The sequence below is a fragment of the Pantherophis guttatus genome, chromosome 12 (assembly GCF_059756535.1).
Source record: "Pantherophis guttatus breed Tessera chromosome 12, ASM5975653v1, whole genome shotgun sequence".
NCBI classification, from domain to species: domain Eukaryota; kingdom Metazoa; phylum Chordata; class Lepidosauria; order Squamata; family Colubridae; genus Pantherophis; species Pantherophis guttatus.
Window position 1 is genome coordinate 23,887,409 of NC_142074.1, and position 71,355 is coordinate 23,958,763.

General features: G+C 43.6%; 1 protein-coding gene and 1 long non-coding RNA gene across 8 annotated transcripts; one reads left to right on the plus strand and one right to left on the minus strand.

The window, feature by feature from the left end:
• Positions 1-21,030: 21,030 nt before the first annotated feature.
• LOC117679562 (uncharacterized) lies at positions 21,031-33,180 on the minus strand. 6 transcript variants are annotated; one of them, XR_015729702.1, is made up of 7 exons: positions 33,130-33,180; positions 31,917-31,979; positions 30,312-30,415; positions 27,237-27,396; positions 26,230-26,558; positions 24,607-24,845; positions 21,031-22,976 (listed from the first exon to the last, which is right to left on the minus strand). It is a non-coding gene; the product is annotated as an uncharacterized LOC117679562 (long non-coding RNA). The 6 variants fall into 6 exon arrangements; XR_015729703.1 differs by lacking the exon at positions 30,312-30,415; XR_009620637.2 differs by lacking the exon at positions 33,130-33,180 and having other exon boundaries at positions 27,237-27,393; positions 31,917-32,205.
• On the plus strand, positions 32,110-41,755 carry SLITRK4 (SLIT and NTRK like family member 4). 2 transcript variants are annotated; one of them, XM_034441595.3, is made up of 2 exons: positions 32,110-32,262; positions 37,992-41,755. In XM_034441595.3, the coding sequence occupies exon 2, from the start codon at positions 38,043-38,045 to the stop codon at positions 40,545-40,547; it is 2,505 nt and encodes an 834-aa protein (XP_034297486.2). In that variant the 5' UTR covers positions 32,110-32,262; positions 37,992-38,042; the 3' UTR covers positions 40,548-41,755. The 2 variants fall into 2 exon arrangements, with proteins under 2 accessions (XP_034297486.2, XP_034297487.2); XM_034441596.3 differs by lacking the exon at positions 32,110-32,262 and adding an exon at positions 32,343-33,347.
• Positions 41,756-71,355: the final 29,600 nt, after the last annotated feature.

Consider the following 71,355-nt stretch of genomic DNA (forward strand, 5'->3'; position numbering starts at 1 on the left):
GGGCAAGAGAAACAAATCATCTCCAAAGTGTCTTCTGGGAGTGCAGAAATCTGATCTGAGTCAGAGTGATAGCTTGAGAAAACGAGCTTCAAATGTTTTTTTTTTAAAATTTGATTTATATGCCGCCCTTCTCCGGAGACTCAGGGCGGCTTACAATGCGTTAAGCAATAGCCTTCATACTTTTGTATATTTATACAAAGTCAGCTTATTGCCCCCACAATCTGGGTCCTCATTTCACCTACCTTAGAAAGGATGGAAGGCTGAGTCAACCTTGAGCCTTGGCGAGATTCGAACCCTGCAGTAATTGCAGGCAGCTGTGTTAATAACAGGGTGCGTAGACCACTGTACTATCAAGGCTTGTGTTGTAGTTTTGTTTCTTTTTTTAATTTCTTAGCCCCTTTTGCCTTGGTTTTTCCATCAAGAGGTCAGCCCTACAAGTAGACCAAATCATGGAACAGAGATCCCAAAGGTGCTTTTTCAAGGGGCAACTGGATTTTTTCCCTTGAAGACGTTTCGCTTCTCGTTTAAGAAACTTCTCCGGTTCTGATGGAATGGTGGGAATGGAAGCGGGGTGAAATGCTCCCGGTTTGGACCGGATCGCCCGATCTGGTAGTGATGGAGGCAGGTGGTTCGGAGAACCGGTAACAAAAATCCCCGTGCCCCCTCCCCCATTCCCAGCTGAGCTGCACAATCATCAGAAGCTCTCTTTTTTTACTTTTAAAAGCATTTTTTTCTACAACCTCTTCGGCTGAAAAAATGCTTTTAAAAGTAAAAAAAAAAGCCTCTGATGATCGTGCGGCTCAGTGGGGATCGTCAAAGGCTTTTAAAAGAAAAAAAGCCTCTGCCGATCAGGCAACTCAGTTTGGATCGTCAGAGGCATTTAAAAGAAAAAAAGCCTCTGCCGATCAGGCAACTCAGCTTGGATCGTCAGAGGCATTTAAAAGAAAAAAAAGCCTCTGCCGATCAGGCAACTCAGCTTGGATCGTCAGAGGCATTTAAAAGAAAAAAAAGCCTCTGCCGATCAGGCAACTCAGCTTGGATCGTCAGAGGCATTTAAAAGAAAAAAAAGCCTCTGCCGATCAGGCAACTCAGCTGGGATCGTCAGAGGCATTTAAAAGAAAAAAAAGCCTCTGCCGATCAGGCAACTCAGCTTGGATCGTCAGAGGCATTTAAACGAAAAAAAGCCTCTGCCGATCAGGCAACTCAGCTTGGATTGTCAGAGGCATTTAAAAGAAAAAAAAGCCTCTGACGATCAGGCAACTCAGCTTGGATCGTCAGAGGCATTTAAAAGAAAAAAAGCCTCTGCCGATCAGGCAACTCAGCTGGGATCGTCAGAGCCTTTTGAAAGCATTTTTTTACAACCTCTTCGCCAAAGAGGTTGTAGAAAAAATGGTTTTAAAAGTTAAAAAACGCCCACCCAGTCACATTACCCCCCCCCACACCACCAAGCCACGCCCACAGAACCAGCAGTAACAAATTTTAGATTTCACCATTGAATGGAAGGATATATATATTCTTTGCAGACATCTGGTCCTTCCATTCTCCACCTTCAGTCAGAGCTGAAGAACCTTCTTGGATGAGAAGGGAAATGTCTTCAAAGAAAAAAAAGCAAAGTCCAGCTGGTTTTTGAAAAATCACTTTTGGGACAACCGTAACCTGGATGACTGAGAATCTCCATAGACATGAAACAGATTCCGTGTAGGATTAGAACGACTATAGCAGTGATGGCGAACCTTTTCAGCACCGAGTGCCCAAACTGGAATGCGTGTACATGCGTATCCACATGTGAGCGCCAAGGTGCTAGAAACCCAGCTGGCCAGCACATGCATACCTGTTTTTTGGGCATTTTGGGGGCCGTTTTCAGGCCGTTTTCAGGCCAGTTTTTGCCCGTTTTTGGTCCATTTTCCAGTGCTCTGGTGCCCGTGAAGACCAGCTGGTGACAGCATGTGGGCCCACAGAGAGTCATCACGGGACTATAGTAACAGAATTTTGCAAGGGTGAAGTGCTTTTGCTCCTCCCTCTCTTTGCATCCTGTGAATTAAGGGAATATAATGTACACCTTAGGTATTTTCATCCACACCTATATTTCTATAGGTTTAAGCCCAGTGGTGGGATTCAAAAAATTTAACAACCGGTTCTCTGCCCTAATGATTTCTTCCAGCAACCAGTTTGCCAAACTGCTCAGAAAGTTAACAACCGGTTCTCCCGAAGTGGTGCGAACCGGCTGAATCCCATCACTGCTTAAGCCCCATTTCGCTGTTTGTTGCCTTGGCAACAGATCTTTCCTCTTTTTCATCAAGGCCATCTTCTATATCCTCTGCACAAGGTCATCTTCTCTACTCTCTACACCAGATGAGATGCCTCTTTGACTGGTATCTGTCGTTTCTTTTCCCAATCTAGTCCTCATTGATTATAGAACAGAGGCATAGAATCAAAATCATGTGAAGTATTAGTATTGCTTTATTAAAAAAATAAAACCTTACTGGAATACTGCATCCAGTTTTGGATAACGTTTCAATAATGTTGAGACTTTGGAAAAAGTGCAGAGAAGAGCAACTTGGATGATTTGAGGCCTGGAAGAACAGTTGCAAGATTTGCATTTACCTGGTCTAGAGAAAAGGAGAACTAGGGGAGATATGATATCAATATTCCAGTATTCGAAGAGCTGCCACAGAGAAGAGGGGGTCAAATTATTCTCCAAAGCACCAGAGGGCAGGACAAGAAACAATGGATGGAAACTAATCAAGGAGAGAAGCAACCTGGAATTAAGGAGAAACTGTCTAATAGTGAGGATAATTAACCAGTAGAAGTGTTTGCCTTCGAAAATTGTGGGTGCTTCATCGTTGGACAGAAGCGTCTGGACAGCCCCTTGTCTGAAATGGTATAGGATCTCCTGCTTGAGCAGGAGAGGGTGAGACTAGAGGACCTCTAAGGTCTCTTCGAGCTCTATTCTGATAGATAGATAGATACGGTCAGACAGACTGTATTCAGCCGGTTCGGAGCAATTCTCCCAGTACGGCCCACTGTATCCCAGCTACAATGAGCAGTTGGAAATAACCCAGACGTGTCTTCCATAATAGTGAAAAAAACCCCAATGGCCCCTTAGAAGCAAGGATCTGTACCTCCTACCTAGAAGGAACAGGTACCTCAAAAAGGTCTTCATCATCTCAGCGTACGAAAAATGTGTTTTCTAAACAATAGGACCGAGGTTATGCCGTGATTACATTAGCTGAGCATCAATGGCCTTGTATTGTAGGTCATTTAGCATGGATTGCTAATTGCTGTTAATATGCATTCATGACATTCACCATAACAACACTATCCATACTGAGACAATGAACTGGAGGGACCAGCTTTGTTGAATGAGGGTCGCCCCCACACACACAACTGTAAATATGTAAATGTGAATGCATTTGAATATCTCTTGTTAGTTATTTTGCCTCAATGGTGATTTATGGATTTATTTTTTTTTCCTGTCGTGTGCTAATTACTAAAGCATTGTGAGGCCTCCCATTTCTTCTGAAGACCAGAGCAAGGTTAAAACTCATAATTCTTATTTGATGTGGGCGGGGGGGGGGGTTCAGAGTCTGTAAGAAATTACATGTTGTGTATGTGCTTGTTTCTGTCTGTAAAGTACAGGAGCTATTTGGAACATCGGCAGAGAAAATTTCAGGTTTTTTGCTTTTTAAGTGAACTTCTATAAAGGTAAAGGTTCCCCTCGCATATATGTGCTAGTCGTTCCCGACTCTAGGGGGCGTTGCTCATCTCCATTACAAAGCCGAAGAGCCAGCACTGTCCGAAGACGTCTCCGTGGTCATGTGGCTGGCATGACTCAATGCCAAAGGCGCACGGAACGCTGTTCCCTTCCCACCAAAGGTGGTCCCTACTTTTTCTATTTGCATTTTTACATGGTTTCGAACTGCTAGGTTGGTAGAAGCTGGGACAAGTAACGGAAGCTCACCCCGTTAGGCAGAACTAGGGATTTGAACTGCTGAACTGCCGACCTATCGCTCGACAAGCTCAGCATCTTAGCCACTGAATCACTGAGTCATCGCGTCCCTCGTCTACCTTCTGCCTTCTATCTTTTATCTTCTATCTTCTATCTTCTATCTTCTATCTTCTATCTTCTATCATCTTCTATCTTCTATCATCTATCATCTTCTATCATCTTCTATCATGTTCTATCTTCTATCATCTATCATCTTCTATCTTCTATCTTCTTCTATCTTCTATCTATCTTCTATCTTCTACCTTCTACCTTCTATCATCTTCTATCTTCTATCATCTATCTTCTATCATTTTCTATCTTCTATCTTCTATCTTCTATCTTCTACCTTCTATCATCTTCTATTGGACAATCAAAAAGCGAATAAGGAACAAAAAAGGTCAAAAACACTTACTTCCCAGCAAGATTAACTCCAAGATTAATACGCAAGCAGTAAACAATACCTTCATTAAAAAAAAAAAGAAAGAAACTACCGACTCAGACACACAATTGAACAATGAACATTAGCCTAATCAAGGAATCACCAAGAACAAAAACTCATGTTTAAACAGAGAACAAATCCTACTCCCTTCTAGCACTGATGATGCTATGTAGTTGGGGAATGAAAGGTCTGCAAGAAAACAACTAAGATTAGAGAGAACCAAGGACCCAATGTCGTCATCCTCCTCCTCCTCCTCCTCCTCCTCCCCCCTGCAAAGCTTTCTAGCACTGATAATGTTACCTAGTTAGATAATGAAACGTCTGCAAGAAAACAAGCTCAGAGAGCACCAAGTACCCCCACAGTCTTCCTCCTCCTCTTTCTCACTGCAAACCCCACTCCCTTCTTGCACTGATGGCATTACCTACATGGGTAATGAAATGTCTGCAAGAAAACTACCAAACTCACAGGGCACTGAGGACCCCTTATTCAACCTGAAGCTACACATATTTTCTTTTATTGGATCCTCTATAGGAATGGTGACAATAACATGTTTACACCAAGGTTGGTGGGTTTTTCTTCTTCTTTCCTTTCTTTCTTTCTTTCTTTCTTTCTTTCTTTTTCTTTCTCTTTCTTTCTTCTTTCTTTCTTTCTTTCTTTCTTTCTTTCTTTCTTTCTTTTTCTTTTTTGCTGAAGAAAAGAATAAAAGGGTTCCCCTTTCTCATTTACCAAAAGGTAAGTGAAATAAAAACTCACATGTTTTCTATTCCGAAAGATCAGTTGAATAAATTATCTAAATAATTCAAACTTCCTTCAATATCACCACCAACCCCATTTACCCTGAATAGTGAGGTTGACTTTGGCTATGAATCAGAATAGACACAATGCTAAACCTATGTTTATACATCTGGTCCAGGGAGCATTGCAGAATTAGTGGCGTTATTACCAAGGCAACTAGAATGACCTGAATTCTTTCCCTGTTTGGAATTTAATACAAGCAAGGATCACAACTCCTTCTTTTAGTGCCAGGGGGAAAGCAATTGTCCTGTAAAATGTTGTCTAATTACCACCTAGTTTGGCTTTTTTCTGGAGTAGAAGAGGCAAATTGTAGAATAGAGTTGGAAGGGACCTTGGAGGTCTTCTAGTCCAACCCCCTGCTTAGGCTAGAAACCCTACATCACTTCAGACAAATGGTTATCCAACATCTTCTTAAAAACTTCCAATGTTGGACCATTTGCAACTTCTGGAGACAAGTTCTTCCACTGATTCATTGTCAGGAAATTTCTCCTTAGTTCTAGGTTGCTTCTCTCCTTGATTTGTTTCCACCCATTGCTTCTTGTTCTACCTTCAGGTGCTTTGGAGAATAGCTTGACTCCCTCTTCTTTTGGGGCAGCCCCTGAGATATTGGAAGACTGCTCTCATGTCTCCCCTAGTCCTTCTTTTCATTAATTGGGACACTTTGGCTGTTGTGTAGATGAGTGTTCTTCCCAAGTGTGACACATCATCCATCGGGGTTAGGTAAAAGAGCCTTGGTGGCGCAGCAGACTAAAGTGCTGTTAAGTAGCACCAGCTGCCTGCAATTACTGCGAGTTCAAATCTCACCAGGCTCAAGGTTGACTCAGCCTTCCATCCTTCCGAGGTAGGTAAAATGAGGACCCAGATTGTGGGGGCAATAAGCTGACTTTGTATAAAAAAGAACACCGCTTGGGGGGGCGGGGGGGCAAAAGCCCTACTAAGCAGGTATATACAAAAGTATGAAGGCTATTGCTTAACGCATTGTAAGCTGCCCTGAGTCTCCGGAGAAGGGCGGCATATAAATCGAACTAATAAAATAAATAAAATAAATAAATTCTTCTTCTGATTTTCACCACTTTTCCTCTTTTGCTGTGCACTCTGGTTCTCCGTTACCTATCCTGGCTTAACAATGTTCAGCTTGCAGAATCAATGTCTATCTTAAATCATCCTCGGCATTCCTTCATGATAAATTGAAGAGTGCACATCTTAGTGAACATTTGATGTTTTGCTTTGAATATTAATGGAGCAATAAACGGGATGACAACGATGATTAGGCATTTTAGGTAGGGACAGCTTTACAGCACATTGGCTGTAAAGGAGAAATTGTGGGGGGTTTTTTTGTTTTGTTTTTTTGTAGACCTAGGAAACAATTGGCTCGGCTGGCTAAAGTTTCTGTGCCAAACGCATGAAGTTTTAATTATGAACAGTTTGAAATATTCATGCGCCTGGTTTTCTTTATTCTGGTACCGAAATGAGATAAAAGTTCTTTTGAAATCCGATGACATAAAACATTTGATACTGACACTGTGCGGTTGCGGAGTTGTGAGTTAATTAGTGTGAGTGAATATTTATTTGCTAATTCTCTCCCTTTGAGAGATCTTGGGCAAAAATAAATAAATAAATAGGAGAGTCGTTTCTGTTTATTGACCTATATTAATGAACAATATTAACAGGGAATACTTGAGGGAATTATAATCCTCACTTTGAGATGTAAACCTTCTGCTTTCGATTCTAATTCCTCGTTAGCTTGATGTTCTTTGTATGTGAACTTTTTTTTTTTTTTCCAATAAAGCAACCGGAGCTTGAATGAAGATTCTTAAAGAAAGCATAAAATAATGCTCCTTGAACAAGGGATGAGAATTGGAGACAATTAATTGGTGTGATGTAGCCAGAAGTCCCAGGAGGAAGGGATGCCTCCCTGAGGGTAAAGAGACAGTGGAGCTTGGAATAGCTGGTAGAAAGAGAGCAAAGAAATCCCCTCCTTAACAGTTCATAGAGAATATCCATAAGAGTATAGTCTATTAAACCGTAGAGTGTAGCTACGCAGACAGTTGCTTTAGTCCGGCAAGATTCTGTCCATAGGTAAAACATCAATCAATAAATCTCACATCTTCACTTGGGACTCCAATCTTGCAAACCCAAAGTACTGTACTTTTCAGAGTATAAGACACACTCCCTCTCCCTAAAGAGGGTGGAAATGTTAGTGCGTCTTATACACCGAATGTCAAGTTTCGAGGTCGTCTCAAATAAATTGCATTTCAAACAAAGTCTTTGAAGAAAACTCCCATTTATTAAGCACGACATTCAAAGCCCGACTCATCGTAGCCAACACTGACTTCCAGACCCAAAACCCTCCCTTTTCATTCCCCACTCCCCTGCACTCATTGGCCATCTTCCAAGTTACTCTATCCCTATCTACTGCTCCAACTCAAAGGAATTTCCCCCCTCCCATCCCATCTCCTAGGGCAGTGGTCCCCAACCTTTTTATCGCCGCGGCCCGCTGAGCGCGCGCAGGGGTGGGGCCACGGCCCAGGAGCCTTTGCGCAGGCCCATTGCGCACGGCCCAGGAGCCTTTGCGCAGGCCCATTGCGCACGGCCCAGGAGCCTTTGCGCAGGCCCATTGCGCACGGCCCAGGAGCCTTTGCGCTGAAGCGTTCCTGTCCCCCGGCCGCTGTGCGGCCCGGTGCCAGGTACTCCACGGCCCGGCACCGGTCCGCGGACCGGGGGTTGGGGACCACTGTCCTAGGGGATATTATCTCCAGGGAAAATAAGTAGGTGAAAAGTCAAACGTCCCTTTCCAGACACCTCCGCTCCTCCTTCTTATGTCAGCACTAGAGTAAATGCAGTTTGAAGTGCTGACACCAAATACAGCAATTTTTTGGCCTCCTGAACCACCCCCCCCCCGGTGTGTCCTGTTTTTGTCAAAAACAGGCCCATTTTTCACAAAAATGGGACATGTAGAGGGTTTGGGAGGCCTGCAGAGTGCTCCTGAGGTCTGGGGAGGGCAAAAACCAGATGCACGAAGGCCAAAAACTATTTTTTTTTCTTGTTTTCCTCTTCGAAATCTTGGTGCGTCTTATACTCCGGTGCGTCTTATAGTCCGAAAAATAGAGTAATCATCTTGGAAGGAAGTGGATGCATTTTTCCAAACAAATTTGGATCCGGTGGCAGGAGGGAGGGGATGAAAATCATTAGAACCTCAACACTGGGTGACATTTCTCTACCGAACAAGTTTCGTACTCTTGCCATTTCTCAGAAGTAGGATAATAGCAGTGGCCACATGTTCCCGAAGGCATATCAGCATCTAATTGCTGGAGTATTTCTGCCTGAAATCTTACAGTTGTAAAATGTCCTAGACCCATTTTGCAATGTCGTGATCGTTTAATTAGTAATAGTTTGAATTCTGTTTAGTAAAAATCCAAGTTGTTTTTGCTCTTTTTAAGATCAGCTCTGCAAGCCATATGTTATCTGCATTCAGGGCCAGCTCGAGGTCATGAGATATAGCAGCAACATGGATAGAAATTATAACACTACACCGGAATTAGTGTAGTAACACTTTACTAGGAACACATTAACCTTGTCCTTACTATACACCTTCTTTGCTGTATTATTGTTCTACCCCAGCTACGGACCCCAAAGAACGCAGCACACACAAAGTCCGTTCAAACCTTAGTTTAATAAATTAAACCAGTCTTTTACAACAACGGCTGTTAATTAACTGCATTAACAGCCACCAAGAATTCAAAGAATAATAACTGAAAGCTTACTATGGTTGGCAGAATGCCCAGAAGCAATTTGCAGGAAGCTGATAAGATAAGCAAGACAAGACACGAAGGTATGTGAACGAAGTTGTTCCCTGCAAATTGCTTCAGTTGGCATTCCTCCTTAAATAGGCTAAAGGAGTGGCCAATTAGCCCCAAGCCTTACTCTCGAGGAGATCTCCTCCTGAGGAGCCACTCCTGCCTTTTGGCTGCTCTGCGCGCCTGTGCATCGAGAAGAGGCTCCTCCTCCTCTTCCTCTTCACTTAAGGGAGCTTCTGGAGGTTCTGAATCCCCCGCCTCTGGCACCACATCTTCTCCAGCCTCCTCATTGTCTGATTTGAGTGCCAGCTGCCCAGGCTGCTGGCGCAGCACCACACCAGCCTCCTCGCTGTCAGAATCAGCTAATAGCTACACAGGCCGCTGAAAAAAGACTGATGTATTTAGTAAGCTAAGGTTTGAACGGACTTTGTGTGTGCTGCGTTCTTTGGGGTCCGTAGCTGGGGCAGAACAAAATTAACCACTGAATCTGATGTCTCATTTTTCACAAATTTTGGCTGCCATTATCAGATACCACCTATCGGAAGGAAGAACCTTCTCCTAAAACTTCTCTGTTCTTCGGCTCTTCAGCTGCCATTTTTCCCCCTTAAAAAAAAAAATCAAACAAAAAACGAGCTCCCTAAATCAGTGGCCAAAATGTATTATTTAGGCGCCCAGATATATGGATTTCATTTATTATAAGCAACGTGTTCCATGTAAATCAAGAGAGTATAAAACGGTCTCATGATTTCTCTCCTTTGTCTATCTCCAAATTGGTTTTGGGAAAAAGGTGATGTAAATGAAAAACATAAAACACATCCCAAAGAGGCAGAAATACAGGTTGTCTTTGACTTACAACTGCTCGCTTAATGACAGTTTAAAGTTGTGCTCCCCCCCTGCAGTCACATGACTTTGCAGTATCCTATGGTCACATGAGGGTGTTTTTATGACATTTTTTGCCGCAAACCAGGGTTTATGTCTGGTTTCCAGCAAAAGAAAAAAAAAACACCCCATAGAAAACCATGAATTTAATTAAGGACCACAGGATTTAGTTTATGTCCACCACATTCATTTAATGACCATGGCAGAAAGGGTGATAAAATCTGGCACAATCATATGATCATCCATTTGAAGGACCGCTGTGGTGGCGCAGTGGTTAGAAGATGGTATTGCAGGCTAACTCTGCCCACTGCCAGGAGTTCGATCATGACCGGCTCAAGGTTGAATCAGCCTTCCACCTTTCCGAGGTTAGTAAAATGAGGACTCAGATTGTTGGGGGCAAGAGGCTGACTCTGTAATCCATGACACTGACACTGTGAAGTCTAGGTGCTAGTGGAAGGAAGGAAGGAAGGAAGGAAGGAAGGAAGGAAGGAAGGAAGGAAGGAAGGAAGGAAGGAAGGCTGTAAAGCACTGTGAAGTGGTATATAAGTCTAAGTGTTATTGCCCGTCCTTCCTTCCTTCCTTCCTTCCTTCCTTCCTTCCTTCCTTCCTTCCTTCCTTTTTCTTCCTTCCCTCTTATTCTCTTTCTCATTCTCCTTCCTGATGGCACAGTGCTTAGAATGCAGTATTTCAGGGTAACTCTGCCCACTGCCAAGAGTTCGATTCTGACCGGCTCAAGGTTGACTCAGCCTTCCATCCTTCCGAGGTGGGTAAAATGAGGACTCAGATTGTTGGGGGCAATAAGCTGACTCTGTAAACTGCTTAGAAAGGGCTGTAAAAGCACTGTGAAGCGGCATATACGTCTAAGTGTGATTGCTTGCTATTGCTATGACCTATGACTATAATTTCAGGCTCAATTATGGTCGTAAGTCAGGAAGTACCTGCAGGTAGTTCTCGACTTACCACAGTTCATTTAGTGACCCTTGTGACTGACTTAACAACTGCAGCACAAAAAGGTCGCAAAACGGGTCAACATTTGCTTAACAAATGTTTCGCTTAGCCACAAAAATGTTGGGCTCCATTGTGCGGGCGTAAGTCGAGGGCTTCCCATATAGGTAAGAAAGTTTTCAGGCCCCTTCAGGCGCTGCCTCCCTTTCTCCCCCATTTCTAATCATCGGACGCATTGATTTCACCTGGTCACAGAGTGACACACACATACACCCCCATAACTAATGGTGGCAAAACAGCTTTCGAACAAAAATAAATAACCAAGCTGCGTTATGCAAGAAGACAAATGCTTCAGGACTGACGGCCATCAGTTCTTGAAGGGAATACTTCTGCGAGTATTATGCATGGAAAAAAAGCCCTAAAAATCAATAATTCTCTAGGAATGAGTGATTGCTCCCCGAGTGATGGATTCTGTGCACCCGATAATAGTTTGGCACCTTCTTGAGGACTGGCTGAGAGCAATTTACACCGATGGGGGCCGAAGAAATTCAGGACTCTTCAGGGGATATCCTACAACCCCGTAATTTTTGCATAGGGGTTATCTGTAGTCTGGGGGTATTCTCAGGCAGCTGGGGGTCTCTGGAAATTCTCTTTTTTTCAAGAAAAAAAACCCCAAGAAAGTTCAGCTCCATTTTCGAAATGCAACTTTGGGACTCGTGTGGTGGGCTGACACAACCTGAAAAGATGCTTCTGACGTGGTATAATTTACACATTCCAGGAATAAGTTGCACGACACAGCTGTGGTGTCATCAAAAACGTACAAAAAAGAATGTTCTTTCTGCGCCAACTCAGAAAGCTCAAATTGCCCGAGGAGCTGCTGATACAGTTCTATAGAGGAATTATTGAGTCTCTCATCTGTACCTCCATAACTGTCTGGTTTGGCTCTGCAACCCAACAAGACAGACACAGACTTCAGAGGGTAATTAGAACGGCAGAAAAAACCATGGCTACCAACCTGCCTTCCATTGAGGACCTGTATACTGCATAAGTCAAAAAGAGGGCTGTGAAAATACGTATTTACAGACTCCTCGCATCCTGGACATAATCTGTTTCAACTCCAAGCCTCAAAACGATGCTATAGAGCACTGCACACTAGAACAACTAGACACAAGAACATTTTTTCCCAAATGCCCTTACTCTGCTCAACAACTAATTTCCACAACGCTGTCAAATTAGCTACTAAGACAGTATTGCTATTCTTCTTCTCATCCTTACTAGTACTTACCTCTTCCCACTTATGGCTATATCCATCTTGCTTGTACCTTTACAACTTATATTGTTTTATTGTTTCCTAGTATGATTCGTTTGCTTATTAGTATTCTATGACTATCACTATCTTATGATTCTTGACGAATATTTTATTTTTTTCTTTATGTACACTGAGAGCATATGCACGAAAGACAAATTCCTTGTGTGTCCAATCACACTTGGCCAATAAAGAATTCTATTCTATTCTATTCTATTCTATTCTATTCTATTCTATTCTATTCTATTCTATTCTATTCTATTCCATTCCATTCCATTCCATTCCATTCCATTCCATTCCATTCCATTCTATTCCATTCTAATTCTCTACTTTCCTATTCTATTCTATTCTATTCTATTCTATTCTATTCTATTCTATTCTATTCTATTCTATTCTATTCCATTCCATTCCATTCCATTCCATTCCATTCCATTCTCTACTTTCCTATTCTATTCTATTCTATTCTATTCTATTCTATTCTATTCTATTCTATTCTATTCTATTCTATTGATGCACAACTCACTCCCCAAATTTGAAGATTCTTAGAATTTCCTCTGCTCAACAGTTTCCTTTAAAAAGTCAATAACATCATAGGTATCCACAGTCGCTTACTGCGTTCTAAATTCTGTCATTTCTTGTTAGAATTTAATGTCAATGAAGATTATTTTCTGGTTTTTTAAACTTTGGGGCATTTGATTGTCCCCTGGAGATTTTATTGCAACGTGCTGATTGTCTTCCCTGAGGGACAAACCGCTTCTCTAAAAGCTAAAATTGAATCCAAGGTAATATACTTTCAGTATCGTCAGCTGAGAAACAATACCAGAAATCGATTTTTTTTCCCCTTGCTTTTTTGCCTGGGAGATCCTGGATACAACTAGATCATCACTATGAAATATGGAGTGGACTAGCTGTATTCTTGGCTTGATCCAATTTTTGGCTCCTTCTTGCATCTTAACATTGATCTGTTTGCCTTTCCCAATGAACGGAACAGAACAGAACAGAACAGAACAGAACAGAACAGAACAACAGAGTTGAAAGAAACCTTAGAGGTCTTCTAGTCCAACTGGGTGGGTGTGGCCATGGTGGGCGTGGCCAGGGGGTGTAACACCAGGGGGTGTAACAGGCAGCACTCGGCCTGCTGTATCCCCCTGGGATCAAAAACCGGAAGCGGGGAGGATGCGTTTTGGGCCTAGGAGGCCTCTCTGCACTTACCTGGGAGCCAAAATGGGGTGCATGGGGACTGCTTGAAGGGGCGGGGTGGGAAGGGGCGGGGCCAGCCAGCAATTTAACTACCGGTTCACGCGAACCAGCCTGAACCGGCTGAATCCCACCACTGGAATTAAGTATCTAAAGCTTCGAATAGACATTGATTCGGTATGATGGCCTAGCATCCCTATTCCAAAATGTCAACAATATATGCACTGCAGAATAGATTCTGCTCTCTGGGTTCTTCCCTGCTCGCATTATAACCCTTTTTCTGAGCTATCACTACGGTCTCAATTCTAGAAGGACAACATAGTGATCTCCAGATAGGAGGGATTATAGCATCCATAATTCCATCCAGGAATTCAGCATGTCCCAAAATTGCCCCTTTAACTCCTGCCTAAAACTTATAAACAAATAATTCCCTCAACACTGTCGAACTATTTACTAAGTCTGCACTATTATTAATCTTTCCATCGTTCCCACCACCCATCTCCTTCCATTTATGACTGTATGACTGTAACTTTGTTGCTTGGATCCTTACAATTTATCTCGATATTGTTTCCTGATTACTTATTTGTACCCTCTGACTATCATTAAGTGTTATACCTTATGATTCTTGATGAATGTATCTTTTCTTTTTATGTACACTGAGAGCAGATGCACCAAGGACAAATTCCTTGTGTGTCCAATCACACTTGGCCAATAAAATTATTCTATTCTATTCTATTCTATTCTATTCTATTCTATTCTATTCTATTCTATTCTATTCTATTCTATTAACAACCTTCCTCGAAGAGGTAGAATGTCCAAAGAAACTCCTTTAAAGACTCCGCTTCGAATTTCCATCGTTTTCTCCACGTAGGAATTTCTGAACTACGTTGGGGGGGGGGGGAATAAAACGAGAGACAAATATACAAATCCAGTGGAATAAGCATCCTCCTCATTTTCTAGGTGTTCCTTCATCTGGAACAATGGCTCGATGACCAGTTGTCTTCCAATTATCCTGGGGAAGAAAAATAATCAATTTTTTAAAAATCCGTCATGTTGTGCCTACTTGTCGTGTGTGCGGGGTTCTGCATGAGGCAGACGCAAAGGTACATTAGGAAAGACACTGCTAGAGAGCACTTCAATTATTCTGCTTGAGCACTTCACAACTCCAAAAGGAACAGCTGGTTTTTTTCTCTCTCCCCCCGTCCCTCGCCCCAAGGACAGGGTTTGTACACAACATCAAGCCCAATCCCTCTCTCCTCTTTTGCAGAACAAATCAGTCATCTGCCACTGAACAAAATATGTTACTAAATAAAGAGAAGGATCTGCAAGGAGAAAAGATGAATAGGTGGAAGAGAAAGTTAAATAGGTAGATGTATAGTGTGAGAGAGAGAGAATGGGGGGGCAGACAGATAAACAGATAGATGATAAAAATGAAAAGAGAGAGGGAGAGAGATGCATGGAGAGAGAGACATAGATAAATAGATAAACGATAAATAGAGATGAGAGAGAGATGCATTGAGGCAGAGAGAGAGAGAGAGATACGTAGAAAGATAAATAGATAGGTGATAGATATAGATGAAAAGAGAGAGAGATAAAATAGATAGATGATAGATAGATAGATAGATAGATAGATAGATAGATAGATAGATAGATAGACAGACAGACAGACAGACAGACAGACAGACAGAGCGGTACACAGACAGATGAATGATAAATAGAAATGAATAGAGAAAGAGAGATGCATGGAGAGAGAGAGAGATAAATTAGATAGATAGATAGATAGATAGATAGATAGATAGATAGATAGATAGATAGATAGATAGATAGATAGATAGATATAGAGAGAGAGATAATAGACAGAGAGGTACATAAACAGACGGATGATAAATAGAAATGAAGAGCAAGAGAGATGCATGGAGAGAGAGATATATAAATTAAATAGATAGACAGACAGACAGACAGACAGACAGACAGATAGATAGACAGATAGATATTAGACAGAGAGGTACATAAACAGACGGATGATAAATAGAAATGAAGAGAGAAAGAGATGCATGGAGAGAGAGGGAGAGAGAGAGAGATGGTAGAAAGAGATGATAAAAAGAGATGAAATAGAGATGAAATAGATAGAGATTATGTGAGAGAGAGAGAGAGAGAGAGAGAGAGAGAGACAGACAGACAGACAGACAAACAGACAAACAGACAAACAGACAGACAGACAACTCCACCTCAATGTTTAGCATGCTAAGCCTGCCCCTAGTAACCCAGCATGGAATTTTCACAAAACACACACAGACTCCGTAAGTGTGTTTTGAATAATGTACTTAATGGATGCCTTATAGGCCTTTTAGCATTAAACATGTGATGGACTTTTGATGCTCCAAAGCCTTATCTTTGAACCTTCAGGTATGACGGTTGAGCAGCTCCATGTGGGTAGATCAGTACCGATGGATACGAGAGTGATTCGGTTGCTTTCACATCACAAAAAGGTTCCCATATAGTCCAACTAACGTTGAAGAAACAGCCCAGGGATACCGAAAACTCAGTTGCATTACTGGACAGAAACCTCAGCTCTGTTTTATAAACACAGCCTCTCCCTTCTGTTCTTTAAAAGATAATGCATGCACAGTACGCACCAAACGTGCGCTTCACGCGGAAAAAGGAGCCTTTTGAAGGTAAGTAGAATGGCGGGATGAACCGGTAGCTTTTATTACTAGCGGTTCGCCCGAACCGGTGTGAACTGGTAGCATTTCACCCCTGACTCAAGGACATTTTCTCATTGCATTTAAGAGGGCCTGTAATTAACAGTCATTTTGTTGGAGGTTTTTTTGTGTGTGTGCGTGCAGGGGGTGGTTGGCAAATGTACAGGATGTACAGCCACATGAATGAGCAGCATCTTCACAAAGCAGTAAAGTCAAAAGATTGAGAAACGAATCAGTCAGTCGGTTTCCCCTGTGGTGGTTGCAAGTCAATGAAGGGATGGTCGAAGGCTACGGGGTCTCGATAGCATCTAGTTGACAGGCCTTCCGAAAGAATCTTCTCTCTCGGGGACAAATCCCTTCCCACTTACTGTAAATCACACTGACTGAGGTCACTGAGAAGTCAGTCTTCACAAGTGTGGTGTAGCTGTGTGCAACAGACACTGGAATCCTGATTGTACAAGATTTGGAAGCCATGGGAATATGGGAAAGCTCCATATTGTAGACACTGTATTGTACTCTTAAAAAGCAAGCGTTCATGGCCTCACCAACTTGGTGACTTGATGAGATGAAAATTTCTCTCTCCCACCCTCTCTCCCTCCCTCTCTTGTCTCTCTCTCTTCTCTCTCTTTCCTTTCTCTTTCTCTCTTCTCTCCTCTCTCTCTCCTCTCTCTCCTTTCTCTCCTCTCTCTCCTCTTTCTCTCTTCTGTGTCTTCTCTCTCCCCTCTCTTCTCTCTCTTCCCTCTCTCTCCTCTCTCTTTCTCTCTTCTCTCTCTCTTCTCTCCTCTCTTCTCTCTCTCCTCTCTTTCTCTCTCTCCTTTCTCTTCTCTATCCATTCTCTCTCTCTTCTCTCTCTCCCTTCTCTCTCCCCTCTCTCTCTTTTCTCTCTCTCTCTCTCTCTCTCTCTGCTCTGTCTTCTCTGTCTTCTCTCTCTTTTTTTCTCCCTTTTCTCTCTCTTCTCCCCCCGTCTGTCTCTTTCTCTCTCTCTTTCTATAATATACCACATTCAATTCATCTAAGCATAGCAAATTCTAATTTCTTATATGGGAAGAAGGTAGTGGAAATCAAATCCAGATTGGTGCTGAAGGGGTTCATGAAGTTCGTGACCTAACCAACACTTCAGCTGAGCTTCAAGGAGACTTTACTCTCATCTCCTCATATTAGATGCTGTGACTCAACCCTTCCCAGACACTCAGTAGATTTGAAATTCGGTCCCAAGAACTCTGGCTGAAGCTATGAAAAACTCCTTTCTGAAAACATGAAAAGCTGCTTACAGTAACATAGACAGGACTAGCCTAAAGGGACCGGTGACCTGAATAGATATAAGACAGGTATTTCTCTTCCTCCAAGGTCTTGCCATCTTCCTGGAAAACCTGTACTGTTAGTGCTTTTTGTCCCGGGGATTTTGAGTGGGTAAATGAAACTGATTAGAACATAGTTGTCCCAAAGATGCTTTTTTTCAAGAGTCAACTGGACTTTCTGGTTTTTCTTTGAAGAGGTTTCGCTTCTCATCCAAGAAGCTTCCTCAGCTTCTCTCAGAAGCTTCTTCTCTTCTCTCAGAGCTGAAGTCCAGTTGCCTCTTGAGAAAAGCACTTTTGGGACAAGCATGACCTGGATGGCTGAGAATCTCCATAGATATTTGCTTAATTCCACGGGCAAAACATGTTGAGCCTTCAACCATAAAGGTGAAGGGCAGGAAATGCTGTTTTGGATTAACTGAGGATCTTTTAATTTATGTATTTAGAGGGGTAGGGACTAAACAGCCTTCTTCCTTTCTTCCCAGCAAATGTTTCTATTGCGAGCCCATTTGCCATCTCTGCGTCCTTCTGCTCTAACATATTTCATTGGAGTTATTGATTTCCATAGCTACATTAGCTTGCCGTTCTTGAGCTCAATTTCAGTTCATTATCTTTGGGCTCGTGGCTCTCGCTTGCTTCCGCCCTACATGGATGCAGTTTGCTTTTAAATCCAGAGAACTGAGGGGCAATTTGGACTTTTTATTTCAAGGGAGGCTCTGAGCAATTTGAAAAGCCTGGGGAATTGTCTAAATGATTTTGAGAAATATGGATTTCATCTAATGGATGTGGCTTGCATCAGCCTCGATTCGATTTAGTTCCTTTATATATATATATATATATATAAAACTGCTCGGTGAATTGTCTTGTTATAGGGAAGTTGTTGGTAATTTGCCGGACGTGAGTACAGTCCAAACGGTTCTTATTTGCAACTTTGAAAAGTTAGGGTTTATGGAGAAGGAATTGAGTCATCATAAGCGGCATGAATTTTCAGTTGGGCAACGTGTTCCATTAAACATTGCAAATGCAGGAAAACTGGCGTGAAGCAGTACGGCAATGAAAATGTGGGGTCCTTGGTACTCTCTGAGCTTGAGGGTTTTCTTAGAGACGTTTCATGACCCAAAGTAGGTAACATCATCAGAGCTAGAAGTGAGAGGGGTTTGTGGAGAGGAGGAAGAAGAAGAGGAAGGGGAAAAGGTGGAGGAGGAGAAGGAGGAGACTGTGTGGTCCTTGGGGCTCTTTGAGGTTGGTTGTTTTCTTGCAGATGTTTCATTACCCAACTAAGTAACATCATCAGTGTGAGGAGGAGGAAGAGGGGGACTGTGGGGTCCTTGGTGTTCTCTAAGCTTGGTGGCTTTCTTGCAGATGTTTCATGACCCCAAACTAGGTAAATCATCAGTGCTAGAAGTGAGAGGGGTTTGTGGAGAGGAGGAGGAAGAAGAGGAAGGGGGAAAGGAGGAGGAGGAGGAGGAGGAGGAGGAGGAGGAGGAGGAGGAGGAGGAGGAGGAAGAAGAAGAAGAGGAGGAGGAGGAGGAGGAGGACTGTGGGGTCCTTGATGTTCTCTTAACTTAATTAGCTTTCTTTCAGATGTTTCATGACCCAAACTAGATATCATCATCAGTGCTAGAAGTGAGAGGGGTTTGTGGAGAGGAGGAGGAAGAAGAGGAAGGGGAAAAGGAGGAGGAGGAGGAGGAGGAGGAGGAGGAGGAGGAGGAGGAGGAGGAGGAGGAGGAGGAGGAGAAGAAGAGGACTGTAGGGTCCTTGAGGTCCTCAGAGAGCACCAAGGACCTCACCGGTCAACCTTGAGCTACAAATATCCTCTTCTATCCCAAACTGATAAAAACAAGGTTGTCTTGCAATGATAGAAAGCTTTGAAGACGTCTAACAAGTAGCATGGGAGTAAACTAGATTTAGCTGTGTTAAGCTGTGTTTTTCTTATCACACACCTTCCTTCCTTCCTTCCTTCCTTTCTTTCTTTCTTTCTTTTTCTTTCTTTCTTTCTTTCTTTCTTTCTTTCTTTCTTTCTTTCTTTCTTTCTTTCTTTCTTTCTTTCTTTCTTTCTTTCTTTCTTTCTTTTTGAGGGGGGGCTTAAAACTCCTTATTCATTCCCAGCATTTTACATCGCATCATCTATCCCAAAAGAGAACAGTAGATGTTTAATCTGAGCAACCATGTCAGTGGCCAGGAAATCCTGTAGGATCTGGCTGAATAAATAAACAAATAGAACACGATGGGCCTCTATGTATACATATGAAAGGATGCCTTCCTTTGAGAATTTAGGCTGATATGCATATCTCTGTTTCATTTTAGCATGATCAGCAGGAAACCCTATGTGGGTTTTATCCTTTCCTGGAGAATGAGGTAACTAAAATCCCGTGTCTACTTTCCAAACAATTGGTCCTTGCTGCTTTTACTGAAACTGCTGAAGTTTTAAGACCGGATACATTAAGAGAAACTAGCAAAGAAATGAATTGAGCAAATGGCTTTCTGCAAACGACTAAAAAGGGAACACGAATGCAGCACAGACCACTGGTGCAAAAGATGGATATTCCTTATAATGCAAACCTTGTGAACGGATGCTGTTCTTCAAGGATTATCTCCTGGGCCTTTAAAACAACGAAACAATTAATTTGCAGTCTGTATCCTGTACATAATAGTACTTTTTTTTAAAAAAAAATCATCACGGCTCTCTCCCTCCATCTCTCGTCCTTTTTTAAAAAAAATTAAAAATGAGATGGATGGAAAGGATTAACCCACCAATATCCATGGATTTTTCACATCACCGTAAGCTGCATTTTTAAGTGGGGCACTTAGCTGGGGCTCAACCCATTGTGAAAAGTGTGTTCGGGCTGCAAAATTTCCCTACTAAATGCCAGCTGATTTTCAGGCCTTCTGGGCCCACCGGAAGTAGGGAAACAGGCTGTTTCTAGCCTCCGGAGGGCCTCTGGGGACTGGGGAAGGCCGTTTTCACCCTCCCCAGGCTCCTAGAAAGGCTCTGGAGCCTGGGGAGAGCAAAAAACGGGCCTCCCCCCCCACGAGGCCCTATGGAGAACAGAAAGTCTTAACTTTCTGGGGCCATCTAGTGATTGTCCTCACTTTTGTTTCCTAGGTCTGGAAAGCGTAAAGTTACTATATTCTGAGGATCCCCAAAGTGACAGACAGATGGAAAGATAAGATCATCTTGCCACCAGATTTAATACAGCAGAAACTTGAAAGCTGGGACAAAATCAGTCTAGCATCCCAGATTTCATGTGCTGAGGTGAAGCTCTCGCCTCACAATCAGGAGGCTGTGAGTTCGATCCTGGGTAGAGGCAGATATTTCTCTCTCTGGGCACAATGAAAATATATCCGTTGAAATAAAACTCCGCATTGGCAACAGGAAGGGCATTCTGGGAGTTGAAGTCCACAAGTCTTAAAGCTGCCAAGTTTGAAGACCTCTGGTCTAGGGTGTTTTGTAAGAATTTACTCCATTTTTTATACCGTGTGAAAACTGGAATAAGAACAATAACAACCAAAACTCTTTCTAAGGAGAGGGGGAAAAAACATTGAAAAGTTTGCAGAGATGTCTAATCTCCTCTTAGACAATTTATGTGGTATTTTGCACAGGAATTGCAAATAATAATAATAATAATAATAATAATAATAATAATAATAATAATAATAATAATAATAATATAATAAGAAAAAAGTATGGTTCATTGACATTGCAATACCTGGTGATGCACGAATTGAAGATAAGCAGCAAGAAAAAATCACAAAGTACCGGGACTTGCAAATTGAAGTTGAGCAACTGTGGAAAAAGAAATTGTGTGTTGTCCCGATCGTAATTGGAGCCCTTGGAGCAATACCCAAAGGGCTACCCCGCTATTTAGAAATTCTAAATTTACCGGACTTGAACATTTTGACTCTACAAAAAACCACCTTACTCGGAACAGCTTACATCCTCCGATGATACCTTAACAGTTCCTAGGTCCTTCCTTAGGACTCGAGCTGCTGAGCTATTAACCAGCTTCAAAGGCTGTGAATCTCACTAAAGATTTAATAATAATAATAATAATAATAATAATAATAATAATAATAATAATAGTAGTAGTAGTAGTAGTAGTAGTAGTAGTAGTAGTAGTAGTAAATTCACAAGTCTCTTCCTTGAGCAGCAAATATTTTCTACGTAGCCAAGGATTCCGGCTTGCAAAACATGGAAGTGATAGGAGAGGCTGCTCTGATTGTTACTCAGCCTAGCTCCAAAAGGCCCTGATGATTGTGACAGAATGCAACAGGAATTGAATTTTCTGCAGCCAGCAGAGCATCGTAAAAGATATTGCGATGTTTAAGCAAACAGCTGTAAAACCAGATTTCTCTTAAGTCTTTTTCAAAAGCTGGTGCATTCCTCTGACTAACCCCAATTATTCCTATCCTAGAACTCCGTTTTCACATTCTTCTAATGATTATAGAGGTGGTTGTACAGATGTGGCAAAGTTATCCCCACCTGGTGGTTAAAAAGTATATAATATTTCTCAAACTGTCCAGGAGATGGAAAACAATGCAGTATATTACTCTAAGCTTACTCCAGATGGGACCTTTCGAAATAAAACTTTGAGAAACTTAGGGTCATCTAAGTCTCTTTTTCCGAATATGTTGATGGAGATTCACAGTCATCCAAGTCACGGTTGTCCCAAATTGTGGGTTTTTCAAGAGGCAACTGGACTGTCTCGGAAGACTATTCTCTGCTCTGCTGAAGAAGCTTCTTGGATGAGAAGAGAAACTTCTTCAAAGAAAGTCCAGCTGTCTCTTGAAAAAGCACCTTTGGGTCTCTTTTTCTTAGCACTACTTAAATGCACACACACATTTAGACTGCATGAATACACCTTGGTTCCCGTTTGTCCATGGTAGTCAAAGACAGTCCGATACTGATCCAATTCTCTGAATTTTATGGCTTGAGTCCTGCAGAGCTCTCTCTCCCTGGGACCACCTTTGGTGGGAAGGTAACAGCATTCTGTGCACCCTTGGTGTTTAGTTATGCCGGCCACATGACCACGGAGACGTCTTCGGACAGCGCTGGCTCTTCGTCTTTGAAACAGAGATGAGCACCGCCCCCTAGAATCAGGAACGACTAGCACATATGTGCAAGGGGAACCTTTCCTTTTACCTTTAGGTGAAGTCAACCTATTCTCCAAAGCACCTGAAGGCAGGACAAGAAACAACGGATGGAAACGAATCAAAGAGAAAAGCAACCTAGAACTAAGGAGAAATTTCTTGACGCTGAGAACAATTAATCAGTTGGAACAGAAGTTGCCTCCAGATGTTATGGGTGCTCCAACACTGGAAGTTTTCAAGAAGAGATTGGACAACCATTTATCTGAAATAATATAGGTCTCCTGTTTGAGCAGGGGTTTGGACCGGAAGACCTTCAAGGTCCCTCCCAACTCTTTTAAATAAAGAGTTATTTTTTTCACATCGAGGCTCTGAGGTTCAGTCTGACAGATATTTAATCTGAATGCTAAGGCTTGTCTTAATGCAGAACCTTCATTTGGATGGGCCAAAACCCCATGGCTTCATTAAGACACAGATACGCTTGCAGTGGTGTTTCCTTGCTTTGTAATTTCTTCTGGGGGCCATTCGCTTGAGATACATCCCACCTTGGAAGACACAAGTACATGTTTGCGAATTAAGCAATGTTGCAAATGCAGCCTTGGAAATAATAATAATAATTGTTTGGTTTTTTTAAAAAAAATATTTTCAATTAAATATAACCTGGGAGAGTGTAAACATTAATAGGATTCAATTTTGCTTTCTCCACTGCCAACCGAATCCCAAATGGTTAGCTCAGAATTTTGCTTATTTCCCTGTTGGATACTCAAGGGTTTTGCTGGATAACAGGATGCAGAAAAATATTTGGTTGATGGGGAGAGAGAGGGAGAAACAGAGAGAGGGAGAAGGGAGAAGAAGAGAGTGTGTGGGGGAGAGAAAGGAGAGAGAGAGGGAGAAAGGGAGAGGGGAGGGGAGGAGAAAGAGAGGGAGAGAGAATGAGAGGGTGAGAGAGATTAAGAGAGTGAGAGGAAGGGAGAAACAGAGAGACAAAGAATGGAATGAAAGGGAGAAAGGCAGAGAGGGGAGAGAAGGAGACGGAGAGAGGGAGGGAGGGAGGGAAGGGGAGGAAGAGAAAGCTTCTAGAGAGTTCTATATATACACTAAACCACAGCTGATAAACATTACACTTAAAATTTGGCAACCCAATTTCGTGGTTGGAATATCAATCTTCCTTGATGAATCTGGATCCAGAGATGCCTTTAAACAGCATCCTGAAATGTGGGGCCTAATTTAAGGCCCCGAAGTTTGGGACCTCTTAAATCTTGCCAACATTGCTAACTAATTATCAGTTTTAACGTGACAGGAGGGAGGAAATAATTAAGAGGCTCCATTGGGGGTGGGCAACGAAGCCAAATCGCTGAGCTATGTTTTCCCCGCATGAGCAAGGTGACACGTGTTCCCACAGCTTTGTTCTTCTTAATGGCAGTTTTTGGAATTTATTTTTTCATGAAAACAAAACAAAAAAGAAAAGAAAACAATGCCAAGGCTCTTGTCAACCTAATCTTGCGAAGCTTCTTCTCCGGTAACATTGTACTGCAAACTAGGGCATACAAAACCTTTGCTAGACCAATTCTCGAATACAGCTCATCTGCCTGGAATCCGCACTGTATATCGGACATGAATACAATTAAACGGGTCCAGAGGTATTTCACGGGAAGAGTCCTCCACTCCTCCGCTCACCACAGAATCCCTTATGCCACCAGGCTTGAAATTTTGAGCTTGGACAACCTAGAACTACGCCGCCTACGGTCTAACCTAAACGTAGTACACAAAATTATCTGCTACAACGTCCTACCTGTCAATGACTACTTCAGCTTCAACCACAACAATACACGAGCACACAATAGATACAAACTTAAAGTGAACCGCTCCAAATTTGATTGTAGAAAATACGACTTCAGCAGCAGAGTGGTCAATGCCTGGAATGCACTACCTGACTCTGTGGTTTCTTCCCCAAACCCCCAAAACTTTAACCGTAGACTGTCTACCGTCGACCTCACCCCATTCCTCAGAGGTCTGTAAGGGGCGTGCATAAGTGCAACAACAGTGCCTTCCGTCCCTGTCCTAATGTCCCCATTTATTCATACCCATTTACTGTGTTTATATTTATGTTTACACTTATACCTGTTATTTTGTACATGTTTGACAGACTAAATAAATAAATAAAATAAATAATACCCTGTCATTTTCGTGAGTTTCCTGCTTCAAGAATCTGCCACCGGGACCATTTTGTCTTTCGGAGGGCTTTAAAGACATCATTGGGTCAATGGGTGTGGAGATCTGGTCATGGTTTGGAACTTGTCACACGATTCTCCTGTTTGATCCATGTCTTACACTTGCCTGGTTTTATGTTTTCATTATTCCAATGTCTTATTCCATTCCATTCCATTCTATTCAGAAACCTTAGCAAAGGGCACCTGAAAAAGAAAAGAGGTCTTTGATCAAAAGAGCACTACTGTAACTAATCGAGAATATGAACCTGGATAAAATTAAACAGAATACCCAGACGCAAAAGCACGAGAAGAAACTATTAAAGCAGAATATGACCAAGCAGCCTAGGCAGTTATCTTAATTGTCTTTTTCCTGTGAATGTTATCCCTGTAACACGAATTCTGATTAAAGGCAGTGAGACGTTCAGAGCGCCTGGTATCTCCTGCCTGCAGTTTATCAGACGAACATATCAGTCCTTCGACGGAATTAATGAAGAGCGGGAGACGGACTCGCACAGTTTCATGTCATTCGGCAACCGTAACCAGCAACTAGCGCTACCGTGATTCTCCGATGCCATTTCTCCAGGGTTTGTGAGCAGGGGTTCTACTTACCTTTACTACCGATTCACAATGGGGCCGCCCGCGTGCGCGAGCGAACGCACTCTTCTGCGCATGTGCAGAAGCGTTCTGATGACGTCGGGGTCAGTGGGGGGAGCCTCCCGCCGGTTTTACTACTGGTTCTATAGAACCGGTGCAAACCGGGGGCAACCCACCACTGGTTGCGAGCAAGGGTTTTCACACCCCTTCCGGAAAATAAAATAAAATAAAATAATAATAATAATAATAATAATAATAATAATAATAATAATAATAAGAGATTTCATTTGAGACGTTTTGTTGGCTGGGCCTTCATAATAGCTCTGCGTCCAAAGATGCCTAAGTGCATTGGGAGGGATTAAAATTAAATGGATTAAAAAAAAATCAGAAGAACTCTTGTGCTTTTTCGGAGCGGTAAAGGACACGGTAGCGGTATGCAATTACAATGTTAGATGCCTGATATTGAGGAGTAGCATGGGAAACTTGTGGGGTTCTGTCTGAATGTTTCTGGCTGTTTTCAGCGGTGGGATCCTTCTGGTTAAACAAGCGGTTTGGTGATTGCGCTTGTGAAGTTGAACGAAAAATCACCTTCCATGTTAGTGCTAGGGAATTAAAACAGCTGAGACGTCGCAATCCACTGTGCCATGCTAATCAGCTGCAAAGATAAAGGTAAGTAAAGCGAAGGGATAGGTGGGCGGACCCAGCTGATTGTCGGAGCTACAGGTTCGCCCGAACTGTTCCGAACCAGTAGAATTCTACCTCTGGCTGTTTTCCCATGTTGCACAGCTGAACACAATTTGCCACCTAGTCTTTTGCTGCCTTCCAATATGGAGAAGGTTGAAACACAAGAAAATGGTCACCCCCCCTCTCTCTCTCTCTCCTTCCTCCCTCCCTCTCCCTCTCCCTCCCTCCCTCCTGTGGAACATAATGGCTGCCGTGGAAGGCACATATTGAACATCTGGAATGAGGAAGGTGTTTTCAGCTGCTTCCTTACCTTGCCAGCTTTCTGATAGGTAACTCGTGATCACTTCCAGAACCCTTCTGCAGAAAGTGGAGGAAGCTGGCTGGAAATAATCAGAATCACGCCGAGTGCCATAGATTGGACAACATTTCTTCTGCTTTATTTAGCACAGTGCTCAGTTGCCAGAGCTCAGGCTTCCCGAATATTTACAGCCTCATGCTGCTTCTTCTCACATCAGCCCCTTAAATGGTCGCCCATGCAGAGAGCTTCGACGCAGCCTTTTATTATTATTTTTTTTTTCCTGAGCAAAAGATTTGCTTCCTTCAGCCATCCATCCTTGCTCTAACTGGCCAGCTGAGGCTCTGTAGGCAAGAGAAAGCCATAAGAAAGATTTACATTTCCCTTAGGGCTTAAAAACAACACATTTGGCCATCCAACAAATGATTGTGTGCCTTTTTTGAACTTTGTGGAACTCCCACCATGCCTGCAGTCGGGCAGAAGTTAGAAATCCCTGCCTTGTTAAACTTTTCTTTTTTGCCATGCAGGCTGTAGGGCTCATCTGGTAGCTTCTGTGTTTTGTCTAAACTGGGCGATCCCTGGCCCCATCAGTTGGATTTCTCGTCTAGAAGCTGGGCTCCAAAGAAAGCATCGTGCAACTTGGGTGAATTCAGGACTGTTGGTGATGAAGAGGCCCTTGAGCGTAAGATACAGAATATAGAATAATAAGAGTTGGAAGAGATCTTTGCAGGTCTTCCGGTCCAGCCCCTGCTCAAGCAGGAGATCCCATGCCATTTCAGACAAATGGCTGTGTTAAGGAATTCACAGAGTAACCCTTGAGTAGCAAGGGTGTGCGCATGAAAGCGATTGAGAGTAGTTACGAATAAACACAGTCAACAGTCAACACACAGATACACTGTGTTGTGTTTACATTCAGGAAATAGTAAGGCACAGTCCAATAAACAGTCCAGGTCATACACATATCAAGCAGGAGATAGCCAAAATGACAGTCCAGGGTTAATCCAATAACAAAGTCTTCTTACCAGTCATCGTAGTCAGTCACAATAAACAGTTCTTCTGGATTTGCAAACAGTAACATATAGAGATATCAGAGAACGCTTCCGCAGGCTGTCCAGTCTCTTTTTCAAAGCCTCCAATCCACAACTTCTGAAGGCAACTTCTGAAGGCCAGCACCCACAACTTCTGAAGGAAAGATGAACATGTCAACTGTTCTACTGAACCATGTATGTATGTATGTATGTATGTATGTATGTATATATGTATGTATGTATGTATGTAAATAGGTAGGTAGGTAGGTAGATATGTATGTACATATGTATGTACGAACAAACAAACAAACGAATGAACAAATGAATGAAACAATGTATTGGTGGAATTGGAATGTGGATGGAATTTGGAAATGTTCCCATCTTTAGCAGAAGGTTAAAGCTTTATCTGGTATCAGGACTGTTGGTGATTGGGGATGAAGGGGGCATTGAGTGTAAGATACAGTATAGTAAGAGTTGGAAGGGATCTTGGAAGTCTTCTAGTCCAACCTCTCCTCAAGCAGAAGACCCCATACCATTTCAGACAAGTGGTTGTCCACTCTCTTCTTAAAAGACTCCAGTGATGGAGCACCCACAACTTCTGAAGGCAAGATGAACATGTCAACAGTCCACTGAATCAAGTATGTATGTGTATGTATGTATGTATGTGTTCTGCCCCAGCTACGGACCCCAAAGAATGCAGCACACACAAACTCTATACAAAGCTTATTTTACTCAAATAACTTAGTCTTTATCATTCAAAGGCTGTTAATGAACTGTCTTAACAGCCTACCAGAATTCTGAGATAAGGTAATCACAGTCTTACTAGAGTTGGCAGAAAGCCCAGAAGCAATTTTGCAGACACGAAGGAGAGTGAACTAAAGTTGTTCTCTACAGCTTGTTGCAAGCAGTGTTCCTTCTTAAATAGGCTAAGGGAGTGGCCAATTAGCCCCAAGCCTTACTCTCGAGGAGACCTCCTCCTGAGGAGCCACTCCTGTCTTTTGACTGCTCTGCGCACCCGTGCATCAAGAAGAGGCTCCTCCTCTTTGTCCTCTTCACTTATGGAAGCTTCTGGAGGTTCTGAAGGCCCTGGCTGAATCCCCGCCTCTGGCACCACATCTTCTCCAGCCTCCTCACTGTCCGACTCAAGTGCCAGCTGCACAGGCTGCTGACACAGCATCACACCAGCCTCCTCGTTGTCAGAATCAGCTACAATCTGCACAGGCCGCTGATGGACCACAACAGTATGTGTGTGTATGTATGTAAGTATGTATGTATGTATGAATGAATGAATGAATGAATTCATGAATAAAACAATGTATTGGTGGAAGCAGCTCAGGCCCGTTGCTAATTTGGATGGAAATTGGGAATGTTCCAATTTTTAGCAGAAGTTTACAGTTGCATCAGATACTAGACAGATGCAAAAATGTGGTTAAAGGTAAAGGTAAAGGTTCCCCTTGCACATATGTCCTATTTGTTCCCGACTCTAGGGGGCGGTGCTCATCTCCGTTTCAAAGCCAAAGAGCCAGTGCTGTCTGAAGACGTCTCCGTGGTCATGTGGCCGGCATGACTCAACGCCAAAGGCGCACGGAATGCTGTTCCCTTCCCACCAAAGATGGTCCCTGTTTTTCTACTTGCATTTTTTACCTGCTTTCGAACTGCTAGATTGGCAGAAGCTGGGACTAGTCATGGGAGCTCACCCCGTTACGCGGCACTAGGGATTCGAACCGCTGAACTGCCGACCTTTCGATCGACAAGCTCAGCATCTTAGCCACTGAACCACCGCATCCCAAGATGTGGTTAGATCCTCGTAATAGACCTGGCTTTGAGAAGCAGAAAGCTTTTATAATAGCTAAATTAAGATGGTAGATGTGTCGCCATTAGCTCACAATGGCCAGATTAACTGGCTTGTTCTGCAGTCCAAAAATGGAGTCGAGAGGTTTTTCAAACTTTTTATAGAATGGTTGGGGATCAACTTGGGAAAGTGTTCAAACCAAGCAAGGGTTCTGCTAATTACCATTCTCCATTTAAAAAAAAAAAAAGACTTTGTGGCACTATTTCTTTGTATTAGAATGACACCCGATGTATTCTCGAGGATTTTTTTTTTTTTTTGAAAGAATAAGAATATAAAAATATTTTCCTTCCTTTTCAACATCCCACTAATGGAATGTTGGATTTGCTTGGAAACTCCCTGATACAATCACCACTTAGTCCTCCTGTGAAATCATCTGAAATTGTAATCATCGGTAAGAGTTCTTATGACAGTCAATCTAACGCTTTAGAAAACGTAGATCATGCCCAATCTAAAGAGAAAATTCACTTCTCTGATTCAGCCTGCCTTGAAACCGAACATCTGCTTCCAAAGGTGCTTTTTTTTCAAGAGCTTTCTGTTTTTTTCTTTGAAGACGTTTCACTTCTCATTCAAGAAGCTTCCTCAGCTTCTCTCAGAAGCTTCTGCTCTCAGAGCTGAAGAAGCTTCTTGGATGAGAAGCGAAACGTCTTCAAAGAAAAAACAGAAAGTCCAGTTGCCTCTTGAAAAAGCACCTTTGTGGATAATTACAAAAAAAGAAGAAATATATCTTATGGTACACATACTAACAGCAGTGAGGTTGATATTTGCACAAAATTGAAAATGCAGAGAGAACCCACAGGAGGTAGAAATAATTAACAAAATATTGTGCAGAAATGGACAGGTTAACAATGAAGCTCAAAGATAAAGATGAATCGGAATTCTGTGTAACCTGGAATACATTTTATAAATGGCTAGAGAAAAGGAGGAATGTAGGGATAGAGAATTAGAAACAAGAGTGAAGGAAAAGGGAGAAAAATAAATAAAATTAAATTAAGAAATATCAGATGGGAATAAATTGGATTTGAATAGGTACAAAGGGAATATGTATGTGTGATTGAATGTACAAAAAGGATATATGGAATATGCATGATATTATATTGTAATATACACGAAAGAAAAAGTGCTAGAAAAGTACGTACCGGACAAGTCGCACCATCTAATGTTTTTAAATTGTATATTTAATAAAACTTAATTTTAAAAAAAAGAAAAAGAAAAAGCACCTTTTGAGACAACTGTGATCTGGATGAGTGAGAATCTCCAAAGACAAACATGTTCTTCATTGCCAGATCAGATGCTAGACCAAAGGTGGGGCAGAATACAAACCCTAAATCAAAATATATTCTTGCTATTATTATGTTATGATAAGGATAACAATCACGGTACCACCTAAGCTTCAAAACTCATCATCAATGTTCCAGGCTTTCTTCTGACGGCAGATCAACACCATCAACATCAGATTTTTTGACACATTCTCTCTCTCTCTCTCTCTCTCTCTCTCTCTCCCTCCCTTCCTCCCTCCCTCCCTCCCTCCCCCCCTCTCTCAACATTCAGAAGGACAAGCATCTGTTGGCCATCAAAATGGAGAAGAACATCTCCCAGCTCTAAGAAGTGATCTATTTTTGAGGGTAGACCTGACTGCTCTTCTCTGCCCTTGGAAGCTGAGCACAGCTGGGCTGGGCAAGGGTTTGGAAGGTATAGGAGATTTTAGGTCTGGAAACCAGTGTGGGAAGTTGAGAACATCCCAGAAAAAAGAGGCAAGAGAACATGGATTTCTCCTGATACAACTCAAATCTTTGTTCAGTTGGGGGGAAAAAAAATACTTTCTCTTTTCCTGAACTCTGGAAAGGTACCAACACCAGTGTGATTTCCTTCCAAAGTTTGCAAACTTTCCCAGAGAAGCAAAACTATCTGGATTAAGAAGATTTTGGGTTACTCCTGGGATCTTCCTGCTGTTGTGTTTTTCACCAAAGGGCACTTGCAAATTTGCACCAAAGTGCAAATGATTTACTGGCAGCATGCATTGAAACCAATTAATTATTTTTTTAATTATCTATCTATCTATCTATCTATCTATCTATCTATCTATCTATCTATCTATCTATCTATCTATCATCACCCTCTCCCTCCCTATTATCTATCTATCCATCCATCCATCCATCCATCCATCCATCCATCCATCCATCCATCCATCATCTATCTATGTATCTATCTATGTATCTATCTATCATCTATCTAGTATCTCTCTCTCTCTATCTCTCTATCTATCTAGTATCTATCTATCTATCTATCTATCTATCTATCTATCTATCTATTTCATCTAATATTTCTCTCTCTCAAACTCACACTCTCTCACTCTCTCACTCTCTCTCTCTCTCTCACACACACACACACACTCACACACAAACATTTGCCAGAATAAAGAGTTTTTTGGAACACCGAATCTTAAAGAAACATCGTCTCCCTTTTGAAAAGGATATTCTCAATTTCTCCCTTGCCTGGATCAAATGTATATTTACAGTACCTATTGGATCCTTCCATTACCTGCACTTGTTTATGGTGCTTCCTTGGGGAAAAACTCTGTCCCATTACTTGGGGGGTGGGGGAGAGAGATCCCTTGCCTTTTTAAAAACCCTTATGCCAAGGAGAGCTAATGGGGGGGGAAATGAGAATAAAAGAGCTTCTTAATGAGCTACTTGTAGTTTGCATTAAAGAAGAAGAAGAAAAAAATAGGAAGCACCATTAGAGAGGGATCATCAAAACCCATTTTTGGAACCTCAGGGCAGCTGTTAACCGGATGGTAGGCGCAGAGGGGGGAAAAAACTTACCTTGAGTGGAGAGACCCTTCCTTCTTTAAAAAAGGAAAGGAGAGAAGGTTTGACCAAGGAAACCTTGAAAGAAAAGGAAAGGAAAACAAAATGAAAGAAAAGAATAAGTTGTCCATTGATCTTCCTGCTTGGGGGATGCTGCAACGGGGGTTAATTTTTTGGAGGGTGGTGGAGGGAGGAGGGAAGGGGGAGGTTTCTGTTTGCCTTCTCCGCCTCTCACTCTCCCCTTAATTCCACTTCTCCCCCCTTTTCTTCCCCTGCCAGGCAGATGCCACCATGCAAGGACCAAGAAGATTCACAATCCGAAAATATGAACCCTGGGAAAAGACCGGGATTAGTAATTTAGGTCAGTTGCTCTTTTCCCATCAGGAATAGCTCTGCATTTGAATCCTTTTTTCCTTTCCTTTCCTTTCCTTTCCTTTCCTTTCCTTTCCTTTCCTCCTTTCCTTTCCTTTCCTTTCCTTTCCTTTCCTTTCCTTCCTTCCTTTCCTTTCCTTTCCTTTTCCCTTTCCTTTCCCTATTTCTTTTTCTTTTTTCCTTTTTCCTCCCCTCCCCTATTTCCTTTCCTTCTTTCTTTTCTCTTTTTCTCCTTCCCTTCCCTTCTCTATTTCCTTTCCCCTTTCTCCTTTTTTTCCCCTTTCCGTTCCTCTTCTATTTCCTCTTCTCTCTTTTTTTTTTCTTTTTCCTTCCCTCCCCTTCCGTTTCTTCACATCCCTTCTCCTTGGTGCCCTGACCATCTCCAAATCGACCTGCCAGGCTCCCCCCAAGGTGGCTAGGCTTAATCCAGCTGCTGGGGGGACTTTTGGACGGCGCCACCCCTCTTCCCGCTTCTGCTTGCTTTAATCTGCTATTTCGCCAGAAACTCCGAACACCAGAACCGGCGAGGCTACAGCGGACGCCCGCATCGGGGGCTGGGACTGCTGCGCGGAAGGGAAAGAGCTCAACGGGAGGCGCGGGGACGCGTGTCGGGTGTTTCCAAGCCTCTCCAAGCCTCTCCAAACAACCCCACCGACTCTTTTGTGCGCGCCCGGAGGAATTAAGAACTGCGTTTTCGGGCTGGGGGTGTGTGGGGTGCGTGGGAGAGACCCAGCATGAAAAAGGAAAGGAAAGCTGCAAGTTTGAGCGGAGGGAAGCTTCTGCCACGGCGCCTTGCGGGGGCGCAAAGCAGGCGCGCGAGCCGGAGCATCTCTCCGCCCGCTTCGGCCGTGTGAACCTGGAGCCAAGCGCTGCTGGAGCATCCCTCGCGGGGACGCGCTGCCGGCCGGGCGCGCGCGTGCCAGAGCGCGGGAGGTGGTGGTGTTGGTGGTAGCGGAGGAGGAGGAGGAGGAGGAGGAGGAGGAGAAGGAGGAGGAGCGCATGCGTGTCGCCCGGGGCCACTGCGCGGGTCGTGTGAACGCGCGGTCTTCCTTGCCTGCGCGGGCCGGGGAACTGGTAAGTAGCTTAGCCAGGCGCCGTCACCCACTCCCCCCCGATTCTTTCTCTCTCTCTCTCTCTCTCTCTCTCTCCCCCCTTCCCCCCGGCTTCTCGTCCGCGGAGGAGGATGCTGCCAGGCTCGCCGCGGAGAGCGGTAATTCAAGCTCCCGAGGATGCGTGTCTAGAAGGCAAGAGCATCCCGACAACGGCTTTGCGCAGGACGACGGGGATGAGGGGGGGGAGGGGGGAGGAAAGGAAAAAAATGGGGGGGGGACGCTGCCCCGGTGTGCTCTGGCTCGGCTGCGGGGGTGGGGGTTGGGGGGGGGCGCGTGTGCCTAAGCGTGAGCGAGTGTGTCAAGGGGGGAGCCAATGAGGGAGGCGGCACAAGTTCCTTGCACGCTTAGGGGGCACCCCAGAAACTGCGGGCCGGGAGGAGGGAGGGAGAGAGGGAGGCAGGCTCGGGGCACGGGGGGGCGGGGGGGGGCGGACGGAAGGGGGAAGATTTTTGCAAGAAGCGTCGATTTTGGAACTGTCCTGCCAAGTGAAAGAGGTGAGGCTCCGACGTTGGGGAGGCAGGTGGGGGGGGAGAGAGAGAGAGAGAGAGGAGGAGGAGGAGGAAGGAGAAGAGGGGGGCTGCGTTTCGCTCCTGCAGGGAGAGCTGCATGGTTTGGGGGAGGGAGGGAGGGAGGGAGGGAGTGTGCGTGGGATGAATCCCTCCTTTGCCGATGGGTCTCCCTGCCCCCTCCCCTTCTCCTCTGGAGATCCACGTGAAAAGGAGATGCTGGGTTTTTTGGGGAGGGGGGCGCCTCGGATGTCTCCTCCTCCTCCTTCCTCCTTCTTCTTCTCCTTTGCTACAAAAGGCGCCGGCCGATGCTCCCGGGTGGGCCAGGTCCGGAAGGAAGGAAAGAAGGAAGGAAGGAAGGAAGGAAGGAAGGAAGGAAGGAAGGAAGGAAGGAAGGAAGGAAAAAGGAAAAAGGAAGGGAGGGAGGAAGAAAGGAAGGAAGGAAGGAAGGAAGGAAGGAAGGAAGGAAGGAAGGAAGGAAAAAGGAAGGGAGGGAGGGAGGGAGGAAGGAAGGAAGGGAGGAAGGAAGGAAGGAAGGACGGAAGGAAGGAAGGAAGGACGGAAGGAAGGAAGGAAAAAGGAAGGGAGGGAGGGAGGAAGGAAGGAAGGAAGGAAGGAAGGAAGGAAGGAAGGAAAACACGACAGAAACTCCCATTCCACCCCGCGCTCTCCGTTTCCACTGCTCTCCCCCCCCTCCCTCGGGAATTGTCGCCCCCCACCCCCACCCCCTCTTTCTCCGCCGCCGCCGGAGCCTGGCGATCCGGGCACAGCGAGGCTGCGGCATCAGCGGTGAAGCACTGCGGTGGAGGCCACCCGCGCCCCCCCCCCACCCACATCGCCCCGCATCTCCCCCGGTTGAGGTAGGGAGAAGCCAGCTGAGCGGCCTTCGGGGGCTTGGGGAGGTGGGCTTTGAGGCTGAGTGTGCGGAGATCCCTTCTTCATTCCGGCTCTTCCCGTCCTGGATTCTCTTCTCCCAGTTGCAAAGCAGTTGTGAATAGAGAGCATCCTGGCTCCTTCTTCTTCTTCGTCTTCTGTCTCTTTCTCTCTCTCTCTCTCCTGGTAGATGTTCATGCATCGCTCTCTTGTTGGCCAGCAAGGACCATTCTCCATCTCTCTCTGTGCTTTCCATGCTGATTCCAAATCCATCCTTCCTTCCTTCCTTCCTTCCTTCCTTCCTTCCTTCCTTCCTTCCTTCCTTCCTTCCTTCCTTCCTCCTTCCCTCCCTCCCTCCTTTCCTTCCTTTCCTTCCTTCCTTCCTTCCTTCCTTCCTTCCTTCCTTCCTTTCCTTCCTTCCTTCCTTCCTTCCTTCCTTCCTTCCTTCCTTCCTTCCTTCCTTCCTTCCTTCCTTCCTTCCTTCCTCCCTCTCCACTTTCCATCCCCTGTTCAGCTTTTCCCCCACACATCTATGGCTTTGACCTTTACTCCTGCCTCTGGGTTTTTTGTAAAACCCCCCCCCCCTCTGCTGGTTTCTTCTTTAGGGTCCACCAATCTCTCAACCTTGTGGGTTGTGTTTTTTTCCCCCCTTCCTTCTGGTCCACCTTATTCTGTCTTTCCTTCTTTTGTGCCACATGGACACTTCAGGGGGGAGTCTCCTGAATCTTTCTCCAAACCTCCTTCAAACTCTCCTTGGCCTTCCCTTTGAGTCCACTCTTTCCTCTTTTATTTTATCCCTCTTTGTATCCTTTCCTTCACCACCCTCTCTTATAAATGTTATTTTTTATTCTTGGACACGGTTGTTATTTTTTCCCAAGATTCCTATTGTTCTTATTCATAGATTCTCTTAGACATGCACATAAGGCATCTCCTTTTCTCTCTCTAACCCTCTCTCCCACTTTCTCTTTCCTCCTCTCTCTTTTGCTCTCTCTCTTTCTTTCTCTCTCTTTCCCCCTCTTTCTTTCCTTCTCTCTCCCTCCCTCTCTCTCTTTCTCTCTTTCCTCCTTTCTCTTTTGCTCTTGCTTTCCCCCTCTTTCTTTCCTTCTCTCTCCCTCCCTCTCTTTCTCTCTCTCTTTCCTCCTCTTGCTTTCTCTCTCTCACACACACTCTCTCTCTCTTTCCTTCTCTCTCTCTCTGTCTCCCTCTGTCTCCCTCTCCCTCTCTTTCTCTCTCTTTCCCCCTCTCTCTTTTGCTCTCTCTTTCTTTCTCTCTTTCCCTCCCTCTCTTTCTTTCTCTCTCTCCCTCTCTCTCTTTCCTCCTCTTGCTTTCTCTCTCTCTCACTCTCTCTTTCCTTCTCTTTCCTTCTCTGTCTGTCACTCTCTCTCTCTCTCTCTTAATGACCAGCATCAGAAATATTCTCATTTGACTTTTGGCCCCAATGGGTTGGAAAAGCTTATTAGGTCACAGGCAAAAAATGTGCAATTTAAGGGCAACCTTTTTTTTTTTTTTTGTAAATGGAGGTGGATAAAGGCCAATTATGTAAGATGTACATGGAAAAAAGTTTCAAGACAGTTTCAATGACATCACTCGAAGGATGACTTCATGTTCTCCCTACCAATATTGGCCTCCTTTTTAGATAAAGGATTGCCTTGCAGTTCTGATCCATAGATCCCCCCCTAAAATGATGAATGCTGCAATTGAAATAGGGATCTATTTTCTTTCCAGACTGCACCATATTTTTTTTTTGCTCTCTTCCCCCTCGATATTGAAGAGTATCAGGTGTACATCAATGCCTGGCCTCGAACTCCTAATCGATCGAATCGATTGATGTATTTATAAGTCACCCTGTGGCTCCTGCATGTTCAGCCTCGATCCTGAACCTTCCTCCCCTCTTCGCGTGGGTTTCTCTCCCTCCCTCCCTCCCCCCCTCTCTCTCTCTTTCTCTCTCTCCCTCCCTCTCTCTCTCTCTCTCTCCCTCCCTCTCTCTCTCTCTCTCTCCCTCCCCTCTCTCTTGACTTTGGGATGGATTGTTGTTGCTTCCAAGGACGTGATCAAAATCTTTCAGGGTCCATGCAAAAATGGAAGGCTGCTTTGGAATGCTAAGCATACCTTGAAAAGGAAAAAAAAAATGGGGGGAAGGATAAATGCCATTTTAGAGGGGAAGGTTTGTAATATTATTCGGCTTTGCATGCCCTCCCCAAAGCAGAGGCTTTGCATGGAGGGGTTGTGCATTATACATGTGTGTCAGAGAGAGAGAGAGAGAAGGAGGGAGAGAGAGAGGGAGAGGGGGAGAGGGAGGGAGGGAGAGAGAGAGAGAGAGAGAGAGAGGAGAGAGAGGGGGGAGGGAGGGAGAGACAGAAGGAGAGAGAGAGAGACAGAAAGAGAGAGAAAGGGAGAGAGGGAGGGAGGGAGAGAGAGAGAGAGAGAATGTGCCACGAGAAGGAGAGATGGAGAGACCCCAAGCAAAGCAGAACAAAGGAGGGAAAGAAGAAGACAAAATGGAGAGATTTCAAATTTCAAATGCAGAGTTCATCTATTCCCTATAGATGAATCGCTCTTAACCCCCTTCTCGTCAATTGGCAGACGGCAGCTTCTATGTGTGCATAATAATAATAAAATAATGTTGAATTATTGAATGATGAATTCCCCCATCCCCCCCCCCCGGGTCTTATACAATGAATCCAATTGTAGAGATTACCTAACCCATCATAGAAAGAAGAGAATGGAATAACAAGAGTTGGAAGGGACCTTGGAGATCTTCTAGTCCAACCACCTTCTCAGGCAGGAAACCTTATATACCATTTCAGAGAAATGGCTGTCCAATCTCTTCTTCAAAATTTCCAGTGTTGAAGCACCCACAACTTCTGGAGGCAAGTTGTTCCACTGATTAATTGTTCTAACTGTCAGGATATTCCTCCTTAGTTCTAAGTTGCTTCTCTCCTTGGTTAGTTTCCACCCATTGCTTCTTGTCCTGCCCTCAACGGCTTTGGAGAATCGGTTGACTCCCTCTTCTTTGGGGCAGCCCCTGAGATATTGGAAGACTGCTATCCTGTCTCCCCTAATCCTTCTCTTCATTAAACTAGACATACCCAGTTCCTGCAACCGTTCTTCATATGTTTTAGCCTCCAGTCTCCTGGATGAATAACCTTATTGTTGTCTTAATTATCTTATCCACTCCAGAACTTCGGTTCCTAAAACCTATATTTTTTTGTGTCTTTTTTTTTTAGACTATCCATCTTTGTTCAGGAACAGTAGGTTTGATCGCTGATCTGAGAAAAATGCTCCTCTGGCTTTTTCTGGTGTTGTCCAGCCCAGCTTCCTCTACGGATCCAGAAACGGACGCCACGGTGGAAATTTGCAATGTTTGTTCCTGCGTGTCGGTGGAAAATGTCCTTTATGTCAACTGTGAAAAGGTGGCCATTTACAGACCCAACCAGCTTAAGCCCCCTTGGTCGAATTTCTATCACCTCAACTTTCAGAATAACCTGCTGATTATCCTGTATCCAAACACATTCCTTAATTTTAGCCATGCGGTGTCTCTGCAGCTGGGAAATAATAAGCTACAGAACATTGAAGGAGGAGCATTTATGGGTCTCAGCGCATTAAAACAATTGCACTTGAACAACAATGAATTAAAGTTTCTCCGAGCTGACACTTTCCTTGGCATTGAGAACTTGGAGTATCTCCAAGCGGACTACAATTTAATCAAATATATCGAGCGGGGAGCCTTTAATAAACTTCACAAGCTCAAAGTCCTCATTCTTAATGACAACCTGATTTCTCTGCTACCTGATAATATTTTCCGATTTGCTTCTCTGACCCACTTGGATATTCGGGGCAACCGCATCCAGAAACTGCCCTATATTGGCGTCTTGGAGCACATCGGGCGCATTGTGGAATTGCAACTGGAGGACAATCCATGGAATTGCACCTGTGACCTCCTGCCTTTGAAGGCCTGGCTGGAGAACATGCCCTACAACATCTACATCGGAGAAGCCATTTGCGAGACCCCCAGCGATCTCTACGGGAGGCTTTTGAAAGAGACCAACAAACAAGAACTCTGCTCCATGGGGACGGGGAGCGATTTTGATGTCCGAATCCTGCCCCCTTCCCAGCTGGAGCCTGGCTTCAGCACCCCCAACGGTCACACCACTCAAACCACGATGCACCGGTTAGTCACCAGACCTCCCAAAACGACCAACCCTTCTAAAATCTCTGGAATTGTGGCTGGGAAACCTTTCTCCAGCCGCAATCTCAGTCAAATTGTGTCTTTTCAGACTCGGGTGCCCCCTCTGACCCCTTGCCCGCATCCCTGCATTTGCAAAACCCACCCTTCAGATTTGGGATTAAGCATCAATTGCCAAGAGAAGAACATCCGTTCCCTGGCCGAGCTTGTCCCTAAGCCTCTGAATGCCAAGAAATTGCACGTTAATGGCAATTACATCAAGAATGTGGAGGTATCTGACTTTGTCGAGTTTGAAGGGCTGGATTTACTCCATCTGGGCAGCAATCAGATTGCGGCCATCCAAGGGGAAGTTTTCCACAACCTGACCAATTTACGGAGGTTGTATCTGAACGGCAATCAGATCGAGCGGCTGAGTCCCGAGATGTTTGCCGGGCTGCACAACCTTCAGTACCTCTACTTGGAATACAATGTCATTAAAGAGATTTTAGCCGGCACCTTTGACCTGATGCCCAACCTTCAGCTCCTCTACTTAAACAACAACTTGCTGAGAAGTTTGCCGGCCTACATTTTCGCCCGGGCACCGCTCGCTCGGCTGAACCTACGCAACAACCATTTCATGTACTTGCCTGTGAGTGGCGTGCTAGACCACCTGAAAACCCTGACCCAAATCGATCTGGAAGGGAACCCCTGGGACTGCACCTGCGACTTGGTGGCCCTGAAGCTGTGGCTGGAAAAACTCAACGACGGCATCGTGGTGAAGGAGTTAAAGTGCGAGACCCCCGTGCAGTTTGCCAACATCGAACTGAAGTCTCTCAAAAACGAGATCCTGTGTCCCAAACTCCTCAAGTCGTCTTTCTTCACCAGCCCAGCTCCTGTCCTGACCTTCACAACTCCTTTGGGCCCAGTCCGCAGCCCTCCTGGCGGTCCAGTCCCACTTTCCATCCTCATCTTGAGCATCTTGGTGGTCCTGATTTTGACCGTCTTTGTGGCTTTCTGCCTTCTGGTCTTTGTTCTCCGTCGTAACAAGAAGCCGTCCTCTAAACACGAAGGTTTGGGCAACCCCGAATGCAGTTCGATGCAGCTCCAGTTAAGGAAGCACGATCACGCGGCCCAGAAAAAGGACACTTTGGGGGCCGAAGCCTTCATCCCTCAAACTATTGAGCACATGAGCAAAAGACATTCGTGCGGCTTAAAAGAAGTCGAGACGGGTTTCATGTTTGCCGAACCGGTGAGCCAGAAAGTCATCTTGAGAAACAACAGTGAGAAAGAGAAAGAGTCGTTACACACGGATATCCGGAAAAGACTGAGTACCATCGATGAACTGGATGAATTGTTACCGGGGCGGGATTCTAATGTCTTCATTCAGAATTTTCTGGAAAACAAAAAGGAATACAACAGTATAGGGATCAGTGGCTTTGAGATACGCTATCCGGAGAAACAGCCGGACCGAAAAAACAAATCTTTAATAGGAGGAAATCACAGTAAAATAGTGGTGGAACAAAGGAAAAGCGAATATTTTGAGCTGAAAGCGAAACTTCAGGGCTCCCCGGATTATCTGCAAGTCCTCGAAGAGCAAACAGCTTTGAATAAAATCTAGGCTGTGCAATCTGATTTCCTACGGAGGACTTTTATTTAACGATGCAAGTGCCTTTTGTTGACTTTTCGTTTCCAAATATGATACTCTCCCGATAGGCATAGAGGCAGGCAATCCAGGGGTGTGTGTGTGTGTGTATGTGTGATAAAATTATAGCTCCAAATAGATTTTATTTCTTAAAAACTCTGCCCTGTGAGGGAAACGGTAGGGAAACCTGCAAAGACTCTATTGCCAAGGTGTCGCTTTATACACATATTACACTGAATTTAACCTCAAGAGGAATATATATTTTCTACCCTAACTGCAAAACTTTCGTCTCCTTGTGATTTGTTCAAACAAATGCACAAGAAGAAGAAAAAGGAGGAGAGAGAGAGAGAGAGAGAAAGAAAAACTAATGACAGAAAGAGAGAGGAAAGAAGAAGCTGTGCTGGTGGCATTCCACACGGATTAAAAATTGCTAAAGGAACTGAAACCGGTTTCAACCCCTATAAAAAGTGGTGGATTTCGCGATTGCAAGAGATTTTACAAACCGCAAAAGCATGCAAACGAAAGAACCTTCCATAGTTATGTGTAAAATTGGTTACCTTTACAACCTGCATCTTGAAAACACTGGATTTATAATGTTAAAGATTGTGCAGAAATCTTCTTTTTTTTTTATTAAAAAAAAAAAGATTACCGTTCATTGCATCCATAACAAAAGCAATTTTGACCATCTGATTTACATGCCAGAAATCTGCATAAAATTGATTCCGACGGAACCTAAGTGGCAACGAGGACTGGAAGAAAAAAAAATATATACTTGACGTTTAAGACAAAACAACTCCCACCCCTTGGTGAAACTCCTGTCAACCCCCCAAAGGTTGTCCAGAATTTTCAAAATAATTTGCTTGCTGTGTGAGCGTCTCAGAAATTATTTTTGTAATATAATTCATATTTATGAAGTACTTTGTATACTAAATAGGGGGAAAAAAATTATGTACTCCTCATAATGTATTTAAATATGCCTGATTTGTTTTTCTGGTCACAACGGTGCATTAATCATTCAATATAATTTAAAAAACAAAAAAACAAAAACAAAAAGAGAGAACCAATATACCAAACAGAAACTATTGATGAAAATGTATAGATTTATTTGAGAGTCCATGTGATCAGGTCTTAAGAATAATAATGATGATGAAGATGATAATAATAAAATTATGTTCTGTACTATGCTTGTGAAAACAACAAAGGGTTTTATTTAAATTCGGGGCACCCATTTCTGTCTCATGTAAGTCAATTTTGCCTGTCCTGTTTTTCCTTTTCTTAGTAACATTGAGATTTTTAGGGCTCTTGAAGGTTTTTTCCAGTTTTGAGGGGTTTCAGCAGTTGGAGTCACTAATGAGACAGGTTAATGGTGTGTGCAGACATTTCTGATTTTTGTTGCGGTGCTGCTGATTGTGTTTCAGCTTGCAATTGTCTAGACTAGAGGCAACCAACTGGCCTATCTTTTTCAGACCCAGAAAAACCAAAAGGGCTGCCAAGACTATAGTCATAGGTTCTCTCTGATCTATGGTCCATCCTTAATAGATCCTCCTTCTTTACGTGTGTAGAAGATGCTTTTGAAGATGCTGTATTCAGATGTTGTGGTTAGTTCCTAGTTGTTGTTTTTTTAAGGATTTGGCCCCCTCTGGAGGAAGAAATTTAGAGCTGTGGTTTTTAGTGACGTGAACACAATTACAATTCCTGTAAGCTGTTCAACATGCTTTCGGTTTGGTGACTTTACAACTTGTGTTACACACCCAATGTCCTTGACTGACCTGGTGGTATGCAGTGGTCCCTAATATTATTTGGTCACATTCAGCTATCTTAAGTATGCCTAGATGCCTATTTTATCCCAACCTCTGCAATTGTAGAAGTTGTTTGTTTGTTGTGACTGAAAGCAAGAAGAATTTATTTTGAAAAATTCCATGTTTATAGTTTTGAAACTCCAAGCTCTGGAGAAGATGGAGGCTTTGGGTACTGCTGTTGTTTGACTGGATCTCTTCCTCAATCTTCATATATCGATCAGGACCTAGGATGGTCTAATCTTAAATCTACTTCACCCAAAGAGTGATTGGAGGGTAAAACTGCTTCTGGAATAGGAGTTGAAGAGGAGTTGACATTGTCAGAGGTTTTTGCACAGGTTCTGTCAGTAAGAAGTTCAAGTAACACCCCCAATGAAAGAAAACTCCGAGTTTCCTCAAAGTTCCATTTTATTAGAGATGTCATATTGGCACATTTGGGAAAACCCGAATCTGAAAGCTTCCAGGTTTTCCCCACCCAAAAGAAAGTCCAAGTCCCTGCCCAACACCCACATGTCCATCAGATGGTCCAATCAAAGTACCGTCCCAACTGGAGATGCCTCCCAGTTCCAACCTCCCAGGTGCAGGGCAAGATGTCCTTGACTCTCTGAGAAAGGAATGTTATTATGACTACATATCACCCCTGCTCCATACAATCCCCCCTCCCAGTTTCCCACAGTAGTAAATGTGGCAGGTCTGAAGGTCCAATGCAAAAGATGGCCTCCAGGCCTTATACCTACCTTGCACTCTAGATTTTTCTTCTTCCTCTGCCTAGCCAACGAGTTGCCACCTGTAATGTCAAGTCCAGAAATGATGTTGTTATTTTGTCTTCATGGTTTGTTTTGAAGTAGGCCTGTGGGTGAAACGCTAATGCCCCTTTGAATGGAATGGTTGCTGACTCAGTGATTTCCATGCGAAGATCCTTTAAATCTCCTTGACATGGAGTAACAGAAAGAGACTCAGCAACCTTATTGATATCTGATTTTGTGGAATGTGTGAGCATCTTTTCACTCTGAAAGATCAGGAACATCAGGGTGGTAGTTCCATAGGGTATCTAACTCAGGGGTGAAATCCAGCAGGTTCGAACAGGTTCTGGAGAACCGGTAGCGGAAATTTTGAGTAGTTCGGAGAACCGGCAAATGCCACCTCTGGCTGGCCACAGAGTGGGGTGGGAATGGAGATTTTGCAATATCCTTCCCCCAGGTGGGGAGGGAATGGAGATTTTGCAGTATCCTTTCCCTGGAGTGGGGTGGGAATGGAGATTTTGCAATATCCTTCCCCTGCCACCCCCACCAAGCCACCCCCACAGAACCAGTAGGGAAAAATTTTGGATTTCACCCCTGATCTAACTGGCCACTGCAAAAAGTCTCCGCTCTGTAGAAGCTTGGCAATATGGTTCTGGAGTTTTATAGGTGGTTGTGCTGAAAATTTGATTGTTTCCCTCAAAATTCAGGAGACGGGATGAATAGACAAGTACAAACCTTCTCATACACCTTGATCTGCCTTCCACAAACTGCCCTCCTCCAGATGTTTTGAGACTACAGTAGTGGCCAAAATTGTGGGAACCTTTTGGGAAAAGTGTATTTTTGAGGTTTGATGACTAATAACACCATATTTTTTGAATTTTGAGATAATCATATTCTACCGCTGGAATGGCCTGGAAATAGCCCAGACCTTAACCCAATTGAAAATCTATGGAGCCAACTAAAGAAACTGGTTAGTCAGAAGTCACCCAGCAATAAAACCCAGTTAATAGGAGCCATCCTTCAATCTTGGTTTCACATTATAACAGCTGCAGAACTAAAAGACTTGGTTCACTTCATGGGAAGATGTTGTAAGGCTTTCATTCATGCTTAAGGTTACCCAACTAAGGATTAACTGACATGGTGATGATTTTTGTATATCTCGTTTTTTCTATGGTGATAATTCTCGTTTTTTTTCTACGTGTTTCTATTTCTTCTTTTATCTGTAACTGCCATTCTAATAGCAAATCCTTCATAAAAGTTATTGCATTACATTCTTGATTAAATTATCTTTCCATTGATATATAATTTTATGGTAGTACTGCCCCCCCCCCCCCAAAAGTGATATTAGCTAGTTTTAGAAAATACACTTTTCCCAAAAGGCTTCCACAATTTTGGCCACTACTGTAGAGTCTTCAGGATTCCCAGTTCTGGAGGATATCAGGCTAAGGAAGGCTGAACTCATGTTCTTGGAATGAACAGAAGCTGTGGCATGTATTTACTTATCTGCAGGTTCTTGTGGCAAGCAAAATCGAGTTCTCGAAATCCTAGGCAAAAGGTTGTCCCCCCAGCACAACCTTTAGATTAGCTGGAATAATTGCTTGAGTTAAATTCCTTCTGAAATCCATCATGGTTTGAAGAGAGTTATAATAATCTCAGGGAAGCTAGATAATTCGTTGAGCATTAACGAATGGAAGCTCTTTCCGTTGGCAAAAACTTAAACCAGGTGTACGTCGAGGATCGAAATGTCACCCGTGGGAATTGAAATCAGGTATCTGTGTCTGGGATAAGGGACATGGTGGCTCAGTGGCTAAGACACTGAGCTTGTTGATCGAAAGGTCGGCAGTTCAGCGGTTCGAATCCCTAGTCCGCATAATGGGGTGAGCTCCCGTTACTTGTCCCAGCTTCTGCCAACCTAGCAGTTTGAAAGCACGTAAAAAAGGCTAGTAGAAAAATAGGGACCACCTTTGGTGGGAAGGTAACAGCGTTCCGTGTGCCTTTGGTGTTTAGTCATGCCGGTCACATGACCACGGAGACGTCTTCGGACAGCGCTGGCTCTTCGGCTTTGAAACGGAGATGAGCAGCACCCCCTAGAGTCGGGAACGACTAACACATATGTGCGAGGGGAACCTAAAGGGAATCTGTGTCTGGGTTTTTTTCGCTCCCTGGTGAAACCAAGAGATAAGCCAATAAATTGTCTTAACGGCAGAAAATTAGAATATGGAAATTGCCTTAATATATTCAGGGAGTTTTGAAATTACTTTTTTGGGGGATGGGAAGAATGCTTTCAATAAGTAGAGGTCCATCTGTGGTCTGAAGTGATATGAATCAGAGGTACCTTCACCATCTGCTGCTTTGTGAGAACAATGTTTAAATAATTGAATGAAAATTGAAAATACTGAAAGAGGAAGACATTTCCATCGTTTGTATTGGTTTGTGGTGTCCTTGAATTCTTTCCAGTTTAGAAAGATTGGTTTGTTCAGTGCTTTGTACTTTGCAAAAGATGAATACCAACAGATGAATGTGGGGAGAAATCGGATAACTCATTGGCCTGATGGATGCATGGTAGACTTTGTTTTAATGGCTTACCGTTGTGTGCAAAACTGGGGCTTAATTCTACAATCTGGTTAAAAGAATAAGGGCTTGATTTCAATTGATGTAGGTTTTGTTTTGTTTTGTTTTAATTTGATTTATATGCCGCCCTTCTCCGGAGACTCAGGGCGGCTTATAGTGCTTAAGCAATAGCTTTCATGCTTTTGTATATTTATACAAAGTCAGCTTATTGCCCCCACAAACTGGGTCCTCAATTTACCTACCTTAGAAAGGATGGAAGGCTGAGTCAACCTTGAGCCCGGCGAGATTCGATCTTACTTTAATTGCAGACAGCTCGTGTTAAATTACAGTGCTTCTGTCTGTTAAGCTAAACCAGGCTCCTGGTTTAGGTATTCAGGCATGGTGGTTTATTGAGCATTATCAAGGAACTAAGTTTGCTATCAGATAGGAATTCAGCCAAAGGGGTATGTCAGACAGTATATGGACAAAAATTCTATAATCTTACTTGAGACTTGTTTGCAAAGAAGCTCATGTTGAAGGAACACATAAGTTCCAATGCAATGTTAGTGAATATTACTCGATTTTGCAATGGGGGGTGGGGGTGGGGAAGGTTGGAAGCTTGTTGATATTTTTATCCTTTGTTCTCAAGAAATGCCAGTTATCCAGGTGTGTTCTTTGTATTCGCCATTAGACAAGATACCATTGGATTCATGTAAGCTGTCAGACGGCTATCATGTAGCTTCCAAGGCCTACAGGTCGGCAGTTCAGCGGTTCGAATCCCCAGTGCCGCGTAACGGGATGAGCTCCCGTGACTTGTCCCAGCTTCTGCCAACCTAGCAGTTCGAAAGCAGGTAAAAAATGCAAGTAGAAAAATAGGAACCACCTTTGGTGGGAAGGTAACAGCGTTCTGTGCACCTTTGGCATTGAGTCATGCCGGCCACATGACCACAGAGACGTCTTTGGACAGCGCTGGCTCTTCGGCTTTGAAACGGAGATGAGCACCGCCCCCTAGAGTCGGGAACGACTAGCACATATGTGCGAGGGGAACCTTTACCTTTACCCATTTTATCCATCCACAAATTTGTAGGAGTAATTTAAATGTCCACCTGTGCTCCTGTATGGATGCGGGAACATAACTCTGCAGTCTTTTCCAAAGGGTTTGGTGGAGTTGGGCCCAGATGCTGGAGATGACAAGAGGAAGTTGCTCTGTTTGGAGATGTTCTCCCAGGAGCTCCCCTAATCTCCTTGAATTCGAAACCAGCAGCAAGTACTACGTGGAAGATTTGAAAGAAAACAATTGTTCCCCCGTGTCGAAAGATTGAGTCATGCTTGCCTATATTCCTTACTATTATACCAGTCAGTTGATTTTTGTAGGTGTTTGGTTCTGACCTGCCTTGGTTCGGGTTTTGTTTTGCAAAGCTTAGGAGGTAACACATAAAATTTGTCCGTGGATTTTGTGCTCTTGACAGCTTAATAATACGAACATGTTGCAAGGGCTGCCTTCCAGCCATTAAAGGAGAAATGTGGACGTGTGAAGCCTAGCAAGGTAGCACGTTGCTTGGATTTAGAAATTGTGGTGCAGGTTCTGTTGTTTCTCTGCCTCTCCCTTCTTTTCTCCAACTGGATTTTTGAGTGATGACCATGTTGTCCCTGATTTAGGCTTCCTGTTTGAAATAATTGCTGTCGTCAGCAGTAGTTGTAGTATGGATTTTGTAAACCATCCGTTTTGCTGTCTGATGTTGAAATACGCCACATCAGGTCATAAAGGTAATAGCAGAGTACAGGTTGTCCTCGACTTATGACCACAATTTCGGTTGTTAAGTAAGGCGTTTGTTAAGCGAGTTTTGCCCCATGTTTAATGACCTTTCTTGCTTCAGTTGTTAAGTGAGCCACTGCAGCTGATAAATTCATCACCCGGGTGTTAAGTGAATCTGGCTTCCCCCTGATTTTGTTTGTTAGAAGGTCGCAAAAGGGAATCACATAAAAAGAAAGATGTGGAGACTCTAGAAAGAGTGCAGAGAAGAGCAACCAGGATAATGAGGGGACTGGAGGCTAAAACATACGATGAACGGTTGCAGGAACTGGGCATGGCTAGTCTAGTGAAGAGAAGGACCAGGGGAGACAGGATAGCATCTTCCAATATTTGAGGGTCTATCACAGAGAGGAGGGGGTCATGTTATTCTCCAAGGCACCTGAAGACCAGACAAGGAATAATGGGTGGAAACTGATCAAGGAGAGATTCAACCTAGAAATAAGGAGAAATTTCCTGACAGTGAGGGCAATCAACCCATGGAACAGAAGTTGCCTTCAGAAGTTGTGGGAGCTTCATCCTTGGAAGCTTTCAAGAAGAGACTACTTCTTGAAAGCTCATAAATATGAGTCATAAATATGAGTCAGTTGCCATGTGCATGAATTTTTATCACGTGACCATGGGGATGCCGTAAAGGTTGTAACTGTGAAAAATGGTCCTAAATTCCTTTCTTCAGTGCCTTTGTAACTTTGAGCGGTCACTAAACGGACTGTTGTAAGCCAAGGACTACCTGTATAATGTATGTTGTATCACAACGGGGGGTGAGAAGGATGCTCTCTTTGATCTGCATATCTATAATTCTTAAATCTGCATATCTGCAGTTCTTAGATCTGCATGGGGAAAATGGTTCCAACAGAATATCTATCATGGTAGACTTGAGGGAACTTGAGGGCCATCCGTTGTTGATGTCAAGGTCTTTAGAAACTAAGCATGGCCAACAGGCAACTTGCATAACTTCTTGTCTTCTTTTGGACCTCAGGAGAGGGGGAGGGGGTATATCCAACTTATCCATTGGGTCACGGTAGAAAATGAACCTTTAATCCAGTTTCTCAATTTTCATCAGCAAAGATGCCAGCGAGAGCTGACAGCGGTGAAGCTTTCGGGAAGCTAAGTCAGCATTTCTCCATGATCAATGGCTAATTTCGGAGCTTTCAGATTTTCGCTCAGATGTGAGCTTTTGCAGACAATCCTGGGCAGGAAGCCATGGTGAGAAGGGTGTTGCTGAATCAATCCAGAGGTCCATCTTAGTCAATATCCTACTGTCAGGACCAACCAGCTTTCAGAAATAATTAAATGTATAGTTTGGGAAGGTAGTTGCTTTCCTCTTTTTTTTGGGTAGAGCCCCAGTTTTAGATTTCATCTGTAAACAAAGCTAATCGTTATTGATAGAGACGTCCCCTGTCTCATCTTTTCAAAGGCAAACTCTGCAACAGAAGTTGCCAGATTTCGTTTAGCATCTCCCGTTGATGTGGTTGTTGTTAGACTTTTGGGGTGTCTCAGTCAGCATGGGGGAGGGGTAAAAGAATGGCTCTTTGCAGAATCAAAGGAAAGTCTTGAACCCTTGGCTCGGTGCCAAACTTGATAGTAATATCAGGTTAACAATATCGATATCAGGTTTACAATATCAGAAGAAAACCGACGGACTTATCATACGCAGTAATTATTCCGGGATCCCCTTGTCCATTTTTGAGAGGCGACGTCTTTTGTTGGCTTTTGTGGCTGAGGAGTTTTGACATCCCATGACATCTGTTTCAAAAGGATCTTGGTAAATTAGAAACAAAAGGGAAAAGGTGGCTCAGTGGCTAAGATGCTGGGCTTGTCGATCAAAAGGTCGGCAGTTCAGCAGTTCAAATCCCTAGTGCAGCGTAACGGGGTGAGCTCCCCATGACTTGTCCCAGCTTCTTCCAACCTAGCAGTTCGAAAGCAGATAAAAAATGCAAGTAGAAAAATAGGGACCACCTTTGGTGGGAAGGTAACAGCATTCCATGCACCATGTATGTAGAGAGAGAGAAGGAGGGAGAGGGAGAGGGAGAGATGGAGGGAGAGGGAGAGAGGGAGAGTTCTGGAAAGCAGGTAGTGAAATCCTTGCTACTAAAGAACATTTACTGCTGAACGCTGCAAAAAAAAGAGAACTCTGCTTTTTTATGAGATCTGGGCTTTGCGTGCCCTCAGTGTCCCTCAAGCTTTTTTTAAAGATCCTTTCACTTGGATAATAAAATACCGCAAAGAAGAATGGAATCTCTCCAAATATTCTAGTATTTATTGGCCCACAATACAGGGATGACCAAATAGAGGAGAGGGGCAGTATCCATTACGAGTCTCCGTTACGTTGTTTTTCTAACCCTGGCAACTTTTATTGATATGTGGCCTTCAACTCCTGGCACGTTGGCTATAGGGGATTCTGGGAATTGAAGTCCATATATCCTACAGTCGCTAAGATTCAGAAACCCGGCTCTATTAACCTCTCTGTCACACCGAAATCTCCTGGCAATTGTTGTCTGGTTGCGGATAACACTATCAACTTACCGTTGTCGAATAAGCTGCTGAAAAAAACTAGGGTTTGGTGTGGTTTGGTTTTGGTATTTTGCAACCCTGATTCTATGAATTCTTATTTATTTTGCATGAGTAATCCTTCCTTGATGAATTTGCTTAGTTTTGCTTTGCAGGCCTGTATTTGGCAACTCGAGAGATCTCCATTCGCTCAGCCTGAAAAGAGTTGTGCAATTAGTCAGGAATTTAATGGAGCTTATGGCTAGGTAAACGAATGCAGGGTAAAAGTCACATGGTTGAAAGCCATCTCAAGAAGGCTTCCAATTTCCTGTTCACGTTGGGGGAAAATTCCCCCACCACTGCAAGTTTATTTCTCCCGAGGTTCACAGTTAGTCCACCATCTTTTATTGATTCAACTCTGCAGTGATCTAGGAAAGGGAAGAGAGCTGACATTTTTTTTTCCCCCTTTTGGATTGCAAGTGGGTCTGTTGTTGTTGTCGTTTCCTCGGGTGAAGCCAAAGAGCTTATTTTTTTTTTCCCCTAAAGAATGAATGATGCCAAAATTGCACTAGGTTAATTGGAAATGACATAAGTAGCTCAGAGATAGCTAGGTGATAACAAAATATAACTTTCCCCACCTTTTTAGGTCTATCTTTAGGAACAATAGGGGGACTTATAGAACACCCATCCAGATCCCCTTGAAAAGGTTGGTGAAGTTGATAATAAAATAGCAATAGCACTTAGACTTATATACCGCTTCACAGTGCTTTACAGCCCTCTCTAAGCAGTTTACAAAGTCAGCCTCTTGCCCCCAACAATCTGGGTCCTCATTTTACCCACCTCGGAAGGAAGGAAGGCTGAGTCAACCTTGAGCCTGGTGGGATTTGAACTCCTGGCAGTGAATTGAATTAGACTGCAATACTGTGCATTCTAACCACTGTGCACCAAGGAAGGAAGGAAGGAAGGAAGGAAGGAAGGAAGGAAGGAAGGAAGGAAGGAAGGAAGGAAGGAAGGAAGATAGCCATAGCACTTATATACCACTTTACAGTGCTCTACAGCCCTCTCTAAGCAGTTTACAAAGTCAGCCTCTTGCCCCCAACAATCTGGGTCCTCGTTTTCCCCACCTCGGAAGGATGGAAGGCTGAGTCAACCTTGAGCCTGGTGTGGATTGAACTCCTGGTAGTGAACTGAATTAGCCTGCAATACTGTATTAGGAAGGAAGGAAGGAAGGAAGGAAGGAAGGAAGGAAGGAAGGAAGGAAGGAAGGAAGGAAGGAAGGAAGGAAGGAAGGAAGGAAGGAAGGGCATCGCATTAGCGACAGGAAGGGCATCCGGCCAGTAAACACCCAGCTCCATTCAGTTGCCCAGATTCCACCCCGCAAGAGATTATGGGGGTCGTTAAAAGAGGATGGATGATGGTCCATGCAGTTTTCTTGGTGAAAGCTCTGATTTGCCACTGCTTTCTTCTATTAGCTTCTTAGTCAAGATTTCAGCCTGGGGCAGAGGTGGTATTCAGCCGGTTTGGACCAGTTCACCTGAACTGGTAGCGGAAAGTGCGGGTGGGCCTTCCCCCCCCGCCCCAGCTCTATACCATCCTATTTAGACACATTTTTTTAGGCTGGGCACATGCATGGATGCTGCAAGCTCACATCTGTGAACCGGTAGGGAAAGTAAGTGAATACCATCCTTGGCCTGGGGTGGTTTGGTGCTGTCTCCCATCCAAGCATTCACCAATCTTGCCCCTGCTTAAATTCTGAGCCTTTATTTATTATTTATTTATTTATTTATTTATTTATTTATTTGTTTGTTTGTTTGTTTGTTTGTTTGTTTATTTATTTATTTATTTAAATTTGTATACCGCCCTTCTCCCGAAGGACTCAGGGCGGTGAACAGCCAAAATTTAAAACACATACAGTATAAGAATTAAAAAGAATTAAAACAGAATTAAATCAGTTTGGCTTCCCTAAATTTTAAAACCCTTTCCCCATAAAATAACCCATTAAAAGGCCAGCCTGGGACTGTTCACCACTAAATGAAGATTATAATCTTGGAAATAAATCCCTAACTCAGCTGTCTTCTAATCCTGGCTGGTTTGTTTATAGATAGATAGATAGATAGATAGATAGATAGATAGATAGATAGATAGATAGATAGATAGATAGATAGATAGATATCTCTATCTCTATCTCTATCTCTATCTCTATCTCTATCTATCTATCTATCTATCTATCTATCTATCTATCTATCTATCTATCTATCTATCTATCTATCTATCTATTCTCCTTTACAGCTTTGAGGAAGGTAGGGTAGGGGAAACGAGAGTGGAGAGTCTTGGCAATCATTTCCCTATTTAAGAAAAAAAAGTAAAATGAAGGCGTAACCATGGTCAACTGGTGGAAATGGGGTGGTAAGGCTTCATTTATATCTGCAACATAGGGTTTTTTTGGTGTTTTTTTTTTTGATGGAAGTGCTATGCAAATAATGAATATTGTTGGCACCTGGTGAATTTCCCAGTAGGGGTGCCACCAACTTGGAGAAGGGTATTTGTTCATAAAAAGGCAAAGCAGAGTTGAATGGATTGCTTCTGCCCATTTTATTTTATTTTTTATTTTTTGCTCTGTGCATCTCCTCGACCCTTTATGAACTCAGCATACTTCATTATATTGAGCAATATTTCACACAGATGGGGGTAAAGGAAAGTGGAAAAGAGAAAAATGTGTAAGTTTGAGTGGAAAGAATCTATTCTCCTTGAAAAATACAGGGCATCTTCAACCATTGGCAGATGCGAACAACCAGACCCACACATGTAGAGTTCAAAGTAACTACTTTATTGTTCTCTGCCTATAGTACAGGAATCTTCCCCAGACTGGCAGCTTTTGCCTGGTCAAAGGTGTGTGTGTGTATGAGAGAGAGAGGGAGGGAGGGAGGGAGGGAAGAAGGGAGAAAGAGAAAGAGAGAGAAAGAGAAAGAGAAAGAGAAAAAGAGAGAGAGAGAGAGAAAGAAAGAGAAAGATTAAGGAGAAGGAGAACGGAAAAAGGAAAAGGAGAAGGAGAAGGAGAGAGAAGGAGAGAGAGAGAGAGAGAGAGAGAGAGAGAGAGAGATTAAGGAGAAGGAGAACAGAAAAAGGAGAAGGAGAAGGAGAAGGAGAGAGAAAGAGAAAGAGAGAGAGAGAGAGAGTGAGTGAGTTTAGGCTGATTCCTCACCTGCGCTCTCCTCCCTTTAGGGATGGTTGCTCTCCAACGCATGCTTGTGTACCCTTCAAAACAGTGTGTGTGTGTGTGTGTTTGCATGTGCATGGATGTAAATATGCATGTCAGGAGGGGAGTTGATTTAACATTTAATGAGATTCTAGCCCTTGCACAAGTTGGGGATAAAGAATGATAAACGTTGTGATGTTGCATGTTGTATAACCCCAGTGAAGTATTTGTTTAGCATCTCATGGCTTAGTATGACTCATGAACCCTTTCATGTACATCACACAGTGTAACTTCTTGCTGTAGCCTACAGGGGCCCCTTAATGTCTCCTGAGAGCTACTGGAAGGACTGATGTAGGGGTGAAATGCTACCGGTTTGGACAAGTTCGCCCGAACCGGTAGTAATAAAAGCTACCAGTTCGGTGAATTGATATTTCCAACGATCAGCTGTGCCGCATGATTTATATTTGCTAAATCCTGCTTTCTAGCAAATCTAAATCGTGCGGCACAGCTGTTCCCCCCCCCTCGCTGTTCTACTTGCCAGTAAAGGCTTCTTAATCCTCCTTTTCCAGCATTGCGCAGTAGCGCCTGCGGTGCACATGTGTGCGAAGCATGTGGTTGGTGTGCACTGAGCATGTGCGTGTGAAGCGAAGCGGTAGCAGACTTCAGAGCATTTCACCCCTGGACTGATGGTACCTTCATATCAACTAACCCCACTTGGCTTTCACATGTTCTCCAGGGTGTCCATGGGCCATCCTTCATGTAGGACAGCCTTCTGTCTACACAATTCTTCACACAACCCCACTGCAACCTCCAGAAATGTTGAATTCCATTCTAACCCCTATATCAACAGCTGTAATCAAGCCTAGATTTAAGGAGGGAAGTTGCATGACATGCATAAGTTAGAGGAGGGCCCATTTGGCATCTCAAAGTTCTCTACTCACTGAGAAATTGGGTGGAACGTCTCCAGATGTCTTCAAGAGGGAGACAATACTTTCTCGAGGAATGCATTTTCTCTTAGCTGTAATATTAATTCTGTTCCTGCACATAAATGCACATAAATGCACCCAAAACACGCATGCATACATACCAATGGAAAAGTCCCATCCTGGTGGTCTTAACTTGAGATTCATTAAAAGCGTGGGAAGTCCAGGAGACCTAGACCTCTGGAGAAATAATTGCATCAGGAAAGACAAGACCCACAAATCCACCCGAATATGCAAATCCTTGGCTACCTCATCCCTAATTAAATGCAAGAGAATGACAATCCACCCAGGAGATTTTCAGTGAATTTCTCTTCTCTTCTGTAAAGCCTTCTAAAGCAAATACTCTTTCATCAAACGGAGTGAGAATTGTTGGAGAGAGAGAGAGAGGGGGGGGAAAAAAACCACACACAGGAGAATTTCCTTGCCCATTGCTTGCCCAGAGCCATGTTCAAAACAAGAGACATCCTTTGGCTCATGGGAAAATTAAAAAAAAAAAAAGCATAAATTCTCCAAATGTTTTTCAGAATATTAGATCTCCATAGGCTTAGTGGTAAACATGACAAGCATTCCTAGTGCTCCTTCACATTTTGCTACCACTGGTTCGCCACGCGTGTGTGCATCTTCCGTGTACGTTCCTCCCGGTTCCGCCCAGTTCCGCCGAGCTGGTAGCGGTGATAATATGACGTCACCAAACCGGTTCTGCCCCTCCGTCCCCCCCCATGTTATTCTTACCTCTTATTTGGCCCCACCCCCAATCAATTGCTGCCTCCTGAGTCCCAGCTGATCGGCTAGAAGGAAAAAAAACTGTTTAAACTCTTGCCATGGGGCTTCAAAGGGCTACCCTACAGCTGATCAGTGGTAAAAGGCAGTGTGGTGGTAGACCGGTGCCTCCAAAAACAAATGAGTAGACCGGTGCCTGCAAAAATAAATGGGTAAACCAGTACCTCCAAAAACAAATGAGTAGACTGGTGCCTCCAAAAACAAATGAGTAGACTGGTGCCTCCAAAAACAAATGGGTAGACCGGTGCCTCCAAAAACAAATGGGTAGACCGGTGCCTCCAAAAACAAATGGGTAGAACGGTGCCTTCAAAATCAAATGAGTAGACCAGTACAGCTCTGCAAGCAGTTAAAAGCCTGGTAGACCAGTATCTCTGCTAAATCCTAAAGAATTGTCACATGACCATCAAGCCACGCCCACAAAATAAGCCACTCCCACAGAACCGGTAGTAAAAAAATTTAGAACCCACCCCTATTGCACGCGTGTCTTTCGCACATGCACCCAGCCTCAAAACCGTGCCTAAATAGGACGACATAGAGCCAGGGTGGGTTACCGGTACGAACCGGCTGAATACCACCTCTGGCTCCTTACCTCCCAGGCATGCTGATATACAGATAATGCCTAACACTGCCCCCCCCCAAAAGAAAAATAGTTATCAACTTTTACCGTCGTATTTTTAACCCAAAAGACAAACGCATTTATGCACCTTGCCCACCGCCCCCTCTAACTGACCCTCTTTTGCTCTTGAGAAGCTTCCATTTGCATCGACAATTTGCTATGGCAACATTTACAAAATTCTCCCATTTTTGGAAGAAGCTACCTGCGCGGTAGTTGCTGCTACTGCCGCCGCTGCTGCTGTTTTCGTTTCATAACCTGAGTTTCCAAAGGCATTTGACACACATCTGATTCATTTCTCCCCTTGGGGTATGATTCTCCTTCTCTTTCTTAAATCAAGGAGGGGAAAACATTTTCAGCGGATGGTTTTTACCGGGATTCCAATTCAGTAACTCTCAAGTCAAACAGCAATGGGGCAAAACCGTTGGAGGTAAAAACAGGGAAAGAGACCATGTACAACAAGGACAACAATAAAAAAATCTACTTTGGGCGAACGCTCTGAAGATGGCACTGTAGCAACAACCTTCATCCTAAAATGGCTCAGCTCTTGCAGGCTTTCTGTTTGGGATCTCAGAAAAGACAGTTTAATGCATCCCTTCCCTTTCCGTGATACCAAAGTCTTCGGTATTGAAGACAGAACATTGATTCTACAATTGGTTGCACAATTAAGACTACTTTAGGCTGGCTTTGTTTACACCTGGTGCCTGTTGAGTTTGCACGGATGTAGGTGATGGCCGATCACCTTGATTTAGCATCACATTTTTTTTAATGGGATGCTAAAGAAAACAAAACACCTTTCTCCAGCTTGAGTCAATGGCCTGGTTCGCTGAAACAAAGGAACAAAGAGAAATAGACAAAGGCATGTTTTATCTGACATCACTTGGAATGTCAATCCGGAAATATGGGCAACCAGCAACTCAGGGTGAATGTGAGGTTGAAACTTGATCTCACAAATGAAGGTGAATATATGTGTCCCAGGAAAATGTTGCAGGATCCAATCTGGATTGGTCTCTGGGACCAGAGCAGAGGTCAGCAACCTGCGGCCCCAGAGCTGCATGCGGCTCTTTGGGCTCTCTGCTGTGGCTCCCTGTCAGGTGATTCCATCACTGGCTGGCCCTCCCCCTTGCCCTCCCCTCCCAGATACTCCTTGTCTGGCCTGAGAAGGTAAGGGCGATGGCGGGGAATGGAGAAGCAGCCAGGGCAGAGACAGAGAGATACAGAGAGAGGGGCGGAGAGAGAGAGAGAGAGAGATACAGAGAGAGAGGGAGGGGGGAGAGTGGGAGGGAGGGGAGAGAGAGATATGTCAAAAGGATTTTGTGGTTCCCAGTGTTCTTTAATAACTGGTTTTCTGCCCTAATGACTGATTGGGTAGGCGTGGCTAGGGGGAGTCATGTGACTAGTGGAAGTGAGTGACATCAAGTTGGCCACGCCCACCCAGGTTTTATGGCTCCCGATGTTTTCTTTTCTGTGGGAAACAGGTCCAAATGGCTCTTTGAGTATTTAAGGTTGCAGACCAATGGACCAGAGGTTTAGTCTTCTGAGCTTTTGGACTCATGCTGGAGCACATCCTCAGGGATCTTGTCTCTAGCAGACCAAATTGATAAGATCTGGGATTTTAGTTTCCTCACTGCTAGCTAGAGACAAATTCTCTGAGGATGGGTTCTAGCACAAGTCGAAAGCTTGGAAGACCAAACTTCACGTCCTGGTGTCCGACCCAGATTGGATCCTGAAACTTAATCTCTCTGATTAAACAGTTGCTGGGATTGGGTGTGTCTAGTTTAATGAAGAGAAGGACTAGGGGAGAGATGATAGCAGTGTTCCAATATCTCAGGGGTTGCCACAAAGAAGATAGAGTCAAGCTATTCTTCAAAGCACCTGAGAGTAGGACAAGAAGGAACAGGTGAAAACTAATCAAGGAGAGAAACAATTTAGAACTAAGGAGATACTTGGAACCTAATCTGGTGCAGAAATTCCTAGTTAATGAATGACCATTTGCACTGGGAAAAAAAATGTTTAAAAAAATTGATACTGACTGTTGTGTATAGAAAGTTTAAAATATCAATGTTTTGCAATCTTGGAAGACAGTCAGAAATACTGATAGTATTAGTGCTGACCAATAAAACTCTCGATCAATTTCCACCTCCAGCTGCTACCCCTCCGGATTTGATGGAGTTCCACCTTTGGAGTTTTCAATCAAACTGGAATTGGGAGTCGAACATTTCATGGAGCACCAAGCAAAGAAGGGATGGTCGACAAATCAGCTAGGAATTTCTGCGCCAGATTAAGTATTTTTTTGGAGTCAAGATAACCTTCCAGATTTCTTTCTGCTACCTTCAGATGCAGAGAATTCACTGTCGATTGATTTTTTTTTGGCTTCAAATGTTGTGCTTCAGCACAGCAGCGAGAAGCAGCCAGGGAGAAGGAATTGTGACTTCAAGTCATGTCGTTGGGATATCATCCAAGGTGTTCCCTTCTAATATTCTTTTCTTTCTTCTTAGTCATTCCAGAAATAGGTCAAACTCTTTGTGACAAGAGGGGGGTCTCGGGAGCCGAGGCAATAAATGTGAGATATTCCTATATTACCATTTCCCCCCCCTCTCCAAACACTTCTGTATAACAAAATAAACATATATCAAAATGCCAACTGCTAGAAATGCTTTTGAGCTGCTTCCTCTTTCCTCCTCCTCCTCCTCCTCTTGAAGCAACTCCTAGGTTCTCTGTGCTCCTGCCCACCGATGTGATTTATCGGAAAATATTTCTTGGTTTTTAAAATAAAAGTCCATAAACCCAGTGATGGAAAAAAGCTGTCTACTGCCTACAGCTAGAGAGTGACTCTGAATGCAAATAACAAATCCTAAAAGGAAAACTCAACCTACATTCGGAGATTTTCAGAAACACCAAGACTATAGTAACTTATCCAACATAACCCACTCTGTAGCCACCTTTCTGATATCCAATTTTTTTTTTAAAAAAAAAACAAAAACCTGTAATGTTTCTGCAGCTTTGTGGAAGTGAGAAGTCAGCCAATGCATTTCTGGTTGCATTAATAAATGCATAATTTTCACTTAATGGAACCGTGTGTCAGACCTGGAAGCTATCTTTGACATTTGGGCCTTCAGGCCTGCCACATTTTCTTCTGTGGGGAAATGGGAGGGGGGATTGCATAGAGTATGGGTGATGTGTAGTCAAAATAACATTCCTTTCTCAGAGAGTCAAGGACGCATTGCCCTGGCACCTGGAGCCGGATGACTGGGAGGTGTCTCCAGTTTGGACGGTGGATGATTGAACTTCCACTTGGGTGGGGAAAATCTGGAAATGTTCAGATTCGGGTTTTCCCAGATGTGCCAATATGACATCTTCAACAAAAAGGAACTTTGAGGAAAATCAGAGTTTTCTTTCGTTGGGGGTGTTACTTGGAACCCTGACACTATGGTGGTGCAGTGGTTAGAATGCAGTATTGCAGGCTGACTCTGCCCACAGCCTGGAGTTCAGTCCTGACAGGGCTGAAGGTTGACTCAGCCTTCCATCCTTCCGAGGTCAATCAAATCAGGACCCAGATTGTTGGGGAAAACATGCTGACATTCTAAATTGCTCAGAGAGTGTTGTAAAGCACTATGGATCAGTACACAAGTGTAATTGCTATGATTATTGCTATTTACCTCATTCAGTTCTGCGTTGGTTTGGCCCCACCTCAAATAATGTCTCCACTGGGGCCACCACCGTGCAAGGAGTCCGGTCAGGGGTGAAATCCAGCAGGCTCTGACAGGTTCTGGAGAACCAGTAGCGGAAATTTTGAGTAGTTCGGAGAACCGGCAAATACCACCTCTGGCTGGCCCCAGAGTGGGGAGGGAATGGGGATTTTGCAGTATCCTTCCCCTGCCACACCCACCAAGCCACACCACGCCCACCAAGCCACGCCCACAGAACCGGTAGTCAAAAAAATTTGGATTTCACCACTGAGTCAGATAGACCGCAACATGCAATGAAACAGGCTAATCTGTGAATTAGAAACTAACAGCGAAAGTCAAGATCTATGTTTTTTCCATCATTCTGGAATGCAAGGCCACGGAGTACTGGTATTAGTAAAAGAGAATATTTATAACACAGGGTTGAGCTGTGGGGTTCTTGGTGGTCTCTGAGCTTGGTGGTTTCCCCGCACACATTTCATTACCCAGCTAGGTAACGTTATCAGTACTAGATGATGGAGCTGGATCTTCACTGATGATGTTACTAGTTGGGTCATGAAACATCTACAAGAAAACAGCCAAGCTAAGAGAGTTCCAAGGACTCCCAAGTACTGATATCAACTTACAGGAAGGATATAATGTAACCCCACTCCCACAAGTTCTAAGTCTAGAATTAGTATCTTCATGATATTTGGGAGACCTGGAAGGAGGAGGTACCTGTGTAGGTTCTTACTTCATGCTTATGTGCAGGGAGACATTTCATGACGCATGTTGGCTAAGAATAACAATATCATCCACTCGATATATTCAAAGTCTTTTCCTGGGGGAAGAAAAGAAACAAAGATCTAACCATAGTGAGAAGATGCTTGTAACACTGGAAACAGGCAACATCTAAACAAGATGATGGATTTCCACAGCAAGCAAGAGAGCAGTAGAGAGAAAGTAGAAAAATAGACCTGGAAAACTGATTTCTCCTGCAGGCCTCACACCTAACTCATTTCATTCCTTGTTTTTGCTAATGGCCACACCTCCCTCTCTCTCTCTCTCTCTCTCTCTCTCTCTCTCTCTCTCTCTCTCTCTCTCTCTCTCTCTCTCTTTCTCTCTCTCTCTCTCTCTCTCTCTCTCTTAGCTAATGAGGAACATGCTTCCCTGCAAGTGTTTTTTCCACATTTCAATTTATCTCTCCCTAGCATCTGGTCTCCCTTTAGAAATATGCTGGGTTTCCCAAACAGCCGAGTTATGCATTGTTATAACTAATTGCTGTTATGGATTAATTGAACAGAGGAAAACTACCGATGCCCCAATTTGAAAGACTTATGGGTGAGGGCCAGGCTGCTGGCGGTGGGGAGGGGAACATATCTGTATATGTTGCAAATTCAATTTGAACGTTTGCTTTTGTGGAAAATAGTGCCGCGCTTGACATAAATTAATTCAACAGAAATGGTTTTGGGTGGTAGCATTAATTAGTTTGGTTTATTAATTCATGAAGAGGACAATGAAATAGATCTTGTTGCTCGTGGTTTCCGCAGGTAGTAGTATTAACATTTGATTCAATACTTCTGAGAAAATATGGGCATTAAAAAAAAAATCATATATACAGGTAAGCATCAACTCGCAAAGCAATCCTGGCCTGCTCTCGAGTTGCCATAGGCCAGGGGGGCATGGGAAACTGGCAAAACTGCACAGCAGCCAAAAAACAGATGCACATTCCATGCTTATCTCCCTCAAGGCTGTATCCCAGGGATACTTACAGCAGTCGAAGGAGAGTGACCTCTACAACCCATAAAATTGCTGTGTTGGCGAATGTGATTGATGACACACCCTGGGGGGAGGGGGGAAACAGGGTCATAGTTGGAGCATAAATTATGTAGGGTCAGAGCTGTCTTCACTTGGGAACATGCCGGCACGAAGCTCCTAATAAATGACTGGATTTCTTCTGAAGCTTGGCTCAAGACTCATGACTTAATTAGGGCATCCATCGGAACCCTGACAGTAAGATCTCTAAAATCACAAATTTCATAAAACAGATGGAAGGCAACACAACAAAATTGACAAATCGCTTACAGTTTCCTTAACTTGAGTAAACTCCATATGTTTGGATTTCGACTCACATTTCAGAGTTCCCCAACCAGTAATGGCTATGCTAAGAAACTCATTAATGTTGGAATTGAAGTCCACCAAACTTTTTGGGATTCTACATTTGAGAAAGTCCACCCTATCAGAAAATAAGTTGAAGCTTTAACCCTTAAAAGTCTGTTTTCCAAAGATGGTTAGATCCTTCCGAATCTTGTGATACCGGTTTATTTTTCCATCACTTTTCTTTTTATCACCTGTGTTGAAAGTGCATTGTGGGAGCTTCATCACTGGAAGCTTTCAAGAAGAGACTGGACTGCCATCTGTCAGAAATGGTGTGGGGCCGGGATGGCGAATCTATGGCATGCATGCCAGAGGTGGCATGTAGAGCAGGGGTGAAATTCAGCAGGTTCTAACAGGTTCTGGAGAACTGGTAGCTGAAATTTTGAGTAGTTTGGAGAACTGGCAAATACCACTGCCTGGCCCCAGAGTGGGGTGGAAATGGAGATTTTGCAGTATCCTTCCCCTGCCATGCCCACCAAGCCACGCCCACCAAGCCACACCACACCCATCAAGCCATGCCCACAAAACTGGTAATAAAAAAATTGAATTTCACCACTGATGCAGAGCCCTCTCTGTGGGCATGGACAGCTACTCTCTTCTGGGTCTTAGTGCTCTGGCACGTGCGCATGCTCCAGTTTTGGCACTCGGTGCCGAAAAGGTTAACCATCACTGGTGTAGGACCTTCTGCTTGGGCAGGAGGTTGGATTAGATGACCTATAAGGTTATTGTGGCCAGTACGCGGCCTGTGCACCTAGTAGCTGATTCAGACAGCGAGGAGGCTGTTGTGGTGCTGCGCCAGCAGCCTGTGCAGCTGGTGCTCGAGTCGGACAATGAGGAGGCTGGAGAAGATGTGGTGCCAGAGGCGGGGATTCAGCCAGGGCCTTCAGAACCTCCAGAAGCTCCCTTAAGTGAAGAGGATGAAGAGGAGGAGACTCTTCTCAATGCACGGGCATGCAGAGCTGCCAAAAAGCAGGAGTGGCTCCTCAGGAGGAGGTCTTCTCAAGAGTAAGGTTTGGGACTAATTGGCCACTCCTTTAGCCTATTTAAGGAGGAACACTGACTGAAGCTATTTGCAGGGAACAACTTCGTTCACGTACCTTCGTGTCTTGTCTTGCTTATCTTATCGGCTTCCTGCAAATTGCTTCTGGGCATTCTGCCAATCACAGTAAGCTTTCAGTATTATTCTTTGAATTCTTGGCAGCTGTTAATGCAGTTAATTAACAGCCGTTGTTGTAAAAAAACTGGTTTATTTAGTAAACTAAGGTTTGAACAAACTTTGTGTGTGCTGCGTTCTTTGGGGTCCGTAGCTGAGGCAGAACAGAAGGTTCCTTCCGACTCTATTAATCTGTTGATCTGTAAATGGTTTAAAGCAATGTTTGAATCTGTTGAATTTCACCAAGGAAGATTGTTTAGCTTTTTAGTAAGTAAGTAAGTAAGTAAAAAATAAATAAATAAATAAATAAATAAATAAATAAATAAATAAATAAATAAATAAATAAATAAATAATTTTTTTAGAAAATAAAAAACAAGCATTGACCAAAACTTGCAAATGTGGTTACCAAACAGGGTGGAAAGTACTGGAGAATTAATACATTTGAATGTAGAAGAAACAAACATTGATTGATTTTTCTCTTCCTACAAAATGTGTAGCGAGTATCAAACTTACTCGAACCCAACCTTGTGGCATTCATTTATTTTTGGGTTTTTTTGTTTTGTTTTGGCTATTTGCTTGCCTCTTCTGTCTAGGAAAGATTGATTTAGAAGAAAAATAGAGATCTTTGCATGTATTAAGGCTTTTATGTAAATGTCAGAAGGAGCACAATTTATTTCTTTCCAACCTCACTTCCTAATTCCTTACTTCTAACAAACTTGCGGGCATCGGCTGCCAGTTTGAAAGAAAACTCCATCCATCTCATCACGGTAGACGTCGATCCCCGAAAGCATATACCAAATTACATTTCTTAGTCTTTAAAGCACCTTCTCTCGTCTTTCCCTTTAAATAAAAAAAAGAACAAATGCCAACAGAACGAAGCAATAGACATGGAAAAGCCAAACAACTTCCACTAAGAACAAACATGTTTTGACTGAGCAAAATTCTAAATATTTCTCAGGAGCTTAATTACATATGCATTTCTGGTTTAAGGAAAGGCATTCCTATCTAAAGCTCTTTAAAAAAAAATTAAAAATAAATAAAAATACAAGGTAAGAATGCTACTATAAATTTAAAAGGGAAACCTTTAGAAGACAATGATGTTAATAATAGCAATGACCAAACCTTTTGGGAAAACGTTTAGAAGACAATGATGCTTATAATCGTAATGACCCAAAATACTGGTCTGTGGTCGTAATAAACATCGATTTGATTTAATAAAGGGCCAGACCGATCGGATCTGAAATGTAGCTTCCCGCTAAGGTCCCAATGATAACTACCATACTAACCATCATAGGAGAATGTTGGTGCTGGGAAGATGTGGGGGGTTAAGAGAAAGGATGAAGTTTGACTAGAGAGCTACCATGTGGTCCAGGTTGCCATAGCAACCATTTGCCTCGGTGGTGGCAGCTCGGGTTATCTATTTGGAGATTCCTTCTCTCCTAGCCTTCCTTTTGAAGGCTCCAGAATTTGGCAAATCAATTAAGCTGATGGGGAGGGGAGGGGGAAACGGTTGCAGAAAATAGAAATTGCTTGAAAATAGACTGCAGAGAGAAAGAGAGAGAGAGAAAGAGAGAGAGAGAGAGAGAAAGAGAGAGAGAGAAAGAAAAAGAAAAAGAAAAAGAGGGAGAGAGAAAGAGGGTGAGAGAGAAAGAGAGAGAGAGGGAGAGAAAGAGAGAGAGAAAGAGAGAGAGAGAAAGAGAGAGAGAGAAAGAAAAAGAAAAAGAGGGAGAGAGAAAGAGGGTGAGAGAGAAAGAGAGAGAGAGAGAGAGAGAGAGAGAGAGAGAGAGAGAGAGAGAGAGAGAGAGAGAGAGAGAGAGAGGGAGGGAGGGAGAGCTGATTTAAAGAACCTCCACCCCCTCCTCATATTTTTCCCCCCTTTTCACTCCTGAAGGTTTGTTTATATAACTAATTATGTGGTTGTTTCCTTGACAACCGAAATGTGCGTGGATTCGGTTAGGAATGGATTGGGTGGGTTGGATGTTTGGAATCTCTACCAAAAAGGAGATTCCTTCTTTAACTTGAAAGGATGAATGCCTTTAAAACAGGTTTTAAGGAGCAACCAAATAAGGAGAGTCCTTGGATTTTCAAGAGGGGCCTTTTCAATTGTGAAAACAGGAAAGCTTTCTTCCTCTGTCGACAGCACAGCTGTGCCAGGTTTCATACTATATATAATAATGAGCAGAGCACAACAAGGGTAGCAGTATAGAGTTAGCTGGATGACCTCCAATTAGTCTCCATCCCTAGAAAACTATTGATTAACTTCACTATCATGACCTGTCTCTAGTAACTTATAAGTCTTCTAAATATCTTTCTGTCAGGGTTCCAAGTAACACCCCCAACGGAAGAAGACTCTGAGGCTTGAGTTTCCTCAAAGTTGCATTTTGTTAGAGATGTCATATTGGCACATCTGGGAAAACCCGAATCTGAAAGTTTCCAGGTTTTCCCCATCCAAAAGAAAATTCAAGTCCTTGCCCAACATCCACATGTCCATCACATGGTCCAATCAGGAACCATCCAAAACGGGAGATGCCTCCCAGTCACTTCATCACAGTTGCAGGGCAAGGTGGCCTTGACTCTCTGAGAAAAGAATGTTATTTTGGCTACATATCACCCATACTCTATTCAATCCCCCTTCCCGTTTTCCCACAGTAGAAATTGTGGCAGGCCTGAAGGCCCAAATGTAAAAGATGGCTTCCAGGTCTGACAGTTCCAATAATTTGCTTGATTCTGTACCTCCATTTTCTGTTCCTCTACTTTACCCAACTTTGACCAACATATATTTTTTCCCCTGGTCCATCATCCTGAATCAATGCACTTTAAGATCAAGGCATCTTTCTTAAAATGATGGGCTGTAATCTATGATGTTAGTCCACTGATATAAATGCCTAAAAGGAGCCAGCTGGGTGTCTTTGGGTGAATCTCTCTCTCTCTCTCTCTCTCTCGGTATTCACTTGTACTGCAAACATCCATCTGAAAGAGGGGGGGAGAGAGACAGAGAGAGAGACAAGAAGGAGGAGGAGGGTCAGGAGGATGAGGAGGAAGAGGAGGAGGAAGAGGAGCAAGAGGAAAAGGAGGAGGAGGGGAGGAGAGGGAGAAGGAGGAGGAGGAAGAAGAGGAAGAGGAGGAAGAGGAGGAGGAGGAGGAAGAGGAGGAGGAGGAGGAAGAGGAAAAGGAGGGAGAGGAAGAAGAGGAGGAAGAGGAGGAGGAAGAGGAAAAGGAGGAAGAGGAGGCAAAGGAGGAGAAGAAGGAGAAGGAAAAAGAAAAAGAGGAGAATGGATTGGGCTAATCAGCTATCTAGTCCAGCATTCTGTCTCTCACATTCTGGCCAAATGGATGCATTTGATGTCACTGGAAGAGTTTATTATGTTTGGCCCACAGAAAGGAAAACAAAGGAGGGATAGCCATAATGCTAGTTTTCAATATCGATGGTCTGCCATGCAAAAAGCAAAGCAGGCCCGTGGCTTCAGAGTCAGGTTTTTATTTATTTAATACAATATTTATAACCTGTCCACTATCCTAAGGCTCTCAGAGCTGGGAGGGCCATCCATAAAACTCAGAAGATAAAGCCCTAGCATTAAATAACAATAAACATTCCTCCAAAAAAGTATAGATATATAATAAAAATTGGAATGGTCGCCCTAATGCAATAATAGAGAGGGATGAATTTTGACAAGAACATTTGGACAGAGGTAGCCTGGAGTGAAATCAAGGTGTTCATTTACTTCCAATTGCAGTCACAGCAACACCAGTGTGGTATCCAAGGGAAGCTCAATCCAAGTCCAGGATGTCATGAATGAAGCCCTTCTCCTAGTCTCCTCTTCCAACATCCCAATTATTGGATGCTCATCACAGCCAGACATGTTAATGTTCAAGTGTAGAAAGCTACTTGGTGGAAGAAGCACACTCTCTCCATCCTTTAGGGTCTTAAATTCTTCTTCCTAGCGTATTCCCGCAGGTGCAGGATCTGTTTTTCAGATCATTGAATGCTATTTCACACGGTCAACTGTGTCTCCAGGGCAGAGGCCCGTGGCTTGCATATCTTTGTTGATGATGTCTTGCCATCTCTGTTTTGGACACCCGAGAGGTCACCGGCCATTGACTTCTACTTGGTAGGCAATCTTGGCAACGGTGGAAGGCGCTGCTCTCAAGACATGTCCATACCAGTGGAGCCGTCCTACTCTCATCTTCTCTATAATTGGTGCCACACCAAAATGTTGTCGAATGGTGTCATTTGTGATGTGGTCAAGAAGGGAAATGTTTAAAGATAAATCAGCTAATTGCTGGAAATGTCATCAAACGCCAGGATCTTATTACCATATGTGGTGGACTTGTCCCGAAGCAAAAAATTATTGGTACAAGATGGCTGGAAGAAATGATACAACAACATATTGAATTTAAACCAGAGTTGTTCCTACTGGGTATCTTTCCAGAAAAAAAAATAGTAAGCAAAATGCAAATTTGATTATACATGTAATAACAGCTGCAAGAATTGTGTATGCTCAAAAATGGAAATCAGAGAAAATACCTTTGTCCTCCCGGAGGCTCCAGGAAAGCCTCTGGAGCCTGGGGAGGGTGAAAAACGCCCCCCCCCATGGTGCAGGAGGCTGACTAGGCCACGCCCACCATGGCCACGTCCACCCAGCAATGGGGCAGTGAACCCGTTGCTGAGATTTTTGAAGCCCACCCCTGAGTGAGATATCTAGGCTAATGAAGAGAAGAACTAGGGTTGATATGAAAGCAGACTTCCAGTACTTGAGGGGCTCTCACAGAGAAGAGAGGGTTGACCTCTTCTCCAAAGCACTCGACAGCAGGACAAGAAGTAATGGGAGGAAAATCATTACAGTGAGATCCAACCTAGGATAATTTTTCTGACAGTGAGAACAATTAATCAGTGCAACAGCTTTCCTCCAGAACTTGTGGGTGCTCCACCACCAGAGGTTTTCAACAAAACGTTGGACAACCATTTGAGTCAAATCTGAACGCTGCACAGTTGAGCATTTCTGCAATAGAAGCGTTGGAAGCCTCCTGGAAAATGAATGCTATTTCAACGGGGGGGGGGGAGGAAGAAAGTTTAGGGATTTAGTGTATTGAGAGTATTTAGTAAGAGCTTAAAATGAAAGAACAAAACAAAGAAAGACAGCAAATCTTGCATCAAGCACTGTCACGGTTGAGGAATCTGCCTATCCCTTTAATCAGTCTGTCCCTCCGAGGACTTCTGATGGCTTTACGACTTCTCGGTTTTCTGGAAGGGATAAAAGTGACATCAAGCAAGAAAAATAAGAGGAGGGGGAGAGGGAAAGAGTAAGGTGGTAGAAGTAGAATTCCAGGTTTATGGCGGTGTGATGTAACTTAGGGAGGAAGTAGTTCCCCAGGAGGAAGAGGGTGAATTCCAGAAGGGTAAGAGGCAACTCAGCTAGGAAATTATGTGTGAGAGAAAAAGGGTGAAGACAATCCCTCCCTAATAGTTCACAGAGTATATGGTAGATACAGATAGTAGACTCCTCAGAACTCAACTTGGAAGAATCACCGCATGACATTCTTGATTCTGGACCTGACCAGCTAGTTATCTTCTATGAAATAATCTATTTCCTTATTTTAAAAAAAGAGTGGTGACTATTTCTCATGCAAGTTCACCACAAGTCCACCACAGTTCTCAATCCTCAATAAATCTCACTAAAGTAATCCTGGGCTAAATTAGTGGGAAATTGTCCCATTTCTGGTTTTTCCTGGAAACACTTTCCTGCTGCAAATAGAGCTTTAGAAATCTTCCATTGCAGCAGGGCGATAAAACTTAATTTTACAAAAATAAACATTTCCCCCCCCAAAACAAGTCTCCATCAGGACTCAATAGAGGCCAAGGGTGCTTTTAAATTGCTACCCTTCCCTAGCCATTTTGTAACTGGGATGACCTCCAGCTGAATATGGCAAGTTCACATGTTAAGGAGGGTTTTTATGTCCTCCAAGGAATGAATGAACAAAGGAGCAGGGAGTGATACAGACGGGCGATGTGCTAATGTCACCCAACAACTGTACATTTTGCTGTCAGCGAAAGCGTCAATCAGTGCTGATGAACAGCGCAAGTGACACAGACGGAAAAGATGACTTCAAGTCATAATGTTTGACTTGGTAGTTGCAAATGTAAATGCCTCTGTAAACCAAGGGGAAGAGGGGGGGAAAAAGCCAATTTGCTACCAATAGTAATAACCCATTTGATTTATATAACATTCCTTTGCCCCTGTCCAGAGGTGGGTTTCAGCAGGTTCTGACCAGTTCTGAAGAACCGGTAGCAGAAATTTTGAGTACTTCGGATAACCGGTAGTAAAAATTCTGACTGTCCCTGCCCGCATCTATTCTCTGTCTTCCAAGTCCCAGTGTCAGGTTTCGATGTCATCTCAAATAAATTGCACTCCCAAACAATTAATCTTTGCTGAAATATTCCATTTATTGAGTACGACAGATCTGGCCCCGACTTCATCGTAGCCAATACTAACCCTCTGACCCCCAAACCCTTCCCTTTCCGTTCCCCAATTCTCATCTTCTCATTGGCCATCTTCCAAGTCAGTCTCCCCAGCTTCTGACCTCACCCCACAGGAATGTTCCCCCCTCCCATCCCATCTCCTAGGGGATATTATCTACAGAGAAAATAAGTAGGTGAAAAGTCAAGCCTCGTCTTTTTATGGCAGCATCAGAATGCTGACACCCAGCTGATCAAAAGGAAATGGGGATTTTGCAGTAACCTTCCCCTGGATTGGGGAGGGAATGGAGATTTTACAGTATCCTTCCCCTGCCAAGCCATACCAAGCCACACCCACAGAACTGGTAGTAAAAATTTTTGAAACCCACCACTGCCCCTGTCCTAATCAATAAGTAAATTCTGCACTGAACCCCTGCACAACCATCTCAATCCCAATTGGGTTGGACTAGAAGACCTCCAAAGTCCCTTCCAACTCTGTTGTTCTAAATTCTAAATACCTCTAGAACTAGATCAAAAGCACAGCTGATCTGAAATCCCTGTTTCCTGGAAGGTGAGCATCTCAAATCCTTAACCAAAGCAGAGCTGTGACTTGGTCAAGTTAAGGTATTTTATTCCACTTACTTCAGTCTTTGATTTCAAAAAAAAAAAAGAAGAAGAAGAAGAAGAGGAGAGAGAGAGAAAAAAAAAGTGGTTTGATATAAATCCAATCTGTTTATTGAGATGGTAGCAGGCTTCTTTTAAAAAAAATCTCTAACTTGAAAAGGTCAATAAGAAGACAGTGTGTGGTTTTTTTCCCCCTCAATGCTAAGGGATTAAGGAACTCGAAGCCATTCAGAATTTTTAAAAGCCGCAGCTTAAAAAGACAACTTGCCCTTCCTATTAAATGACACGATTTTGCACTAGAGCTAATTATGCATTTTCCTAGAAAAGAGACCGACATAGTTTTAATTCTTATTCTGCATTAAACCTCTTACTGTGGCACTCCTGACTGGGAACTTGATAGATATTCTGTCTGTTTTCCACTCTTTCCACTGGTTGATAAAATGTGGCTTTAGGATCCAATGGTGTTTTTTTTTCAAAAGGCAACTGGACTTTTTTTTTTTTTTAATTTGATTTATATGCCGCCCTTCTCCGGAGACTCAGGGCGGCTTACAATGCGCTCAGCAATAGCCTTCATCCTTTTGTATATATTTATACAAAGTCAGCTTATTGCCCCCACAATCTGGGTCCTCAATTTACCTACCTTACAAAGGATGGAAGGCTGAGTCAACCTTGAGCCTGGCGAGATTTGAACCTGCAGTAATTGCAGGCAGCTGGTCTTAATAACAGGGTGCTTTAGACCACTGTACTACCAAGGCTCCTTTGTTTCCTTTGTTTCTTTCTTTGAAGGCGCCTCACTTCTGGTCCCAGAAGCTTCTTCGGTTCTGAAGAAGTCATCAAAACGGAAGCAATCAGAACTGAAGAAGCTTCTTGAATCAGAAGTGAAATGTCTTCAAAGAAAAAACAAACAAACAAAGGAAGTCCAGTTGCCTTTTGAAAAAGCACCATTAGGACAACCATGACTTTGGATGACTGAGAATCTCAATGGGCATGTGACTTTTATGAGTTGCTTTATTTCCCCCCCCCCCCCCAGTTTCCTTTTCTAGAAATCCTGATCTTACGGAATAGCTTCCCCTGGAACCCAAAGTGTCCTTTTGCCTCCTGATCCACCAGAGATTTGTTAAAGCCTGGTGCTTCTAGATCTGACTAAACCTGGTTTAACCTAGAAGATCTTTGAAGAGTAGTAGACTGAGATAGCTGTAGTGCCATGAGTGAAGGTTCTACAAGGGCAGATGATTGCAATGTTATTGTTTGATTGGTTGTTTTAGGAATACTCCAGAGCCAAATGTGATTGAATTAGTACAGGGGTGTCAAACTCAATTTCATTGAGGGCCACATCAGGGTTGTGTTTGACCTTGGGGGGGCTGGATGGGCGTGGCCAGCTCAACATCACTCGTGTCGGGGGTTCCTGTGGTGGCCCGAGCACTCTGCCAGCGAAAACAGGCTCCCGAGCTCTGTTTCGGCTGCGATGCCCTCCTGCAACCCTCTGCCAGTGAAAACGGAGCTTGGAAGTGCCACCCGTAGCCGTCACAAGCTCCATTTTCGGCTGCGATGGCCTCCTGCAACCTCTGCCAGTGAAAACGGAGCTTGGAAGTGCCACCCGTAGCCCTCACAAGCTCCATTTTCGGCTGCGATGGCCTCCTGCAACCCTCTGCCAGTGAAAACGGAGCTTGGAAGTGCCACCCGTAGCCCTCACAAGCTCCATTTTCGGCTGCGATGGCCTCCTGCAACCTCTGCCAGTGAAAACGGAGCTTGGAAGTGCCACCCGTAGC

Bases quoted from the DNA above. Each gene is read 5' to 3' on its own strand.
- SLITRK4 (XM_034441596.3), top strand. From the start codon at position 33,273: ATGCGTGTCGCCCGGGGCCACTGCGCGGGTCGTGTGAACGCGCGGTCT. The intron at 33,348-37,991 runs GTAAGTAGCTTA...TTTTTTTTTTAG, and splicing joins CTGCGCGGGCCGGGGAACTG to ACTATCCATCTTTGTTCAGG.